Source organism: Oryza sativa, chromosome 6 (genome assembly GCF_034140825.1).
Source record: "Oryza sativa Japonica Group chromosome 6, ASM3414082v1".
NCBI classification, from domain to species: domain Eukaryota; kingdom Viridiplantae; phylum Streptophyta; class Magnoliopsida; order Poales; family Poaceae; genus Oryza; species Oryza sativa.
This window is the reverse complement of record NC_089040.1, coordinates 15,141,101-15,213,189: the sequence shown is the minus strand read 5'-3', so window position 1 is coordinate 15,213,189 and position 72,089 is coordinate 15,141,101. Positions and strand designations below refer to the sequence as shown.

Genomic DNA, 72,089 nt, shown 5'->3' with positions numbered 1-72,089 from the left:
CTATTAGAAGCCCAGAACTTCCTGACAAAATGTCCAGAACTTCCTGTCTTACAAGGCAGGAACTTCCGGTCATTTTGCCCGGAACTTCCGGGTGTCTGACCAGTGAGGGGGCAAGTCCGGAACTTGCTTGTGGAGCTTTTCCTTCTGTTACAAACATCAAGCATTCTTCCCCATTTACCATCACACGCTTAGACACAGGGCTTCCACCAGAAAACCCGAGCCCGTATCAATCCTTGTTAGGATGAGCGGAGATGGTCTTGTAAAGGGCATCTTTTGAATGGTATGTCTTCATGCATCCATACTTCACTAATGTGCCCAACCTTTCATTCTCTTTCTTATGAGCTTGCATAGCATCAACATTAGTAGCATGAGAGTTCAAATCAATATTGTAACACCTAGCACAACCATTGCTAGTAGATGGGTTGGAAGAATTAGAAACCACATTTGGTTGAGAAGTGCTATTCCAAAGAGTGTCAAATTGAACATCAAGATCTTTATGACTTTTGTCTAAACTAGCAAACTTCTCTTGAAGAGTTTCATTGACATCCCTAAGGCTAGCTAGAGAACCATTAGCCAAATTAAGCTCATTAGCTAGTTGTTCATTTTTAGCACATTCTTTAGCTAGGCTCTCGTCTAAGGCAAGGTTTCTTTTCTTCTCAAGAATAAGTAATTTTTCATGCCTTTTGAGAGATTGTTCTTTACTATCCAAAGCTCTCATTAACTTAGCCAAATGTTGCATAGCGGGTTTGCTAAAGCTCTCTTTGATTGCCTCTTTCCCTTGTCATCATCCTTCCTCCCTTTGCCATAGTCACTCTTGCGAAGAAAGTGCTTGAATCTCTTGACAATAAAAGTCATTTCTTCATCTTCACTTTCTTCACAACTTGACTCTTCTTCTTGTTTTGCCTTCAAAGCTACTTCTTGATTTTTGATCATGGCGGCATTCTTCACCATTTGCCTCACTTCACGAGCTTCCTCTTCTTGCATCTCATGAGACACAATTCTTCCAAGAATGTCACTTGGGGTGAGCCTCTTGAAATCTTTCCTTTCCCGTATCATTGATACAAGAGTGGGATTTCTTGGACCAAAAGCACGGAGAAGTCTCTTGACCACAAAGTGATTTGTCATGTCCTCACTCCCAAGTCCTTTAATCTTGTTAACAAGGATCATCATCCTATCATACATCTCTTGTGGTGTCTCCTTGTCATCCATCACAAATCTTCCAAGCCTTCCTTCCAATAATTCAATCTTGGCCTCACGAACGGCGGGTGATCCCTCATGAGCCATTGCAAAGTATCCCATATCTCCTTTGCCTCCTCAAGCCCATTGTCACACCCTGATTTTTGTTTCAGGATTTATAAATTATTTAATAAATTATTATTAGAATTTATATTAAATGTTCTTTAATTTACAAGTGAAGTTAAATGTGGGAAATAAAATTTCCTAAATATAAAGCATGGATGGATTTAATTTTTATTAAATTCTCCATGATTAAGTCAACTCTCTGGAATTTTCTCAGATGTTTCGGAGCTCAATTCTTAATTTTTAATCATACAAAGAGCATTTCAGTAATTACCCACATATTAAATTAATCATTAAATGGTCTAATTATAATTTTGTTAAGTACTTTGAGTGTCCAAGTATTTTCAGGATTTTTCTTGAAATTATTTGAGCATTGGAAGTATTTTTAATAATTCAAAGATCATTTAAGTGATTATTTTAATTGGGAAAGTAATAAAATCCTCCTCCTCAGCTTGGGCCATTTTCAGCCCATTCCTTCCTTTCCTTCCTCTCTCTTCCGCCGGCCCAACCTGAGCCGCCTCCTCTCCTCTCAGCTCAGCCGGAAAAGTCTACTTTCCCTCCCTGCGCTACTGTTCATCTTCCAACTCAGGCAGAGCCCGAGCCAGCCGTGCCGTGCACAGTGCCGCCGCCTCTTCCTTCCAAATCTCGCCTCCCCGTTGCTCTTTTTCTCCAATTTTGTTGAGGGGAAATATTCCTCTTATCCTCCTCTATCTTTACCCCCAAAAATCGGAGCAAATCGTTGAGTATCTTATCCGAATCGAACTCGTTTTCGAGTTTATCTCCAAAACCGAGTTTTTGATTTCCCGGATCGATTTCTTGCGGGAGGAGTCCGATCTCTTCAATCCAAGGCTATAAATAGGACCCCCTAGTCCTCCTCTTTCGTTTGCCCCCTCTCCCGTGGTCTCCCGTGCCTCGTAGCGCCGCCGCCACATGCTCCACCCCGCCGTCGTCGCCGGCCGAGCTCCATCCGCGTCGCGCCGCCGCCTCCGTCGTCCCCGCCGGTCGCCGTCATCGCCGTGAGGTGCGCCGAGGTGTGGGCAAGCTCGGCCGCTATCTCCCCGAAGCCGCCGACCACCGCAGCCCCGTCGCCGCCGTCGACCGAAGCCGCGCCGCCGCTAGACCTCGTCGCCGGCCGTCGTCGTTCGTCGTTTGGTTCGAGGGTGGGTACCGTTGGGTTCGTCTCGTCGTCCTCTACGTGTTCATGTCCTCCAAAGTCGCAGCCGACCATCCAATCTCCGGCGAGGTCGCCATCTTGGTCCGGCCATTGATGACGTCATCATCGTTTTTCTTTTTCCTGTTTTTTCTAATAGATTAAATCTTCAGAAATTCATAACTAAATCATCGTAACTCGGTTTTGAGTGGTTCAAGTTGCTAAATTCATCTAAAATCATGATCTACATGTTTGTTTACTTTATATGTACTTTTTATTTGGTTTTTATTAGTCTTTTTCTTCGTTTTGCGTGTTAGCTTGTCGTTTCCGTCGTTGCGAAGGTTCGTGAGTGCGTCGGAAGTGATCAAGAAGATTACTTGAAGACCGATTATTGCAAGGCAAGTCACACAGATCCTAAACACAATCCTTTGAGCATGTTGATCCTATATTTAAATTCTCTATTTATTTCAACTGTGCATTTATTTTCGAATGTCATCGGGTGGTGTGAACTTATTCCTTTGTTATGGCCAATTTGCATTGATTACTTTATTCCTTGATACCTTGGGTTATTATAACTTGACTAGTTGGGCTTTATATATTGGTTCAGCTAGATATTAGTTATGATTGCTTAACCATGCTTAGAAACATTAGCACACTATTGGGATAACTTATGACTCACTATTATTTAAGGATGGCTTAATGATAGTTCACGATGGTTAATCGTGATTGGTTAATTAATTACTTGCCAACTAAAACTTGATAATGGTGGGTTGTGAGCACATGGTTTTGAGAGTCGTGCTCATGGCAATTAAGGACCGGTTCGCGAGCTACTGTTGTGAAACATTTATCGTGCCAACCACAAGCCAGCGTGGGCAACGGCTTTATCTTTTGTGTAGCGTGATTCATTATAGTGCGCCAGACTGAGAAGTGGCGAGAAGTCCACGGGGGTCGCTGGGGAGTCCATGCCTTGTTTATAAGGGGGTGATTATGATCCAGGAAAGGTGCGCTGTAATGGGTTATGTTGTGCAAGGGGTATTGTCACAACTCCTTTCCGAGGTACCGTGGTGGTACTGAGGCACATGGTGACATGATGTGGAGTTGTGTCTTGTGGGTACAATGGTACACCTCTGGCCAGAGTAAAACTATTCGAATAGCCGTGCCCGCGGTTATGGGCGGGTTGAGCAATGCTTTTCGTGATTAGTCTCACACCTCTCACAATAATTATGGATGTTAATACCTGATAATAATTTGCTTAGCTCCTGGTTTGGAGTTAGATCTGTACAGCCGGATATGGTTGTTCAGGATGGTTGGGCCTGTGCAGCATGGGTGTGCTGTTCAGTGTTGATTAAAATTTTTAATTAATTACTCTACTGTTTTACTACTCTTAACTCTTTGCTAAATGCTGCTTTCGCAAATGAGTCTATATTATGCCATCCTTTGGTATCCTTGTGCACTTGCATATTTGCTGTGTGGCTTGTTGAGTATGTCATATGCTCATTCTTGCAATAATCATCAAACCTCAGTTGAAGATAAAGGATCCAGAAGGAGAAGACGTTTGGCTTATACCCCAGTTGAGTTGCCTATGGGAGTGGAGCTGAAGCCATCGCTAGACCGTTAATTCCGTTGCTGTTTTCTTTTCTTTGTAAGTATGTAACGTTATTATTAAGATGGATTTGTATATTAAATTGTCAGTTTGTGTACCTCGGCTGATTCCTGGACGAGGATTTTATGCACAAATTAGTTCGGAAATTACTAGTGAATTTCCGGGCGTGACACCCATCAACCTTGTTGAACACCTCCGGACTTAAGGCGGAGAGAATTGCATTGGAAGCTTAAGCATTGCGGTGGATGAGTTGCTCTTGCTCCGAAGTGAGCTTCATGTCATCATAGGGTACATCAACACCTGTACAAACAACTTTCCAAATACTTGGATGCAAAGAGATTAGATGCAACTTCATCTTGTGCTTCCAAGCGGCGTAATGCGTCCCATCAAATTGAGGAGCACGCCCGGAAGGCACGGAGACAAAGTTGTGAGAGGGAATAGTAAGTTTGCTGTAATCAAAAGGTATAGTAGCTCCCTTGGGTGATGGAGTTTCCTTGCTGCTCACTCCATCTTCATTTCCATTTTCCCCGTTCTTTCACCCTAAGTCCGACATCGTGGATCACTCAAAGCAGTGAAGCTTGAATCAAGAGCACCTTGCTCTGATACCAATTGAACGTGCTGATGAAGCCTAGAGGGGGGTGAATAGGCTGTCCCTGAAACCTTAAAAACAAATCGCAGCGGTAAAATTCAAACAGACCTGGAACTTCCTGGTAAGGAACTCCGAAACTTCCGGCCTGCCAGGCCCGGAACTTCCGGTGTTCTAAGACAGGAACTTCCGGGTAACAAAACAGAGATGAAATTCAAATTTTGAAACAGTAGACTAAGCCAATCTTCACAAGATGGTGCACAGGTATTCTAAGCAGAGGATATATCACAGAATCATACACAGAAACATCACAGAAAGAGACAAGAGCAATTTTTTCCCGAAGTTCGGATCTTGCGATCCTACTCTCCGTTGAGGAGCTCCAAAGAGCTGGGTCTCGATTAACCCCTTTCCTCACTTGTGCAAAAACCCCAAAGGAAATCCACAGCCTTCAACCCCAAACACCCCTAGGCAAATTTCTAGAATTGAGTGACCACCAAGATCCAACTCAACCTACTTCTAGAAATCCACCACAAGTGTGGGTTGCTCTACTTGGAAAGCCTCTAGAATCTCAGCACAAGAACTTCACTAACTTACCTCGTTTCCTTTCGGAGGAGAGGAAATCCTTCACAAACTTACCCGGGAAAACCGCAATATGCAACGGATTCTCGCGGGCGACACCTAACCGTCTAGGAGATCATCTCCAAGAGTAATAAGCACCGTGATGACAACCCACGAGATAATTCCAAGTGCTCACCCAAGATCCTAGTCTTCACACATCTCCAAATCTTCTTCTCTCCCTCTCAATCTCTCTTTCTCACAAGAATTAGGCTCTAGATTGAGTGGAGAAGGCAAGAAACACTTGGGAGGGGCTAGCAATAGCTCTAGGTTTGAAAAGTAAAAGTGGAATAGACAAGGAACGAGCTAGAAACGAGCTGTATATGTATAACGGCTAGGTGACGTCATCTAGCCGTTACTCACAAATTTGAACTGGAAACTAGACAGGAAGTTCCGGACCTAGAAGACCGGAACTTCCGGACTACACTTAGGAAAAACTTTTTCACAAGACCGGAACTTCCGGACCTGGAAGACAGGAAGTTCCGGACTTGCATTTTTGGACAGATGGAGTATTTGCAAAAATGACTCCTAGGGAAACTTGACACTTGGCTCACACTAAGAGCACTTGACATATCTCTGAGCATCACCTGGAACCCCTCTTAATAGTATGGTTTTTCCTAAAAACTCGATTGCAATAAATAAACTATCCTATGCACTTCTCGAGTTCTGGTCCGCTTGATTTTATACTTTTGAGGGGGTCTCCAAGCATCCATCTTCCACACCTTGGACTAATGCAGCTGAAAGTCACTCAATGAACTCATTAGTCCCTTAACTACATTTGTCATTAATCACCAAAACCCACTAGGGAGATTAATGCACTTTCACCGTTTGCCTGAGCCGAGAGAGAGAGAGAGGGACGACGATGACGACGTAGGCCGCATCCTCCAATGCCCTCCTCGGCGCCGCCCGTCGCTCGCCGTGCCATTCCTGCACTCTGCCGTCGCCCCCCGCATGCCGACCGCCTGTCCACGCGCCACTGCCGCCGCCCACTACCCGTCGACACACGCCTGAGAGAGAGAAGGGGGAGGGTGAAGAGAGATAATGACAGGTGGGCCCTATATTTTCTTTTATTTTTTTGTTGATTGAATTTCCACATCAGCGACACGTGTATGCCACGTAGGAGAAAAACCGCTTAGGAATGATTCGGGGGGGGGGGTAATTCTTCCGGTATCAATAGTTCGAGGTGTAATATGTCTGTTTTTGTGGTTCGGGGGAGGGGGTAATTCATACTGCCACAGTAGTTTGGGGGGGATAATTCGTACTTTTTCCTTCCCTATAATACCACGGCTAAGGCGTTTGTTCAGGAACAAGGGAAATGCTAGAATGATGCGATGGCACGCTGAAGAACGTCAACAGGACGGGATGCTGAGACACCCCGCCGATGGTTCGCAGTGGCGAAACATTGACAGAAATTTTAAAGACTTTGGAAAGGACGCACGAAACATACGGTTTGGTTTAAGTACGGATGACATGAATCCTTTTGGAGAGATGAGCAGCGGCCATAGAACTTGGCCCGTTACGATGTGTATCTACAACCTCCCCCCTTGGCTATGTATGAAGAGGAAGTACATAATGATGTCGATTATTATTCGAGGCCCCAAGCAACCTGGTAACGACATCGATGTGTACCTAAGACCACTGGTCGAAGATCTTAAACTGTTGTGGAAAAAGGAAGGTGTCCCCGTGTGGGACGAGGACAAACAGGAGGAGTTTAACCTACGAGCGCTGATGTTCGTAACCATCAACGATTGGCCTGCACTTAGCAACCTTTCCGGGCAGTCCATCAAGGGGTACAAGGCTTGCACTCACTGTATGGATGAAACAGAAAGTACGTATCTTAAGCACTGTAGGAAGGTTGTGTACATGGGTCATCGTCGATTCCTTGCTGCAAACCACCCGGTACGGAAGAAAGGCAAACACTTTGAACATAAGGTGGACCACCGTACGAAGCCTAAACATCGCAGCGGGAAAACAGTGTTTGCTATGGTTAAAGATCTTAAAGTAGTGTTTGGAAAGGGGCCACGACGCAACGCCACCGCCGCGACACGCCACCGCCGCGCCGCAATGCCGCCACCGCGCCACGCCGCAGCCGCGCCGCCACGCCGCCGCTCCACTGCCGCCACGTGAACGTAACATGAACTTAACGAGAACGAACGTGAACAAACGTACGTGGACAGACGTGAACGAACGAACGTACGTGAACGAAACGTGAACTTAACGAGAACGCGAACGTGAACGAAACGTGAACTTAACGAGAACGCGAACGGTAACAAACGTGAACGAAATGCGAACGTGAATGAACATGAACGAACGTGAATGAAACGCGAACGAACGTGAACGAAACGCGAATGAAACGTGAACGAACGTGAATGAAACGTGAACGAAACGTTTAACGAACGTGAACGAAACGTTAACGAAAGTGAACGAAACGTGAATGAAACGTGAACGAACGTGAATGAAACATGAACGGTCGCCTTATATGACACTACGTGAAATACAATATATGTTACTTTGCGTTTAGACTAATACATTTTTTTGTATGTTGCAGAAAAGACGTCGTCGTTGTCGTCCCTCAAGCCTGAGTGGTAGCTAGCCCTCGAAGGAATTCGCAGGCAAGTGATGTAAATATATGATTGTTAGATTTTTAATATAATATCCTACAGGTCCGGAACTTCCTGTCTAGTCTCCAGTTCAAATTTGTGAGTAACAGCTAGATGACGTCACCTAGCCGTTATACATATACAGCTCGTTTCCAGCTCGTTCTTTGGCCATTCCACTTTCACTTTTCAAACCTAGAGCTGTTGCTAGACTCTCACAAGTGTTTCTTGCCTTCTCCACTCAATCTAGAGCCTAATTCTTGTGAGAAAGAGAGATTGAGAGGGAGAGAAGAAGATTTGGAGAGGAGTGAAGACTAGGATCTTGGATGAGCTCTTGGAATATCTCGTGGGCTGTCATCTCGGTGCTTATTACTCTTGGAGATGATCTCCTAGACGGTTAGGTGTCGCCCGCGAGAATCCGTTGCATATTGTGGATGTCCCGGGTAAGTTTGTGAAGGATCTCCTCTCCTCCGAAAGGGAACAAGGTAAGTGAATGAAGTTCTTGTGCTGAGATTCTAGAGGTTTTCCAAGTAGAGCAACCTACACTTGTGGTGGATTTCTAGAAGCAGGTTGAGTTGGATCTTGGTGGTCACTCAATTCTAGAAATTTGCCTAGGAGTGTTTGGGATTGAAGGCTGTGGATTTCCTCTGGGGTTTTTGCACAAGTGAGGCAAGGGGTTAATCGAGACCCAGCTCTTTGGAGCCCCTCAACAGAGAGTAGGATCGAAAGATCCGAACTTCAGGAAAAAATCGCTCTTGTCTCTTTCTGTGATGTTTCTGTGGATGATTCTGTGATCTATCCTCTGCTAAGAATACCTGTGCACCATCTTGTGAAGATTGGCTTAGTCTCCTGTTTCGAAATTTGAATTTCATCTCTATTCTGTTACCCAGAAGTTCCTGTCCTAGAACACCGGAAGTTCCGGGCCTGGCAGGCCGGATGTTCCGGACTTCCTTACCAGGAAGTTCCGGGTCTGCTTGAATTTTACAGCTGCGATTGGTTTTTAAGTATCCAGAGACAGCCTATTCACCCCCCCCTCTAGGCTTCATCAGCGCGTTCAATTGGTATCAGAGCAGGGTGCTCTTGATTCAAGCTTCACCGCTTTGAGTGATCCACGATGTCGGACTTAGTGGAAAAAAACGGGGAAAATGGAAATCAAGATGGAGCGAGCAGCAAGGGAACTTCACCACCCAAGGGAGCTACTATACCTTTTGATTACAACAAACTTACCATTCCCTCTCACAACTTCGTCTCCGTGCCTTCCGGGCGTGCTCCTCGATTTGATGGGACACATTACGCCGCTTGGAAGCACAAGATGAAGTTGCATCTAATCTCTTTGCATCCAAGTATTTGGAAAGTTGTTTGTACAGGTATTGATGTACCTCATGATGACATGGAGCTCACTTCGGAGCAAGAGCAACTCATCCACCGCAATGCTCAAGCTTCCAATGCAATTCTCTCCGCGTTGAGTCCGGAGGAGTTCAACAAGGTTGATGGACTTGAGGAGGCCAAGGAGATATGGGATACTTTGCAATTAGCTCATGAGGGATCACCCGCCGTTCGTGAGGCCAAGATTGAATTATTGGAAGGAAGGGTTGGAAGATTTGTGATGGATGACAAGGAGACACCACAAGAGATGTATGATAGGATGATGATCCTTGTCAACAAGATTAAAGGACTTGGGAGTGAGGACATGACAAATCACTTTGTTGTCAAGAGACTTCTCCGTGCATTTGGTCCAAGAAATCCCTCTCTTGTATCAATGATACGGGAAAGGAAAGACTTCAAGAGGCTCACTCCAAGTGACATTCTTGGAAGAATTGTGTCTCATGAGATGCAAGAAGAGGAAGCTCGTCAAGTGAGCCAAATAGTGAAGAATGTCGCCATGATCAAAAATCAAGAAGTAGCTTTGAAGGCAAAACAAGAAGAAGAGTCAAGTTGTGAAGAAAGTGAAGATGAAGAAATGGCTTTTATTGTCAAGAGATTCAAGCACTTTCTTCGCAAGAGGGGCTATGGCAAAGGGAGGAAGGATGATGACAAGGGAAAGAGGCAATCAAAGAGAGCTTGCTTCAATTGTGGCGAATATGGCCACTTCATTAACGATTGTCCCAAGTGAAATGAAGCTAAGGCTAAGGGATGCAAGAAGAAGCCGAAGCGTGCTCATGTGGCGGAGGCACACATGGCGGAGGTGTGGTACTCCGGAGATGAAGAAGATTCCGAGGTCAAGCCCAAGCCTAAGCCAAAAGACAAGGTTGAAGGAGAAGGTGGTGTTGCTACCGTCGCCTTCAAGTCATCCTCTTCAAGCAAGGAGCGTCTCTTCAACAACTTGAGTGATGACGATGACGACTCCTACCACTACTCATGTTCCATGGCCCAACGCCGCAAGGTGATGGCTCAAAAGCCCCTCTCACACCTCTCTTGATGTTGATTCTAGTGATGAGGAAAGTGATAATGAATTAGATGATGTGCTTAAGAGCTTTAGCAAACCCGCTATGCAACATTTGGCTAAGTTAATGAGAGCTTTGGATAGTAAAGAACAATCACTCGAAAGGCAAGAAGAATTGTTTATTCTTGAGAAGAAAAGAAACATTGCCTTAGAGGAGAGCCTAGCTAAAGAATGTGCTAAAAATGAACAACTAGCTAATGAGCTTAATTTGGCTAATGGTTCTCTAGCTAGCCTTAGGGATGTCAATGAAACTCTTCAAGAGAAATTTGCTAATTTAGACAAAAGTCATAAAGATCTTGAAGTTCAATTTGACACTCTTTGGAATAGCTCTTCTCAACCAAATGTGTTTTCTAATTCTTCTAAGCCATCTACTAGCAATGGTTGTGCTAGGTGTTACAACATTGATTTGAACTCTAATGCTACTAATGTTGATGCTATGTAAGCTCTTAAGAAAGAGAATGAGAGGTTGGGCACTTTGGTGAAATATGGATGCATGAAGACATACCATTCAAAGGATGCCATTTACAAGACCATCACTGCTCATCCTAACAAGGATGGACACGGGCTCGGGTTTTCTAGTGGAAGTCCTGTGTCTAAGCGTGTGATGGTAAATGGAAAAGAATGCTTGATGTTTGTGAGAGAAGGTAAAGCTCCACAAGAAAGTGAGGTGACTTGCCCCTTCACTAGTCAGACACCCAGAAGTTCCAAGCAAAATGACCGGAAGTTCCTGCCCTGTAAGACAGAAAGTTACGGACCTTTTGTCAGGAAGTTCCGGGCTTCTGATAGGCCAAAGGGGATGACCGGAAGTTCTGGGTAAAATACCAGGAAGTTCCGGCCAGAGGGTCTTTACTATGATTCATATGTAATTTCAAAAAATTCAGAGGGCAAAGTGGTTGCTTATTTTATTGGGAATTACAATGATGAGTACCGCACTTGTGTGTGGGTGCCATAGACAAACATCAAGGGACCCAAACTTAGACAAGTTTGGGTTCCTAAATCCCAAGCTTGATTTATTTTGTAGACATACTCCTCCGGTGGCTCAAGTTGGGTTGTGGACAGTGGCTGCACCAATCATATGACAGGAGAGAGGAGTATGTTTACAAGTCTTGATGAGGAGGGTGGAAGTCGTGAAAATATTGTCTTTGGAGATGATGGTAAGGGAAAGGTAATGGGTCTCGGTAAGATTGCCATTTCCAAGAATCAATCTCTATCTAATGTCCTCCTTGTCAATTCATTAAGCTACAATTTATTATCCGTGTTTCAATTGTATAAGTTAGGATTTAATTGCTTGTTTACCGATGTGGATGTGACCGTTTTTAGGCGAGATGACTCTTCCGTAGCATTCAAGGGTGTGTTAAAGGGTGATCTCTATCTCGTTGATTTCGACATAGATAGAGTGAATCCAGAGGCATGCTTGATTGCTAAATCCTCTATGGGTTGGCTATGGCACCGTAGGCTAGCCCATGTTGGAATGAGGAATTTGGCATCTCTTCTAAAAGGGGAACACATTCTTGGTTTATCTAATGTTTCTTTTGAGAAGGATCGTGTGTGTAGTGCTTGCCAAGCCGGGAAGCAAGTTGGGAGTCCGCATCCTATAAAAAACATCATGACTACAACAAGACCACTCGAGCTTCTTCATATGGACTTATTTGGGCCAGTGGCCTACATAAGCATTGGAGGTAACAAGTATGGTTTTATCATTGTTGATGATTTTTCACGCTTCACTTGGGTGTACTTTCTCCATGACAAAAGCGAAGCTCAAGATGTCTTCAAGCGCTTCGCAAAGCAAGCCCAAAACCTCTATGATCTCACTATCAAGAGGGTGCGAAGTGACAATGGAGGAGAGTTTAAGAACACTCAAGTGGAGGAATTTCTTGATGAAGAAGGAATCAAGCACGAGTTCTCCGCCCCCTATGATCCTCCCCAAAATGGCATTGTTGAAAGGAAGAACCGAACCCTCATTGAAGCCGCAAGGGCAATGATTGATGAGTACAAGATTTCGGATGTCTTTTGGGCATAAGCCGTGAGTACCGCATGTCATGCCATCAACCGCTTGTACCACCACAAGATTCTAAAGAAAACTTCATATGAGCTTTTGAGTGGTAAGAAACCTAATGTTTCATATTTTCATGTCTTTGGGAGCAAATGCTTTATTTTGAGTAAGAGGCCTCGCTCATCTCAGTTCTCACCTAAGGTGGATGAGGGATTCTTACTTGGCTATGAATCAAATGCACATGCCTATCGTGTCTTCAACAAAACCTCCGGTATTGTTGAAGTCACTAGGGATGTGACATTTGATGAATCTAATGGCTTCCAAGGAGAGCAAGTTGTTGTACATGTTGTAGGTGATGTGGATCCAAGTCAAGCTATAGGTACTAAGGCTATTGGAGACATACGACCAGTCAAGACGCAGGATGACTAAGAAGATAGGGATCAACCTCCGTCATCGACATCCAATAGCCCTACAAGTGCTATGTCTGCTGAGCCGGAAGTTTCGGGTCCTATTGACCGGAACCTCCGGACATCTCCAGGCCCGGAAGTTCCAGGTTCTACAGTCCGGAACCTCCGGACCAGTGGCAGTGAAGACGTGCCAACGGTGCAAGTGGATGGGATCGATGCTGCGAGCACTTTAGAGCATACTGATCAGGCTCAGGTCCCCCCTGTGCACCATCCAAGGATACATCACACTGTCCAAAGAGATCATCCCGTCGACAACATACTTAGTGACATAAAAAAAGGGGTAACTACTCGCTCTCGTGTCGCAAGTTTTTGTCAACACTTCTCGTTTGTCTCTCTTCTTTGGAACCAACCAGGGTGGAAGATGCGCTTGGTGATCCGGATTGGGTGATGGCTATGCAAGAGGAGTTGAATAACTTCACTCGCAATCAAGTGTGAACTTTGGTGGAGAGACCCAAGCAAAATGTCATCGGCACCAAGTGGATCTTTCGCAACAAGCAAGATGAACATGGGGTGATTGTAAGGAACAAAGCCCGGTTAGTTGCGCAAGGGTTCACCCAAGTCGAGGGTCTCGATTTTGGTGAAACCTTCGCACCTGTCGCTCGCCTTGAGTCAATTAGGATTCTTTTAGCCTATACCGCTCACCATGATTTCAGGTTATTCCAAATGGATGTCAAGAGTGCCTTTCTCAATGGACCTATCTCGGAGTTAGTCTATGTGGAGCAACCACCGGGGTTCGAGGATCCAAAGTTGCCAAACCATGTGTACAAGCTCCACAAGGCGCTCTATGGGCTCAAACAAGCCCCTAGAGCTTGGTATGAATGTCTCCGAGATTTTCTTTTGAAAAATGGTTTTGAAATTGGGAAGGCGGATACAACTATCTTCACAAAAAAATTTAAGAGTGATTCATTCATTTGCCAAATTTATGTCGATGACATAATATTTGGTTCTACGAATGCCTCTTTTTGTGAAGAATTTAGTAGTATCATGACTAAAAGGTTCGAGATGTCTATGATGGGTGAGTTGACCTTCTTTCTTGGGCTACAAGTGAAGCAAGCACAAGAGGGCACCTTCATCTCTCAAACCAAGTACGTGAAAGACATACTCAAGAAGTTTGGGATGGAGGATGTCAAACCTATCAAGACGCCCATGCCTACTAATGGCCACCTAGACCTCGACGATAATGGTAAATGTGTGGACCAAAAGGTATATCGCTCCATGAGAGGATCCTTGCTTTACTTATGTGCATCTCGTCCCGATATCATGCTTAGTGTTTGCATGTGTGCCTGTTTTCAAGCGGAGCCTAAAGAGTGTCATTTGATTGCCGTCAAGAGAATTCTAAGATATTTAGTTCATACTCCTAATCTTTGCTTGTGGTATCCTAAGGGTTGTGGCTTTGAGCTTTTGGGCTATTCTGATTCGGATTATGCCAAGTGTAAGGTTGATAGAAAAAGCACAACTGGGACTTGCCAATTTCTTGGGCGGTCCCTTGTTTTTTGGTCCTCCAAGAAGCAAAATTCCTTTGGATAACAAACTCTAAAAGACTTTTGCTACAACTTCACCAAGATCCCACTCCTATGTGACAATGAGAGTGCCATCAACATAGCCAATAATCCCGTTCAACACTCAAGAACCAAGCACATAGATATTCGCCACCACTTCTTGAGAGATCATGAGACTAAAGGAGACATTTGCCTTACCCATGTGAGAACCGAAACCCAATTAACCGACATTTTTACCAAGCCTTTAGATGAGAAAAGATTTTGCGAGCTTAGGAGTGAGCTCAATATCTTAGACTCTCGTAACATTAGGTGATGGGTGGTTGGCTAATTCATAGCCAAACATGTATCACTAAAATGTAAATTAAAAAAAAAGAGCTTTTGTGTCTTGAGATCACTTCTTGTGTAGAAGATGGCCTTGATACTAGGAATAAAGCTCAAACATTCCCTCTCTTATCCAAAAATCCTTTTGTGAAAATTTGCGAAAATTTCTTGTGTGTGTTTTTATTGCGAAAATTTGGTTTTTATCCTCTTCTTGTGATGTATATTGACCATTGTTATGTAATGTTGATTGTTGGCTGGTCATATGCATCATAAGTCTCTTTATGTCCATAGGTTTCTTTTTCTAAATCGTTGAATTCTCATCTATTCCTTTGAACTTGGGCCTGACTGCCCTTTGTTCTGTCAGGCCGGAAGTTCCGGTCATCCCAGTCCGGAACTTCCGGGGGTCGGGGATATAAATACCCAGGGAGACCCGAGTCTGTTCTCTCTCTCCTTACTTCTTCTCCTCCCCGATTCCCAAACCCTAGCTGCCGCTACAGTGCTCCTCTCGGCGAATTTCTCTTCCAACCGTGGAAATTTGATTCCTCTCCGTGGAATCAACCACATTGGTGGCTAGAAGGTTCATCCCGCGATCGATTTGCAATTTCCTCTCTCAAGGTAGCACTTTTGATCTTCTCTTTTGGTTCATCATGTTTTTGCCCCGATCTCTAAATATGTGAACCTAGGGAGAAAACCTTTTGGATAGAATTTTTCCTGCTACCTTGTAGATTGCCGATCTATAGGATTTTGTCACATGCACAGGCCTGTTTGAATCCACTGTTCTTCAGTTTTGCAGGCCGGAAGTTCCGGTGTTCTTGGCCCGGAACTTCTGGTCTCTGTCCAGCTAGCCAGCAAACCTTGATTCCTCTATTTTTCCTTTTAACCATTGCACTCCAACCTTGTTGATTCTTGTTGCAATGGTCAGCATGCCTCGTGAGAAGAGACAGAAGCTTTCTCAGGATGTTCCAGCTGACTCGAGTCCCCCGGTTCGTGGTCTTAGGGGGAGATTGGGCAAAGAAAAAATTGGAGATTTTTATAGTGGGTGTCAGATTCCGATCCATTCTAGGAGGGCTGGTAGCATTGTCATTCGTGAGGCACCCCGCTCTCCCTCTCTAGCTGCATCTGAGTCAGATAATGGTGGCAATTAGAATGAGCCTGGTTTTGAGAGCAATCCTTTGAGGTTTTACAAGTCAAGGGCTGTTGATCCTGATCCTAGACACCCAAGAGTGAACTATCTGAAGAATCTGCTCAAGTGTGGAAAGGACAGAATGGTGAGTCCTGATACTTTGCCTACTAACTCTCAGGATGACAGATTCAGGACCTTGGTGCAGGTTGACTGGTATAATTCTGTGATCATGGGAAGATCTCATCCAGTTGTAGATATGAAGTGGCTAGACTGGCAATACATGTCCTCAAAGAACAACTTAGTTTTCAATGAGGTGCGCAAGGTGTGTGAGCGCAAGCACATGGCAGATTTGTTGGCCTTGCAGTATTCCTGGAATGAGGAAGTGATTGGATAGTTCTACTCCACTACTTTCTTTGGCACCACCAAGAAGGGGCTTAATTTTGTGAAGTGGACCATTCAGGGGCAGCAGTATAGGGTCTCTGTGGCATAGTTTGCTGCAGCTTTGGGGTTAGATGATGATGACTTGAGTCGTCCACATATCTTTGTAGAGGATGCTCTGTCACCGACCAGCACTACTTTCTTGTATGAGAAGGATGCTTCCAAGGATTGTTTGGGGACTACTTGTGGGTTGCGTCCATACTATAGAGTGTTGTACTCTATCTTCAGGTGGTCTTTGCTCCCCAAAGTGGGAGATGCTACAGCCCTTCCAGGTAGGCATGTGCTCCTCCTCAGTCGCATGCGCTACAACAAGCCAGATTTCAGCATCATGAAGCTTATCTGGAGTGAGATCTATGAGATAGTGTGTGAGCCAAAGAGGGGCTGCATCTATGCTCCTTATATAATGAAGATGATAGAGGAAAAGACTGGGATTTGTTATTTCATGGAAAATCAACACAAGCATTTCCGTCCTTATGCTCCCACTACTTCAGCTACTCCTTCTTCCAGGGTGACTCGTGCTTCCACCTCAGCTGCTCCTTCTTCCTCTGCTGCACCTTAGCGTTCTGAGTCTTCTTCTCCCATAAAGATGGCTCTCCGGGCTATCTTTTGTATGTCTGCTAAGACTGCTAAGAAGGTAAAGAAGATAGAGAGGCGTCAGAAGGAAGATTGGATTGCAGCAGGCAAGGATGTCTCTGATATTTCTGATGATTAGGAGTTTGTTGATCCTTTTGCTGCTTATGAGACTGCTCGAGTCATTGTTAGTGGTGAGGGTCCTTCTGGCACTTCTCATTTCTTTAATGAGGAGTCCTCTCACTCCGAGGAGAGCAGCGATGATGAGGAGTCGGATGCCCCTACTGAGAATGTTCCTACAGATCCCAATGAGGCAGTGGACGCCGCCGGGCAAGACATCGACTCTCCTCACTCCGGCGACACCGAGATCATTCCTTCTGATGGCGATGATGAGGCTTGATCATCTTCTTCCCTTGTGATTTTGTCTCTTTTTGGTGCCTTGATGCCAAAGGGGGAGAAAATTGCAATCGAAGGGGGTCAAAATTTTGTTTTTGCTGCTTGCTGCCTGCTCTGTCTGTTTATCCGGATGTTCCGGATCCTCTTATCCGGAAGTTCCGGACCTGGCAGCTCCCTTGCTATTTTTGCCTGTCAGCTTGTCCGGAAGTTCCGGGTATTTTATCCAGAAGTTTCGGACCTGGTAGTTCTTTGGCCTCTACTCGTTTGGACTTATGGACATGTAATAATTCTCTATTTGTGTGGATGTAATAACTGTTAGATGCTCTTAGCTGCTCTTTATATTTATTGCATTTTATTTATGCTTTGAGTGTCTTATTTGTTGTTTGTGATGTGATGTTGATTTTATCCTCTTGAGTGCTCATTATGTCATATCATTTGCATATCATATCTATTCTTCTGCTTATTTGCATCCCATGTAATAATTCTCTATTTGAGCCTCATTCATATCTTCCATATGCATACACAAAGGGGAGTTTCATTCATCTCTAACCATTCAAAATCAAAATTCTGATCAATCTTTTTGTAAGCTTTAACCATGTTGCAATCAATCACAAAAAAGGGGGAGATTGAAAGTGCATTAATCCCCCTAGTGGGTTTTGGTGATTAATGACAAATGTGGTTAAGGGACTAATGAGTTTATTGAGCAACTTTCAGGTGCATTAGTCCAAGGTGTGGAAGATGGATGCTTGGAGACCCCCCCAAAAGTATAAGATCAAAGCGGACCGGAACTCAAGAAGTGCATAGGATAGTTTATTTATTGCAATCGAGTTTTTAGGAAAAAACCATACTATTAAGAGGGGTTCCAGGTGATGCTCTGAGATATCTCAAGTGCTCTTAGTGTGAACCAAGTTTCAAATTTCCCTAGGAGTCATATTTGCAAATACTCCATCTGTCCAGAACTGCAAGTCCGGAACTTCCTCTCGTCTAGGTCCGGAAATTCCGGTCTTGTGAATAAGATTTTCCTAAGTATAGTCCGGAAGTTCCTGTCCTACAGGTCCGGAACTTCCTATCTAGTCTCCAGTTCAAATTTGTGAGCAACGGCTAGATGACGTCACCTAGCCGTTATACATATACAGCTCATTTCCAGCTCATTCTTTGGCCATTCCACTTTCACTTTTCAAACCTAGAGCTGTTGCTAGCCTCTCCCAAGTGTTTCTTGCCTTCTCCACTCAATCTAGAGCCTAATTCTTGTGAGAAAGAGAGATTGAGAGGGAGAGAAGAAGATCTGGAAAGGTGTGAAGACTAGGATCTTGGATGAGCTCTTGGGATATCTCAAGAGCTGTCATCTCGGTGCTTATTACTCTTGGAGATGATCTCCTAGACGGTTAGGTGTTGCCCGCGAGAATCCGTTGAATATTGTGGATGTCCCGGGTAAGTTTGTGAAGGATCTCCTCTCCTCTGAAAGGGAACGAGGTAAGTGAATGAAGTTCTTGTGCTGAGATTCTAGAGGTTTTCCAAGTAGAGCAACCTACAATTGTGGTGGATTTCTAGAAGTAGGTTGAGTTGGATCTTGGTGGACACTCAATTCTAGAAATTTGCCTAGGAGTGTTTGGGGTTGAAGGCTGTGGATTTCCTCTGGGGTTTTTGCACAAGTGAGGCAAGGGGTTAATCGAGACCCAGCTCCTTGGAGCCCCTCAACGGAGAGTAGGATCGCAAGATCCGAGCTTCGGGAAAAAATCGCTCTTGTCTCTTTCTGTGGATGATTCTGTGATCTATCGTCTGCTTAGAATACCTGTGCACCATCTTGTGAAGATTGGCTTAGTCTCCTATTTCGAAATTTGAATTTCATCTCTGTTCTGTTACCCGGAAGTTCCTGTCCTAGAATACCGGAAGTTCTGGGCCTGGCAGGCCGGAAGTTTCGGAGTTCCTTACCAGGAAGTTCCGGGTCTGCTTGAATTTTACCGCTGCGATTTGTTTTTCAGTTTCTAGGGACAGCCTATTCACCCCCCCTCTAGGCTTCATCAGCGCGTTCAGGTCCCAGGATCCCCAACCGTACATTCCTCCTACAATGGTCAGCCCTTTAGGCAATCGTAGCAGTTGCGCCTCAACGGGGCAGGTAGGATCACAGAGCATAGACGCCATGCAAACCCAGGATGAAACCACCTGCCCCGTTGATGACATGACTCAGCGGACACCATGTGAGCTGCATATTCCCTTCAAGAACTTATCAATAAAGGTAAGCTCATAGTTTTTAGATTTTAGACTTGTCCATTCCGCAAGTTGCTGCTTATATATGTTGATTACTAATAAATAACCTCTCACAACGTGAAGGTGGCGTCGGGCATGGCCATCCCAACGGACCCTTCAGGGACTTACCACTACAGGCCGATTCCAGCAGGATACTCCAAGGTCAAAGTTGAGTTTGTGGAAGCCACGTACGAGGACCTCGACTTGGACTACGCTGGAGGAGACGGTGAGACGCATCTACGAGACACAAGCCATGCCATTATACTATGGCGCAAGTAGTACACCATCCTCCTTGGGCAACAAGCGGCGTCTCGTGCACCATCTCCTCCGGCTCCGCCATCTCCTCCTCAGGCTCCTACACCGTCTCCTCCTCATGCTCCAGCACCGTCTCCACCTCAGGCTTCTGCACCGACTCCTCCTCAGGCTCCTACACCGACTCCTCCGCAAGCTCCTCGTCCGGCATTTTCCAAGTCAAGGGCAACGAAGGGCAACGAAGAAGGCGAAAGTTGACACCGCCAAAAACAAGGACCCAGGGTACGATTGCACGCAAGAGGAGCTTGACGCTTATGTGGCATCAAAAGTCAGCAGACAATTGAAGCCTCGAAGTCTAGAAAAGAAGATTCCTATAGACTCAAGTGTCAGGAACTTCTTCAGGGGTATGTCTGCACTTGCCAAGGAGGCCATAAAGCTATCGGACTATGAGCGAGCACTTAATAAAGCATCTTCTGGAAACTCCAAACCAGTCCCTTAGCTTGGAGAGCAACCAAACCAGGAGATCGAACCGTTGGTGACCGGTGAAGAATTTGGAATACAAGATTTTATTAATGACACCGGGCTAACTAGGGATCAATTGCTACGAGGCGCACCAATCAAAAAGGCGGAAGTGAAATACATGTACGAACCCGGTAAACCGCTTGTCAAGCCTGAGCAACTGCAGTCCCTACCGACACAAATGTACAAATTCCATCAACTGTACATGGAGATGAGCACCACCGGTAGAGAGATAATCGGAGCGAGGATCAGGGACACGGACTTCTTGCAAGGAGAAGATATTCTCTGAATCAATTTCAAGGGTATCTACGAACTATACCAGCTGGACGCCCTCGACGTCTCTATTATGAGTTGTTAGACTTTGTAAGTATCGTTCAGTTAGATTTCTTATTACATTTCCTTTAATTAATTAGGTCCTTATATATAAGTACACAATATATAATATATACTACCTTTTATCTTTGTAGAATGGAGATTCAAACAGCCCGACGGCGGGGGGTTTTCGATACTGGATTCATCGACCCTCGTAAAGTAAACGTCGAAATGATCACCAAGTATCCGCAAGCCACAGAGGACAATCTCGTCCATCTCCTGAAGGCGCAGCATTACAAGACATTCATACTATTGTCGTACAACATAGAGTAAGTTTTTACTATCTTCCTACCAAATTTCATTCCCGTACGAACATGCTAAGTGTTTCATATGTAATACATCCGACGCACATTGCAGATTCCACTGGGTCCTTTTACTCTTCGACTTGGAGGCCTGCGTAGTCAACGTATATGACTCAATGGATAAAAAAGAGTCTACGTTTGACCAGGTTTTTGAACTTATAGACAGGTACTGTCATAAGTTCCAATGTTAATTACGAATCTTGTTATAATTAATTGCTACTACGAATCATAGCTTTAAACTCCATGTAGGGCTTGGTATCGGTTCCGTCATTTGGTCCGCGGCAACTGAAGACCAAGACTTAGGCGGAAGTTTAAATTTCATGTGAGTACAAATGCTCTACATTTATATTGAATCTCCAATTCAAATACAAGTGTATATATATTAATTAGATCTCTCGCTGTTTGTCATGTATATATAGTGCGCAAAGCAAGCCCAGGGAACTAACTTGTGCAGCTACTTCGTGTGCGAGTATTGCCACTGCCTTGCAAACCAAATCATCAACACAACAGAGCTTGATGTACGTACAAATAAATTGAAAATTTCATTGCGTACGTATCGATTTGTTGTTCACTAATTAATTTCATACATTCATAGGTTATTCGCATGTGGGATAACCTCACACACAAGGAATTTATCACGGCGGTTCAAGAACAACTCATGGGATTCATCAACGAACAAATCCTTGATCCCGAGGGTGAATTCTACTGCGACGGAAATACAATTCATAGGTCGTTTCTGAGATAACGACTACTACTACATCGAAGTCTGTCACGCCCTAAAAATCGCCTAAATTAAAAATGCATATTTTAAATCATTTTTAGAAATTATTTTAAAAGCCTACAAGTTAAACTCTAATAATCTAGGAAAAATTTCAACATAAAATTGAGCTAGATAAAATTTTATTAAATACTTTGCTTGTTCCTCTATTTTCTAGATTTTTCTGGGAATTATTTGAGCAAGGGAAGTATTTTTAATAAATGAAACAACATTTCACGAATTATTTTAATTGAAAAAGTATTAAAAACCCCCCCTTAAGTCGTTGGGCCGAATTCGGCCCAACATTCCCCCTCCCCGCGCGCTCCAAAGCCGGCCCACGCCGGCCCAACCCGCCCCGCCGCCGCCCCCCTCTCAAGTGACCGACATGTGGGGCCGACATGTCGGGTCTTCTCCTACCTCCGGCCGGCCGGCTGCCGAGCCCGAGCCGCCGCCATGCTCCATCAAATCCGCCCCAATCCGTCCCCCTCGAGTCCGATTGATTGAGGAGTTTTGATCCCCTCATCCTCCTCTATCTTTACCCCAAAAAATCGGAGCAAACCGTTGAGTATTCTAACCGAATCGAATTCATTTTCGAATTTATCCCCAAAACCGAATTTCGATTTTCTTGGATCGATTTCTTGCGGTGGGAATCCGATCTCTTCAATCCAAGGCTATAAATAGCACCCTAGTTGTCCTCTTTTGTTTGCCCCCTTTCCCGAGCTCTCTAGTGCGCCGTAGAGTCGCCGCCGCGTCGCTTTAGCCACCGGCGTCGCCGGCCAACCACCAGCCGCGCCGCGCCGTCGCCCTAGCCGTTGCCGCTGCCACCTCTCGCCGCCGTCGGGTGCGCGTGACCGAGGGCTAGCCCGGCCGCCCCCTCCCCGTCGTCGCCGGCCACCGGAGGACCGCCGCCACTGTAGTCCGAGTCGCCGCCGCCGCCCCTCTCGTCGCCGGCCGTCGTCGGTCGCCGTTCGTCGTTTCGGTGAGCACCATTGGGTTCGTACCGTTGCCCTCTACGTGTAGGTGTCCTCCAAAACCCCGGCCGATCATCCTAGCTCCGGCGAGGCCGCCGTCCGAGCCAAGCCGCTATTGATGACGTCATGCTGACGTCATAATCCTTTCTTTTTCAGTTTTTTAATAGATGAAATAGATTAAAACTTCGGAAAATCATAAATAATTCATCGTAGCTCCGATTCGAGTGGTTCAAGTTGATAATTTTTTCTAAAATCGAGATCTACATGTTAAAAATATCGACATGTACTGTTTATGCTTGTTTTTGTACTGTTTTGTTGATTTTTGTTTATTTGCTTTAGTTTCCGACGTTCCGGAGGAGAGCGTTTCAGTTGAGGAAGGTTCGGAGGTTTTTGTGGAAGCCCAAGGCAGGCAAGTCACACAGATCCTAAACAGCCCTTTGAGCATGTTGAACCCGTTTAAAGCTATTGTTTTATTTCAACCTATGTATTATTTTCAAATGTCATCGGGTGGTGAACCTTTTCCAATTAATTAATGGCCGAAGATGACTTTATTTTCGTATGGGTTATAATTTGATTAGCATGAACCTTATATATTGGATTGGTTCAGCTAAATGCCATATGTATGTTTGCTTAGTCATGCTTAGAAACATTAGCTAATTAAAGAGGAATAAATATAAATTATATTATATTATTATTATTAATTATGGTTAAATTTAATGGTAGCTCACGATGGTTAATCGTGTTACTGTTATGAAACATTTATCGTGCCAACCACAAGCCAGCATGGGCAACGGCTTTATCTTTTGTATAGCATGATTCATTATAGTGTGCCAGACTGTGAAGTAGCGAGAAGTCCGTGGGGGTCGCTGGGGAGTCCATTGCCTCTGGTTTTGACGGGGAGATTATGATCCAGGAACGGTGCACCATGGTGAGTTGTGTTGTGCAAGGGGTATTGTCACAATTCCTTTCCAAGGTACCGTGGTGGTACTGAGGCTCATGGTGACATGTTGTGGGATTGTGTCTTGTGGGTACAGTGGTACACCTCTGATCAGAGTAAAACTATTCGAATAGCCATGCCCGCGATTATGGGTGAGTTGAGCAATGTTTTTCGTGATTAGTCTCACATTATTCATTAATGGTAATTGTGATAATTAATTTGACTCCTGGTTTGGAATGGTATATTCCTGGTATGGAGGTTTGATTTGTACAACCAGGGTTGGTTGTTCAAATGAGGTAGGGCCTATGCAACACGGGTGTGTTGTATAGTGTTTATTTAATACTGATTAATTATTCAACTGTTTTACTATTCTCTTAAATATTTATTAAATGATGTTTATGCAAATAAGCTATATTATGCCATCCTTTGTTATCCTGTGCACTTGCATATTTGCTGTGTGGCTTGTTGAGTATGTCATATGCTCATTCTTGCAATATTCATTCATCAGAGGAGGAGTACTTCAGTGAAGCTGATGATCTGGAGGATTAGGCTTGTTCCGGGTTGAGATGCCTATGGAGTGGAGTCGCCATAGCTGTTCTGTAGTTTGTTTTAGTTTATTTTTTTCCGCTGCGTAGAATGTTATTCTTTGAGAGGAACTATCCACCTCTGTAATAATTTATTATTTGCGAATGTTAAATAGGCATTTATTTGTACTCTATTATCAATTTGTTATTGTGTGCCTCGGCTGATTCCTGGACGAGGGTTTAACACTCATGTAAGCGTTTGGAATTTTGGATAGAAATTCCGGGCGTGACAAAGTCGTAGCTAGCTAGGACATCATAATGAATTGTAATTAATACATGTCTATTTTTCTATATGCATGTACACATTTACTTTAGTGTAAATATATATTTTGGTCATATATATATGCACATAAAATGTTAAGTGCTTTAATATATATATATACATATGCATTTGCATAACATATATGTATAAATACATATATATTATGCATGTATATGTATTGAAACATATATAAATATAATATATATATATATATATATATATAAACCATGCTGCAATATGGCCATGCAAATAATAAAAAGGTCAGCTCGATCTTTGGTCCCGGTTGGTAACACTAACCGGGATGGTGGTTGGTGTTACTAACCAGGACTAAAGATCGATCTTTAGTCCCAGTTATTTCACCCGGGACTAAAGATAGAGATCGTCTCGGATTGGTAACCGGGACTAAAGGGGGGTTATGAACCGGGACTACAAACGGTTTCTTCACCAGTGATTGCAATTACCAGACCGAGATATAATGTCAGATGCACTAGCAGACCTGGCTATTGAGCTTGATCTCCCTGCCAAATCCGACATAATGGTCATCATTAACAAGATGTTGCTACCATCCACTGGTCTGTATATCAGGCCCAAGGACGCATGGATTGGATCTGATCTTCAAAAGGTAGCAAGGATCAATTGGTCGAAGGCTGTTTTTGATGCCCTCCGCGACAACGTTATTCTACGGCACAAGAACAAAACAGGCCCAAGGCAGCAGACATATATACACCGCCGCATTACATTCCTTGTGGTAAGCATCCCTTATTTACCCAACCATTCCATTTCCAATGCAGCTTTAATTTTCTAATGTTATTGTCACCCTTCTCTATACAGCTGTTGTACATCAATAACCTCAAGGTGCCAAAGGATTCATTGACAGTTGATCACTGCCAAACTCCTCGCATACAGCTCTACACCAAGCAGCTTGTGGAGGATATTTCGCAGGAGGATCGTGTCACCGATTCATCTGGAAACTATGTGTTTGGCAACCTCCCTGTGAGCCCTATGTCAATATTGCATTATATTTATCTGTTTGCAATATAGGGAAGAGCCTGTCATCTATCTGAACTGAAATGCACTGCTTTTTTATTGCAGATGAATGGTATTCTTGGTTTATGCTATAGCCACCCTGACTATGACAAGGAAAAAGAACCACGTGGGGACAATTCCGGCACTCCCTTTGCTGACGAGTTGGTTTCGACGGTAGAAATTTCTTTCCCCAGCATGTTTGACAGTGTAGGTCCCCATTTAAGTGGTCTCCAAGATGAGCACAAGCAGCGTGTACTGGATGCTCTTGGTGAATATGATCACCAGTCAAAGTTAAGTGCAGATGCTATTGCCAAACAAATTAGGCTGGTTCAGACATGCCATGCGCGTGTCAGCGACCATATCATCAGCATCATCAGGGGTGAAAGCCGCACTCAACCACCACCGGATCCACAACCACAACCAGCCTCACATTCACAACCAGACAACCAACACGGCCCAGTTGCATCGCAAACCAGTGAGGAAGCACAAGACCACCACACTCACAGCACCCCGGACATTTCGCCTACCAACTCCCCAGCACTTCAGCCTTCCAGGATCATAACACCAGATGCTGCGTTGAATGCGACACCACAGATCACATCCACTGAACCACACCCTCATTTACCAGGGGAGCTGTTTCCGACCATGGACAAGACTGCCACTGGAGATGAAACTCAAGCCCACACTCCTCAGCCAGATGCGGATTTTCAACGTGGCGGCGATGTTGGTATTCCACTGCAAGGAACTAATTTTAATACCCCTTCTTTACACACACAACGAGCTGTGCACAAACTCACTGTATTTATTTTTCGGTCCTACTCTTACCTGTTATAGTTTTATTTGTGTAAACATTAGTCAGCATCCTCAATCATTCGCAAGGTGTAATGCCTTCGCTCGCTGTTATGCAATGTTCTTCTAGTAATTCATTTGGTGGCCCCTCAATTATTATTCTTTATACAACATTTACCTTCAGTACAAAACATTATTGCCACACACTTTAATATTTCTGTAACAACAATATCTGTTGCCAATAGGAAGACCTGTGCTAATAACAATGATTACAACTGACATCTACATTTATCCGTTGCCCCAGGAATTATTGCTATTACCATGACTTTCGAGGGCACATACACAACCCAATCCCATACTGCAGATGGTATTGAACGGCACCACGATCTGCCAGATGCGGATGTTGAACATGGCATTGAGACCGACATCTCCATGCAAGGTTGTCTGCGTTTCCAGTTTTTCTTTCCCACTGCATAACTTTCGCAACCATGTGGCACTATACTCATTTTTTTTGCAAAGTATAGTCATAATCATATCCAGCGTTGCTATATTTCTGTTTTCTATGCATACCTCCCATCTAATTAGCAATTATCTTACTAACTGATACACTTGTGATGTGAGCAATGCAATTACTACCATGGATTCTTTTGCCAAACTACAAAATTGCCTCATAGTAATACCCTTACTACCTGCACAATACTCACACTGAACCTCTATAGCCCTACCTGCAGTACCATCCAATTTTAGCAACCCATTTACTACAAGCTCATTACATTTATCTTGTATATCAGTTTCCCGTATATATGAACATTAATCAAAGTCCTTACTAATAATTTCATCAATGTACTTAGCTTTGTCTACTTAGTAAAATTTCCTTTAAATGTATTAGTGACACCTTTACCCCTACTCTATCGCTGCAACCATGTGCAATAACGTTTACCAATAGGATTACTTACTTGTGCCATACCACAGGAAATACTGCAATTGACGTGACTACCGAGGGCACAAACACAGCCAAATCGCACTCTGGATATCAAATTGATGGGCACCACCATCATCCAGATGCGGATGTTGAACACAGCAGCGATATTGACATCCCCACGCAAGGTTTTCTGCTCATCCAGTTCATTTGCTTTACACTATTGTCACGACCGGAAATAACCCAACGGGCGTTCCTTACGTGCGTGCATTAATCCTTGTCCCAGGAGGCAAGGTACACCAAAAGTTGATACAATTCAGAGTTTAACAAGCGGAAGCGTAAATAGCTAATTTATTACATGGGCAGCGAAGGCCCAGCACACACAAAGACAAACGAGAAACAACGGAAGACTAGGGCGACGACCACAGGCACTTGACGGCAGGCACGAGCTAGACACCAAAGCCTTCATCCTCCAGGAACTCCTCTTCTGGGTTTGGGAAAAATTGAGCAAGACTGAGTACAACCACCGTACTCAACAAGACACACCCACAAGTGCAGAATAAATGCAAGGGAGTACAAAGGAGTTATACTATAAAGGGTTAGGGTTGCAGTAAACAGCATTTAAAGACATTAGTTGCTCAAAGCTATTTTGTAAGACATTAGATTCTAGAACTATACAATTATTAATCAAGGCCGTGAACCCACACGAACCTGCCTTAACCCAAGGCCTACGATGATTCAGACCGAACTGGCAACCCGACCCTGGGTCCCAGCTCGTCCCAAGCCAACCCAAGCCAACCATTCCACATTTTAGTTGTTAAGCAGGTTTTAAGAATTAAAACACTAACTTGGGTACATTGCTCGGCTTGCCCATAACCGAGGGCGCGGCTATTCGAATAGATTATACTCTGATCAGAGGTGTACATCTTTACCCACAAGACACATCTTCCTCACGTGTAACCACGTGCCACATACCACCACGGTATACAGACGAAAGACGTGACATAGTTTCCAACCCATCCTAGCCATAGACAAGAGTACCGACCCAATCCCACCTACGGCCGGAACCCCCGGGACAGGCAGGCAGGACTGAGCCCCTAGCAGCAGGACACCGGCCCTGTGCCATGACATCTCGACTACCGGGCCGCAGCTCGTGTAGCCTTCATTTGTCCTAGAGATGTCCATCGACCCCCGACTTCTTCCATCTCCATCCGTGTACTTTTGTTTATAACTAGACTGAGCCACAAACTAAGCCTTACCCATTAGACATGTGGAAGTACGGTAGTGCTTTGCAACAGAGGCCCGAAGACCGGTCCTTATATGGCCGAGGTGCTACTATCAAAACCATGCACCCCGAGCCCAGCCTAAAACCATTTTGGGGATTTTGAATAGAAGGAGCGGTGTGAAGCCAATTTCACAATAACCAAACCATTCCATAGTGTCCAGGTGATACGAACATTCCCAAAGTCTAGAGTTGTAAAACCGCCTAATGTTACCTAATTAAAAGCGAAGCATCTACCAAAAATCATACTAGTGATACCATGAGTAGAGTGTCCACTAGTTGGGGTTTTGTTTATTCTAGGGTGAACAAGGAAATAATAACAATAACAATAATAATAAGGTCGTAACAAAGGTAAATAGGCATGGCTAAATAAAACAGTGATAACGCGGGAATTTAAATAAAGCGATAATGCAATAATTTAAATCAACATAATTTTATAAAGTGGGATTCAATATGTTCAAAGATGATGTGACTTGCCTTGCTCGCTTTCCCAAACGCCGGCTTCAACTTCCACGAAGAGCAGATCTTCCGAAGCTGCAGCGTCTACACGACCAACGGAAAAGAAAAGGCTTTTACTCTAATAAACTCCATATAACAAGCAGAAACAAAGCACAAAAATGGGTTCTTGACTTCTTAAGGAAAAATTAGAGACTTGAACGGTCCAATTCCGAGTTCAAATGGCCAAGTTATGGCCATTTGAAGTTTATATGCTCTTTAAATGGATATTTGCGAATTTCTTCATTTAAATTTTAATTTAAAATCGGATTTATTGCGTCAGCCGAGGGGAGGAGCGCGCGGACCGGGTCCACGGGAGTGGGGCCCACGCGGCAGCCTCTCGGTCCACGGTGGACCGGGTGCACGCGGCTCACACCGGCCGGCGCCGTGGGTCCCACGCGTCAGCCGCACCCGAGGGCTCGGGCGGCTGACGGCCGGGCCCCACATGGCAGCCGCGGGGCGCGCCCGAAGGCGGCCTCGCCGGCACAGCCGACGGGAGGCGGCGCGCCCGCGCCCCTATGGTCGCCGGCGGCGGCCATAGGCACGGCGGAGCGGCGGCCGAGAGAGGGGAGGGGAGGGGGAAACGAAATGGGCGGTCCACGGCTCACCCCGGTTCGACGGCGACGGCGGAAACGGCGACCGGAGCGGAGGAAGGCAGCGGCGCGGCTCGGGTAGACGAGGACGGCGGCGTTCCGGCGGTCGGCGACCGAAACGGAGAGGTGGACGAGGTCGGCGAGGTTGCGGCGAACCCGAAGAAGGCGACGCCGAAGCGGGAGAAGGTCCGGGGCGACGACGGCGGCGGACCGGAGCTCGGCGGCGACAGCGGAGAGAGAGGGGCGACGGCGCGAGCTCGATTCCGACGGGGAGAGAGAGCGGCGAGTGGCGGAAACGGTGGAGGGAGGCACGGGGACCGTTTATATAGGGTCGGGAGGGGGAGAGAGAGGCCGGATGAGGGGGAATCGGCCGCGGAAGATCCGGCCGCCATTGATGCGCCGGCGAAGTTAGGGGGAAACTTTCCGAACGAATCCGAGGGAGAGAGAGAGGGAAAAGTGGGAGGAAAGGGAGAGGGAATCACGGGGAGTGATTTCCCCCTCTTTATTGCGCGCGGGGACGGCGGGAGGCGGCGGGATTCGCGGCGGCGGCGGCGCTAGGGCACGGGCGAGGCGGCGGGAGCGGCGGGAGGTAGGGGATGACGGGTGGGCCCCACCCGTTAGCGAGGGTGGCGGGCGGGCCCGCCCGTCAGCGGCACGCGCGCGGGGAGGAGGCCGATTGGGCCGCGGGGGAGAGGAGAGAGAGGGAGGGAGGTGGGCCGAGCCGGCCCAAGAGGGGAAGGGGGGAAAAAGGGACTTTTTAGGGTTTTTCTTTTTATAAAACCTTTTTAACTTTGTTTATTTCTTAATAATTATTATTTGTGCTCTGAAAATTCCACTAAAATTTATTTACGCATTTTAGGCTTTTAGGAAATATACAAAAATCCTCCAAGCCTTATTTGACTTTTAACTTTGCACATTTTAATTGTTGGAGGCTTTCACATGGATTTTACTTATTCTATGCATAATTTTGAGGATGTATTTTAGAGTCGTTTTGGGACGCAACAACTATGGTTTTCATAGCGGCTTTTATCTCACTAGCTTCATTTCTTACTTCCTAATTTTTGTGATAATGTGTCATTGTTCTCATTTTTTGCAAAATTAAACTTCTTATATTCAGTGATGTCATAGTTCTGCTTTGTATTCAAAGTAATTCAATTACTACCACTTGTTCTATTTGCCATTCAACAAACTGGCCACATAGTAAGACACTCACTACCATCACAATACACACACCGGACCCCTACCTTGCTGGAATACCATGCTTTGCCAGTAACCCAGTTACTGTCACCTCATTACCAATATTTTGCTTACCATTTACTTCTAGTAATTTGCATCACTAATACTCTTAAGTAATAATTTTACTAAGGATTCTCTTTTCCAACCGGCTTACCAATGTACTTAACTCTGTTTCATTATTTTCTACTACACTCTTATGTATCAGTAATAGTTCGACCCCTATCCCGCTGCACCCAAGTGCAGCAAATACTAGTAATAGGTTTACTGGTTTGCATTCACAATATGGTTACCCCTTTAAATATACAATCTGTCACAGTGCAGCTTACTGTTGGTCCGGGAGCTAGTGTTTAATTAGAGAGCTAGTGTTTGCTTACAGACTGATCATTTCGCAAGCACACTTGGTCTTTACTATATGATTTACTGTTGCAGGTATTATTCAGCCCACTGCTCCCGCCGTTGAACCTGCACTACCAGACTTCGGTGTTCCTAATACCCTTCTAGCACTGACGGCATATGTACAAGACGAAACCGCTGAACATAACACGCAAGGTTAGTGACCCCATCTCCTTAATCACATACAACCAGCACATCTATTAATATGGTCATCATTCCATTAGTTCAAATGTCTAATCATGGCTCTCTTCCAAGCAACATGAACAGGTGATTCTTCTCACGACGATGATGACAACTTGTCACACTCACTGCCCCCAGATGAATTATTGACTGACTCCCAGCCAGCAGCGAAAATTGATCAGATTTGCATTATGGAAGGTGCCTATCATGATAGTACTGAGGTTACCACCTGCTTCTCCTGTCCCATCTTTCACTTGTACACGGCATTAATTATCCCATCAGACCACCGAGCCCTAGCTATGTGTATCATATGCAGGTCAACAAAGAGGCTGACGACGGGGCTAGACAACATGCTAGCCCCGTGAAACGTTGTGTCAAGAGGGCAGCGAGGTACGTGCCCCCAGCTAGCCAATCCGTACCCAAAGATGACAACGTCGCCGTACAGCTCCTTGACTTGATACTGTGAGACCCAACTCAATTTGGGAGCTTTGTTCCATTTTTACCCATTTCATGTACACTGCAACTCCATAACTGCTTTATTTCAATCCTACCGCACTTACTAACCCAATCAAACATCTTACCTCACAACCCTCCCTTAATCGAGGTGGATTGTTACAGTGCTAAAGCCACGGACATAGCCGCATCATTCAAGGCAGGAAGCATGACAGAAGGGATTTTCATAGATGCTTTTGCATCTTTGCTTTTTAAGGATGAAATGAGAGATAATCCAGAAACATTTGGCAAGAAGATCTTCATACCCACCTCTGTAACGGTACTGCATGATTTGTTTTTAGCGTTTTCTATCCATTATTTCACATTCCTTCCAACAAGCTTCTCATTAACATATAACTGCAGGGTCTCCTCAACATTGAGAATGTTACTAGAGTTGGCAGTAAGGACAACTTCAGCCCACGCGCTCTAGCCGAACACCTGTCTAAATGTCTGAAGGGTGTCAACCTTTCAAAGGCCGAGCAGGTCAGGATTCAGTACACCAATTGTTAATATATATACTGCCATGCTTTATATATTATCTAATTTTACTTCTGTTTCATCTGTTCAGCTTTTACTGCCAATCATCAACAATGACCACTGGACACTCCACATCGTATACCTGAACCAAGGGAGTTTTGATATATTGGACTCCAATGACTACGACCAAATAGGAGGAAAGGAGAGCCAGCATCACTACCCATTGGCCTAGAGGGTCCTCAAGCGTCTCAGCAATGGGTTCCAATCCTTTATACCCAAAGTATTTAAAAAGTTTGGCAACTACCATCGTGAGTTCGTTAAATGCCCCAAGATGGTGCCATGCTCAAATGACTGTGCGTTCTATGTCATGAGGTACATGGAGCGGTACCAGGGGAATCCTGACAAGCTTGCTGATGATTTTCAACCGGTAATATTTATCACAACACATTTCATTACAGTATTGCCATCTGCAATCTCTTGTTATCACTTGCTACAACTTTCAAACTGATTATGCCATTTCTTCTTTTTTGCTAGCCTGAATCACGTGTTCTTCGGGCACAGATGCTGCACCAACTGATTTTCCATCGCTTCAACCTAGCACCATGCATCCACTCTGCCATAAAGGACCTTCGTCCTCTTGACAACGGTGAAGGAAGCTCCCACTAGTGACACCGCTGTTAAGTCTTTGTTGATAGTTACCACTGCTTGCGAACTTTAGGACATGTACTAATGGAACCGATGTGGATGAGACTACTTCATTTTGTTAATGTTAATGTGGGTATCTTCTTGTAAAAATATTGTGCATTCATACTGCCGTTTCGTTTTCATATGTGATCACTGAAATGTCATCCCCAAGCAAAATTTAGCCGATAGTAAACCATTTACTGGAAGGCAAATAACCATCCCGAAGGAGTGAGAACATCATTTGGGTTCCCTAAGTAACTGCTCTACTTTCTGGCAGCTTGACGGCATGTACACCAAACGAGCACCACAGCCATGCAGTGATAACTCTAACAGCACACATCATATGGTGTTTTAACAAATCACATGAATATATCTCTTCTGAATACATCATGATAGCGACACTGACATCTACACTACACTTATAAACTTATTTATTTCATGCCCATGAAATTAGATCAAAACTCACAAATTCACAACTAACAAATTTAAGCACAGCCACTAAGAAAAAGTAGCAATTATTTAAAACGACAATTCAATAATCAATTTAAATACGACAAATCTTATCGGTACTATCCTAAACCTTCTTGCGCTTGCTCGGTGGTGACGCTGTATCCTTTGATTGATTATCCTTAGGCAGCACATCCCCATGCCTCAAATTATCATCTTCCACATCTCCATCCTCCAAATTTTCTTCGCAATCGAACAGATCAGATGGTGGTGACGGGCATGGAGTGGACACGTACCCATCATTGTAGTATTGCTCCAGATCTTCTCGAAACCTCTCTTCATCTGATTCTGTAGGTGGTGGTGGCCAGTCTGGCGTTGGCGACCCCCTAACACAAAACTCAGGAGGTAGATCCACCTCACGCATCACCGGAGATGGAGTCAACCTCTCTGGTGAATGCGAGCCGGATGAATCACCATGTATTGAGGGTGAGGCCGGCGAGCCATCGGGTAGCTTAGACAGCCTATGCGCCTATGCTTTCCCACCTGGATATTGATGTGCAACTGTGCAGCCCGTTGGTGTACTATATATAACGCATACATATTGACTTAGCTAAAGATAGCATCCCAACCATGCGCTTGACCATTTCATCCTAATTGTTATCCACCATCTTGGCGCCAATATCTCCCATGGACATCACCCCATCCATACAAACACACCAGAAATTATTTACATATAATCTAATCATACCCCCGCCACAGTCTCAAAATTCAAAGTAAACACATTTCCAATCATCACTCTACATCCAAAGAAGCGTTGAATGCATGCGGTCGCTATTTCGCTATTCATTTATTTTTTTATTACTACAACTGAACCAGTTACATTATTATCTACACCAACCCATCCATTCCAACCATCCACTCCCCTGCCGGTACTATCGCCCGTACTTAACTTTCACCGTTCCTATAGTTGCCAGCAATTACACTACGAATGGTGCTACTGTAAGCCATCCACCTTATGAACACATTAAGTAAATCATCTACTAACTACGAATTCTGACCTGAGCCCCCTTTTTACAGTACTGTTTCTCCATGGCACCAGTATTGTAACTTCTTTAATTTATTGCGCCCATTATTGCACAAATGTTTCCCACAGTATATCATAGACCATTTATTTAGTTACCAAAATTAAACAACTACCAATATTAATAGAAACAAACTGAACATATCACCTTACAATGTTTGTCAACACATATCCGACCACAATTCATCAAAACATAGTCCATGTCATCCAGTTACAATCATTTAGTTCAAATATGCACTTAAACACAAGATTTAACATAAATTTCTTTTAGTCACTCTGATTCACCCTCCCAATCACCATCGTTTGGCGCGCTGATGCCGTCACCTTCGTCTCCTTGAACGCTACAGCCCTCCTCCTCCTGTCCACCCTCCCACTCGTCCATCGGTGTCCTCCGGACGTCTTTTTGCCCACGACTACCACCACTACCACTTCCCCTTGGTCGACCCCTCTTCCCTTTGCCCCTGCTGCTAGCTGCTGCTAAACGTTCGAAATTCGCCGGGTTTTTAGGGCATGTACCACACCAACTGCAGCCCCGGTGCATTTTTTAGGTTCGGGAGCACCTAGACGGACCGTCTCATTGGGGTCGCTTCCCCTCCCTTTTGTCATTGACTTTGGCGGTGGACGCCTGCTAATTTCATCACCAACACTTCCACCCCGATGGATCGATGGCCCAGCTCCATCGCCAACATCAGCCTCATGCTCACTCACACCATCATCTACATCTAACCCATGGACATCTGCCGGAATCTCTTCCAGCTGCTTTCTCAGCACTTTCATCACTGAGGTTGCCCTTTCGAAAGCAACCGACGACCTCCTCCCCCACTTTACTAGCTGTTGTGCATCCAATGACAACACCTTTGTCCTGTATGATAATTTAACACCGTCTGGCCCCGATATTGGACGATCACGCCGGTCAAAATTGACATCACTCTTTGCTTCCTTTGAGTAACGACGCAGTACATATGTATGAGGAATCTTCTCAACTTGAACATGCACGAATGCTCTCAGTAAATGGGGACAGAACAAACCTTCAAAAATACAATCGAATCAGAAAATTTTTCAAAAAATGCACAACTGAACTAATTACTAATATTCTGCTCGAACCTATGTGCTCCCATTGCATGCACTCACAGCTGAACTGCCCATTCACTACGTCCGCCGTTACTTTGAACTGACGTTGGCAATAGTCATGCTTCTCTAAACGCTTGCTGTGAGAAATAATCCATTGTGTCTGGTCCACTCCATATTGCTCAATCCTGAAATGAACACTTTCATCTAGCGTATTCTCGAACACCTTGAACACTGCACGGGTGTACACTCTAGATAGCTGCTCTGCAAAAGGCCATGTTGTCTTCACAATCGGTACAGCCTGAAAGACCATGCAAACAACATTACTTCCATAGGTCCAATACATAAAGCAATCATTTTATTTTATCAACATTTCATTACCTGATAAGCCCGCGTCTCTGTAGCCTTCTTCTCCTTCCTTGAAAGTGCCACCTCAAGTATCCTTCGAGCAAACCTGTGTAGCGCTGTTTGGTGGTCTACAAAACTACTCTTCACTAACCTGTTAAAGCTCTCGCTCCGCTGTGTCGACGTCATACGGCCACAGTAATCTTCCTTGAAAAAGGCAGGGACCCAACGATGCCTTATATCATACAAATCCCGCAACACTGTACTGTCATGCAGCCCAAACTTGTCTATGAACTCTTTCCAGGCATTCTCAAATTCCATCGGCATATATGCTTGGTTAATGCACACCATCATCTCTATCTCAATGTCCTTGTGTCTCATGAAAATAGTATTCAGATGGTCTGAGTGGCCGTCTATAATGTGCCACCTGCACAACCGATGGATAGCATCTGGGAAAGCACGACCAACTGCAATGGCCATAGCAGGGTCTTGGTCTAAAAAATTTCATAAGCAGGCCACCTATCTGTCAGTCACATGTTCAATAATATTTTCACAAGAGAATACAAACAGTAAAAATGATTTAGATTATACCTGTAAGAATGCACCGTGGCGTAGGGCAGTTTCCCATGCAATTTTTGAACGTCTCAAATAGCCACTCAAATGATTCAGCCCTTCCATCTCGAAGCAAGGCACATTCAAAAAGTGTTGATTGCAGGTGATGGTTAGCGCCTACAAACATGGCCAGAGGCATCTGTCAAGCCCAGAAATTCACGAACTAGAATTTCCAAGCTGAATGTGCATTAAATCCCTGTCCAAGACCAGCCAGGGTACACAAACAACAATTGTTGACATACAGATCCACGTCTTACAAAAATATAAATAGAAAAGATTACAAATGCAGCGGAAAAAGATAAAACGAGCTAGACATGGAAACTTAACTTCTGTGGCAGGGCGACTCCACTCCACAGGCAATCCTTGACAGCGTATCATGCCATACTCGGATGCCCGGCGTTAGCCATGTTTATGGCCGTCCCGCACTATACCTACATGATGATGAAGATGCCTGGTCCTCGAGGAGTCATATCCCTACGGAGCGACATCAAGCAAGCCGTCACATGCGACAAGGAAAGCTACGAGATGGCCCAGACCCGTGAGATCACGCTTGCCCGAGAAGAAATCCGACTAGTTGCGTCCACAGCAAGCGAAGGAGAAGTGCTTGCAACCAAGATGCCGAAGAGCAGAGAAAGCGACACCAAGACCAAGAAAATTCCTCTAGATCCCTCTGATCCTACTAAGACTGCTGTAATAGGCACTGAGTTAGATTGTAAATAGGAAAGCACGCTCATCACCTTTCTTCAAAATAATCAAGATATCTTTGTGTGGAAACCATCTGATATGCCTGGTATTCCTAGAGAGGTGATTGAGCACTCTTTACATGTTAAGGAAGACGCTAAACCAATCAAGCAATGACTCCGCCTTTTCGCACAGGATAGGAAGGATGCGATCAAGGAGGAACTGACCAAGCTGTTAGCAGCAGGCTTCATCAAGGAAGTCCTTCATCCCGACTGGCTGGCCAACCCAGTCCTGGTTCGGAAGAAGACGGGACAATAGCGCATGTGTGTTGATTACACCGACCTCAACAACTCTTTCCCCCAAAGATCCCTTTGGGTTACCTCGCATTGACTAGGTAGTTGACTCAACGGCCGGCTGCGAGCTACTCAGTTTTTTGGATTGCTACTCAGGATATCATCAGATTCGACTAAAGGAATCCGACTACTTAAAGACTTCATTCATCACACCCTTCGGGGCTTACTGCTACATCACCATGCCTTTTGGATTAAAGAACGCAGGAGCAACTTATCAACGCATGATCCAGAGATGTTTTTCAACTCAGATCGGCCGCAACATTGAAGCTTATGTGGATGATGTAGTCGCCAAGACCAAGCAGAAGGATGATTTGATCACGGATCTAGAAGAGACCTTTGCGAGCATCCGCGCTTTTAGGATGAAACTAAACCCTGAAAAGTGCATCTTCGGAGTACCGTCAGGGAAGCTGCTTGGATTTATGGTGTCCCACAGAGGCATACAAGCCAACCCGGAGAAAATCAATGCCATCCTCAACATGAAACCGCCGAGCTCCCAGAAAGATGTTCAAAAGTTAACCGGCTACATGGCGGCGCTCAGCCGGTTCGTTTCACGACTCGGCGAGCGAGGGATGCCTTTTTTCAAGCTGTTGAAGAAAACCGACAATTTCCAGTGGGGACCCGAAGCACAAAAAGCCTTTGAAGACTTCAAAAATCTTCTCACTACTCCGCTAGTCTTAGCTTCACCACATCCGCAAGAGCCGCTGTTGTTATACGTGTCAGCAACTTCCCAGGTTGTAAGCACAGTCCTGGTTGTTGAGCGTGAAGAGGAAGGCCATGTTCAAAAAGTCCAACGACCAATCTACTTCGTTAGCGAGGTTTTGGCTGACTCCAAGACAAGATATCTTCAGGTTCAAAAGCTATTATATGGTGTTTTAATTACCGTCAGGAAATTATCTCACTACTTCAAAGGTCACTCGGTCACGGTGGTCACATCGTTTCCACTCGAGGATATACTTCATAATCGCGAAGCAAATGGGCGGATCACAAAGTGAGCCTTAGAATTGATGTTCATGGATATATCCTTCAAGCCGCGAACTTCGATCAAGTCCCAAGCTTTAGCCGACTTCGTCGCCGAGTGGACTGAGTGCCAAGAAGACATGCCTGAGGAGAAGATGGAGTATTGGACCATGCATTTTGACGAGTCGAAGAGGCTTTCAGGCACTGGAGCGGGGGTTGTTCAAATTTCCCCGACTGGAGAAAGATTGAGCTACATATTGTGGATACATTTTTCTGCGTCCCACAACGTGGCAGAATACGAGGCGCTTCTTCACGGACTAAGGATTGCAATCTCTTTGGGAATTCTGCGTCTGATAGTTCGTGGAGATTCTCAGTTGGTTGTTAATCAAGTCATGAAAGAGTGGTCCTACCTTGATGATAACATGACCGCCTACTGGCAGGAAGTACGCAAGTTGGAAGACAAATTCGATGGACTTGAGCTCACCCATGTTCTTCGACATAATAATGAGGCAGCCGACAGACTGGCTAATTTTGGTTCAAAGCGAGAAGCAGCTCCTTCCGACGTGTTTGTTGAACATCTCTACGAACCAACTGTACCAAGGAAAGAAACAATTCAGGCTACGGACACTCAAGACGTAAGTATGATTGAAGCCGACTAGAGAGAGCCCCTCATAAGATTTTTGACCAAACAAGAACTCCCTCAAGATAAAGATGAAGCCGAGCGGATCTCTAGGCGCAGCAGACTATATATCATTCACGAGACCGAGCTGTACAAGAAAAGTCCATCGGGAATCCTGCAACGCTGTGTGTCTTTGGAGGAGGGAAGACAATTGCTAAAGGACATACATTCAGGCATCTATGGCAATCACGCTGCTGCACGAACCATCGTTGGCAAGGCTTATCGGCAGGGTTTTTTCTGGCTCACCGCTGTGTCCAACACTGACAAAATTGTGCGGACATGTGAGGGTTGTCAATTTTTTGCCCGACAAACTCATCTACCAGCTCAGGAGTTGCAAACCATCCCGTTGTCCTGGCCGTTTGCGGTTTGGGGGTCGACATGGTCGGCCCGTTTAAAAAGGCAGTCGGTGGTTATACTCACCTCTTTGTGGCTGTTGACAAATTTTCCAAGTGGATTGAAACTAAACCGGTCATCACAGTCACGGCAGACAAGGCTAGAGATTTCTTCATTAACATTGTGCACCGGTTTGGGGTACCCAACAGGATCATTATGGATAACGGCACTGAATTCACGGGTGGAGTATTTAAAGATTTCTGTGAGGACTTCGGCATCAAAATTTGTTATGCCTCCGTAGCGCACCCTATGAGCAATGGACAAGTCGTACGTGCCAATGGCATGGTACTCCAAGGAATAAAAGCACGAGTTTTCGACTGACTGCATCCCTATGCCGGCAAGTGGGTAGAACAGCTGCCGTCTGTACTTTAGTCCCTGCGCACCACTCCCAGTTGGGCTACGGGCCAGTCGCCGTTTTTCCTAGTCTATGGAGCGGAAGCAATGTTGCCCAGTGAGGTGGAATTTGAATCTCTATGTTTTCGTAACTACAGCGAGGAGCGCTACGGAGAAGACCGAGTAGATGATCTCAACCGACTGGAAGAAGCTCGCGAAGGAGCCTTAATTCAGTCGGCTCGGTACTTGCAAGGGATGCGCCGTTATCATAATCGCAATGTTCGATCACGAACTTTTTTAGTCGGCGACCTGGTTCTGAGAAAAATTCAAACTACACGGGATCGGCACAAGTTATCTCCCTTGTGGGAAGGACCATTCATAATTTCCGAAGTCACTCGGCCAGGTTTTTACCGACTCAAGCGTGAAGACGGTACTCCTATCGACAACTCTTGGAATATCGAACATCTTCATCGTTTTTATGCTTAGGCATTACTTTTGTATTTCCCTCTTTGACTGCTAACATCAAGTTTTTCCTTGAGTTATCAGTCGGGGGATACTATAATAATAATGGAGTGTGATTTTTGTCAATTCAATTTGCTTACTTGATTTATCATTGCCTTGCTTGATTTTTTGGCTTAGTCAATGAGGACTGAAAGTTTTTTAATAACTTTTGCGGGTTTTAGGCTCAATAAGGTTTGACAAAAGCTTTTAAGTAATCAGGAGCTAAGTTTGAAATATCAAGCACAGCATAAATTCATCAGTATTGTACAAATTGTGCCTCCATCATCATCATCATCATCATCATCATTGTTATAATATATCATCAATCAGTATCAGTTTTTTCATCATCGGAATTATTAGATCCAGTCGGCCGGAGGTCGTTGTCCTGGAATCTCTCAACTACATCAACAGCTATCTTATCGGCGGCTTTCTACGCATCGTTGATGAGGTCAAGGGCGGCTTCTTCGCTTGTCCCGTCTGCAAAGCCATCAATGGCGTCAATGTCAATCTTCGGGTACAAAGACTTGGTCATTGCCAACGCCAAGCTCGCTCCCATACTTCCAGCTTCCTTGATATTCTTAAAATATGTATCCGGAGCAATTCTCAGCTTGTCGAAGATTTCGGAAGCATCAAATGTACTCGGACCATTGTTATTGAAGAACATGGCTTGGACGAGTGGTGTAGCGCCGTTGGCGACTTCATCTCTAGCCCCCTCAAGCCTCTCAATTTTGTTGACCAAGACATCGAATTGAGCCTGAGATTTGATCTTGCGATCTACATAAATAGATTTATATCAACGAGTGGGCATAAAGAAAGGAATGGTTTTTCAAGTATTAGTTACCAGTACCTTCAACATCTTTCAGAGCCGAGTCCCTCTCTCTAGCCAATTCGGCCTTGTCTTTCTCTAGAGCTTGGATCCGCTTTTTCAGCTCGGATATCTTGGCAGCTTGCACTGTATTGCTTCTTGTTGGTTGATATCACATGGATGACAACATAAATAAATCGAACGAAGATTGTATTTACCTTTTGACGATCCACTCAGATGCAAATTTATCCGTATTTGAGCAAAGTGGCTGACAGGATGATTGAAGCTGTGTATAAGAAGACTTACATTTACAAGGCGAGTAGCTTGCCCGAGTGTCTTTTTCAGCAGACATACTTCCTAGTTCTCTTTTTGCTTATTTATTACGATCCCCTGGGGCTGCATTTTGTCATCCCACCACTTGACTAATATGGGTGGGCGAGAATCTTCAGCCGATTGTAGCCGAAGGACCTCTTCTTCGTCGCCGACCATCGGGCCTTAAGCATTCATGGATAAATGGTGAAACAATTGGAGAAAGTCTGTCGGATCAAAATAGATTTGGAGGATTTGCTTACCTGTTATGATTTCTGGTCGGGGATGAGCAGGTCCTTGCACCCTAACAGGGGAGTTAGTTCCAGAATTGGCGCCAGCGCTCGCCTTGGGAGGGCTATCAGCCTGGGTCTCCACCTCCGGGATATCATTATTTTGCTCTGTGCCCGATTGATTTCCAGTCGGGGGCTCCTGATTAGCGCCAATTCCAGCTTCGGTAGACTGATTTCTAGTCGGGGGCTTGTCGCTAGTCTCTACGTTGTCGGTTGCTGGTTGATTATTACTCGGGCGATCTTCGGTGGTCGGCCCGGTTTCTTTTGAAGGGCCTGTCTCCATGTCAGTCGGCTCGGAGTCTTTTCCAGAAGGATCTATGTCAGATGGCTTCCTATAGATTTGAGTTATGCTATCAGTGCTATTTCAATACTGGGTGAGCAGCAATACAAGGAAGATGGCCAAATGATTTGTACCTGGAAGATTTACTGATTTTCGGCATGGGACGACTGGATGTTTTCTTCTACGGGTTAGTTTGCCTTGGTTGTTTTCCAGTCGGCTCTTTGTTGCTAGTTTTTTCAGCATCATCGCCCTCATCATCACTCAGAACCAATTTCCTCTTGCGGGAGTCTGACTGGCTAGTTGATTTCGAGGTGTTTGGTTGAGTATCAGACCGAATTTTAGGTCCTCCGTTCGCCTGACCAGTCTGCCGGCTTGGTGATCGGCGTTGAGCAATTGGAGGATCCGACTTCATCAAGGCAAATTCCTGGGCATGATATTTCGAACTTTCAATTAGCTTAACAGAAGATAAAAGCATGCTTTTGAGAAAGGCTGAAATGTTTAAATACATACCGGTGGAGGAGGATTGAAGGCGTTGTATGGCACCACTGGCAGCAAGTGCGAATAACTGACCACGATAGCGTTTGAGAAGATTTTGTACATTTTCTCCTTCATGACCTTAAAATCAAGAGAGTCTGGATCTTCACGGTTCGGGTCATGCTTGCCGTCAAACTCAAAGGCTGTACGGGATCTCTCTTTAATTGGAGCTAGCCGGCTCTTGATAAAATGCTGGGTGATCTGTTCTCCTTGCAGACCTTGCTCCTTCAGCTTCAGCATATGGTCCATCAGGGCAAACGCCTGAGCGGCTTCCTCTCCCATTGGAAGTGAGTTCCAAGTGTCGTGATAAACCGGAGGAAGACAGGAGTACTCGGGGAGTGCAGGCTCGGGGTTTTGTACATAGAACCAATTTGCATGCCATCCTTTGTTTGAGGTTCGAAGGGCATAGAGAAATATTTTTGGCTCAGAGTTCCCCTCAGTTGAAATCCAGCTCCCCCAACTACGCATGGCTTGCTCTTGTTCGGTTGGGGTTGGAGGAAGAAGATACGGCGAAATAGGGCAAAATGCGGCCTGACGCCCAAAAAAGCTTCGCAGGCATGTATGAAGTTGGCAATATGAACTATGGAATTCGGGTTTAGGTGATGCAAACTAATCCCATAAAAATCCAAAATCCCCTGGAAGAATCTTGAGGTTGGAAGAGAAAATCCGCCATAGAAGAAATGAGAAAATACCACGACTTCATGTGTATCAGGGGTCGGGAATGCTTCGTCGTACGCTGGACGCAATCCAATGATCTCCTACGCCGGAAGAACACCATGCGCCACCATCTCCTTCAGGTTCTCCTCCGTTACATCGGAGGGTGCCCACTGACTCTGGAAGCTTTCTCTCTCTTCCGCCATGAATACAAACTAGATGATGCGATTTGGTCCGAAATATGGCTGGGAATGGATGGGGGATCGATGCGGTGGTTGCGCGGAAGGTTTTTGTGGATCTCTGGAGGATGGATCGGAGTGGATTTGCAAACCCTAGCTTTCGCCAGTGTGGTTTCGAACTGTAGCAGAGAATGGGGAAAGTGGCGAGAGTTTCGGCGGGGAAGACGAAACAACGCTCTGACTTCGGCGTTTATTTCGCTAGGGTATCAGGAGTGCTAATAGGCCTGGGCCTATACAGTACTTCAACCCAATTCTATTACCAGCGTGGCTAGTTGTGATCCTTAGGGACTTAGGCATTTGTTTTTGCTTTGGCAACACTTGCTCACGACAGTATAGCCCGATGCTGTTAAAATCCTTTTTGAAGCGGTTAAATGATTCTTTGGAATTACTACAATGCAAATAAAAAGGTGCCCAACAGATAAGTGTTATACTAATTTTGTAAGCCTTTTTAAGCTGCAAAAGCTGTTCGGGTTTTGTTGAGATGAGTGGTTTTTGAACAGTCATTCTCTCGGCATGTTACATGCTTATTTTGATTATGGCGTGAGTCATGGCCTAGGCTATTTAGACTCATCAATTTTCATGATATCACATTTATACCACATTTGATGGATCTTTTTGAGTTTTTACTCGGATTCTTGTCATATGTATTGATTTATGGACCTTTATAGTATTTTCTACTCGGGCCTCTTTATATCTCTATTTTCGGTATATCAAAGCTAAAGCAGTCGGCTAGACGTTTTATTAAACGTTGCATATGCTTCGCAGTATGATATTTTGGTTAATTCGGTTGTAAAACCACTCGGATTGATGTTATTTGCACCTTGACTATATGTTTAGTTTTTAACTAATCACATAGTCGGGGGCTACACCTAATTAGGTGCATCTAGTCGATGCACCTGATTTTTTCTATTTTTAGCCCTTCACAGTCTTTAATTTTGGTACTCGGGAGATCAATACAGAAGAAATTGAAGCACTCGGATTATCATTTTACGCTCCGAGAGAAGGCTATTTCATCGACTATAAAGGTCTCAGGGGCTACTGTGGAGATTATGGATACCCCATACCTACACGGCATGTATAGTCCGACTGGGTATGGGGTGCCATGTGTAGATAGAATATCTTTAGAGGGGCTCGGGTTAAATTCTAAACTTGTATGTCAAGGAAATATCTGAGATCCTAGTCGGTTATGATTGTATTTTATCTGTAACTACATATTCCGTTAGGGATATGGATTGTATTTTGTAATACGGACCCCTTCCCCTATATAAGGAGGGGTCCGGGTGCCTCTAGGGGCACGATTTTCTCCCAGATCATACGATCAATAATATACTCGATGGATCAATCCCCGGACAGGAGTAGGGTATTACTTCTTAATTAAGAAGGCCTAAACCTGTATAAAATTCCTTCTCTCTAAACCCATCCACTTTTCCAGCTTGATAGCCACCCCCTTTTAGTATTGCCGAAATCTTGTTTCGACATTAGTGGACTTGGAGTAGAGTTGAGAGTGTGCTGCTCACTGTTGCTATGACTGCCACTGTTGTAGTTCTTGTTGAAGCTACCCGGGTGGTAAGGATGGTGCTGCCGGATAATCATGGTGGAAGGTCCACCCTGATGTCCCATCGTGAAGCGAGGCTTCTGATTTTTCCCCTGGGGAGTCCTGAACTGAGATGCCTTCCTTTTTCGGTTCATTTTGCTTAACTGCTCCTCCTGACAGATAGCTTTGTCCACCAGCTTCTAAAAGTCCTCATAATCTCTGGAGATCAACTGGTTGGTCAATTCATCATCAAGACCAGACAGAAAATTCTCCTGCCTCTTGGCATCGGTATGCACGTCCTCAGGAGCATAGCGCGCGAGGCGGTTGAACTCATGCAAATACTCTATAACTGTTTTGGTTCCTTGTTGCAGAGAACGGAACTCTCTATTCTTTTGTGCCATGATTCCCTCGGGAACCTATGCCTTATTGAAACTCTGACAAAACTCTGACCAGCTAACCTCTGTCCCAGCTGGACAGGTCACCATGTAGTTGTCCCACCAAACAGAAGCGGGACCTTGCAGCTGGTGTGTAGCAAACACAACCTTCTCTTGGTCGTTGCATCGCAAAAGGTTCAGCTTCTTCTTAATAGCATGAAGCTAGTCGTTGGCCTCGATTGGGTTGATAGTGCTTGAGAAAGTGGGCGGCTTGACACGAAGAAACTCTAACAGCTTGGACTGTGGAGGTGGAAGACCAAACTGCAAGTTCTGCTGCTGCTGTTGTGCTTGCTGCTGCTCCTGCTGCACCACCTGATGGTACCGTTGCTACATCTGTTGCATCATCATTGTCATCATCTGAGTCTGATTGTCCAACACCTGAGCGATCGTTGGGTTCTCATGCGGTGGAGATGAACTGTTGTTAGATACATCGCTGGCACGTGCTCCACCGATCTGCTCTTCGCTGCCACTGACGTTGTTGGATTCACGGGAACCATTCCTTGTCTTCACCATCTGGAGGGGGATAGGTAGAAATATGAGAAAAGGAAGGAAAACAGGGGGCTTAGAAACTAATCTTTCTTATAAATTTAGATGCAATTATCTTAATCTTGATTAAAACACTGAAAAAGAGGCACGCAACTCCTAATTAAGGCAACCATACCACTGACACATGATATCGACCGCCGACTAACCCACAAGCAACAAACCTAAGCATGGAAACTAGCAAGCAAACAAAACTAAGAAGACGATAAAGCTAAGGGCGGCAACTCTGAAGCTCGGAGCGGCGCTTGCGATCGAGGAATAGGTCTGACACCTAAGATGGACAAGGGATAGGAACCAATTCATTCTCAAATCTAGATTAAACAAAGCAACAAATGACTCAAATGAATAACCAAGCATGATGATTTTTATGCATAGAACATTTTTCATGACCCCAAAGAAAGGATACTAATGCAACAGACTAAACAATAAATTAATGCATAAAATAGATGCTTAGTCCTAATGATATGCATAAAATTGCCCCATCGAACCTAGACACGACTTAGTGCCTATCACCCGATAAAATTGCCCCATCGAACCTAGACACGACTTAGTGCCTATCACCCGATAAATTCCCGACTGACTGTCGAATAAACTCCAAATAAAATTTTACTAAAACCCTAGACTGAGCTAATTTTAAAGATCTGATCCGAATGAACGACCAAAATTTTTCCCACAAACCAAAGAGGCAAAACCCCAAATTTTCCCGAAACAAATCCAAGTGCAAAGAGCATATGCAGATGAAAAAGGGGTTCAGAGGACTCTTAGGTTTCCAGTTGGCTTGTCCTATGGTCAAGGTCGGCTCTGATACCAACTTGTCAAGCACAGAAATTCACGAACCAGAATTTCCAAGCTGAATGTGCATTAAATCCCTGTCCAGGACTAGCCAGGGTACACAAACGACAATTGTTGACATACAGATCCACGTCTTACAAAAATATAAATAGAAAAGATTACAAATGCAGTGGAAAAAGATAAAACGAGCTAGACTTGGAAACTTGACTTCTGTAGCGGGGCGACTCCACTCCATAGGCAATCCTTGACGGCAACGACGAAACCAACTTCAACAAGACAGCTCCCACTAGGAAGATCTTCAGCTCTGGTGTGGGGGAAAAGAGAGCAAGACTAAGTACTACCCACTGTACTCAGCAAGTCATACCGGAAGAGAAGGTATGATGCAGGGTATATCCAATGGAGGCTAAAGGTTCTTTTGCATAAAGCTAGCATTTAAAAGTAGTAGTTGAAAGCAGTAAAACAATTGTAGTAATTAATCAATATTAACTAATCACTGTCCAACGCTACACCACGTTGCAACAGGCCCAACCAACCACCTGAACTACACGAGTTCATTAAGCTAAACTAGGGGTGAGACTAATCACGGTGAATCTGGTTGATCGCCCATAACCGCGGGCACGACTATTCGAATAGTTTTACTCTGGCCAGAGGTGTACAACTGTACCCACAAGACACGATTCCACACATGTCGCCATGCCCCGAAGTATCACCATGATACTGCAAAGGGGGAAATCGTGACAAGACCCTCCGCATAACCCTCCCCTAACCATCCACACCACGCTAAGGTTTCACCCCACCCCCAATGGGCAGTGGGCGGTCCCCTCTTGCGCCGCGGTGAATCTGGCAGCTGGACAACCGGACACCCTAGCCGACCCAACTCCATCACGCCCACCCTCGCCACCAGTGCCTAGAAAAGGGTCAAGCTATACTTCAGATCAAGCAGTTACCCACTCCCGCTTGTGGTAAGCACGGTAAGTCTCCCAGGGTTTCCCGTGAATCAGTCCTTAATTGCCGTGGGTGCGACTAGCAAAACCATGCACTCACAGCCCACCATTCAGTGCATTTTAATTAACTAACACCATTGCGGTGGCACCAATCCAAAGCTATGCCAATAGTCAAAGTCTATGTAATAATGTGATCCCCATTTGTGTACTAGTTGAACTAAGCATGGCTAAGCATTTCCTAAACCAACATCTAGTCATTTTGATACCCAAGTTATCAATGGCATAAGGTAAACAATATATGGCTGAGTAATAGGACCCATCCCACATGACATTGTAAAAGTATGCAACATTTAATAGAAATGCGGGATATTAGTAAATTGGATACAATATGATCAATTGTAATGCATGACTTGCCTTGCTCTCGCACTGACGAGACCTCAGCAACGTCTTCGAGAAACCGCAGATCAATGAAACAGCCAAAATCTACGCGACAAACGAAGCACACAAGCAAAACATGCTATAAGACTACTGAAACAGGAAACAAAACCATTTTTAATGGATTCTTGGCATTTTTATGAATTTACTGAGACTTGAATGGACTTAAATGGAGCTCGGATGAATTACTTATAAATTTTAGAAGATAAACTGTGTTTTTTCTAATAAAGAAAAGTCCTTATTCAATTTATTGCACAATATCACCAGGGCTGATGTCAGCGAGGGGGGGCGGCGCCGGCAAGCGGTCCCTGCATGTCAGCGGCACGAGGCGGCCAGTCCACCATGGACTGGGACCACACGAGTGGTCCACCACCGGTCCACGGGACCGACGGTCTAGATCGGCCCGGGGCCGATCGGACGGCGCGGTTGGCGGCTAGGCACGGCTTGGCTCGGCACAAAGCCGGCCGGCCGGCCATGGGGAGCGGCGGCGGCGAGCGGCGCCGGCGACGGCAAGCGGCGGCGTGGGAGGCAGTGGCGACCGGCACGGAAGCGGTGGCGCACGGCCGAAAGCGGCGGCGCTCGCGGGAAGCGGCGGCACGCGGGAGAGGAGAGAAAAAGGGAGGAGAGGGGAGCCTCACCGGCGAGCATGGCGACCGAAGCGGAGGATGAAAGGCGGCGGTGACCCGGCGACGAGGAGGGGCGGACGGGCGGCGGCGACACCTATAGGAAAGGAGGAGAGGGATAAGGGGTGGAGAGGACGACCACGGCGGCCACCATTGACGGCCGGGGGCGGAGAGGAATGGATAGCTCACAGGCTCACGAGGGAGATGGGGTTCCGGTGGGGTTCCGGCGACGCGAGGCGGTGGCCGAGATGACCCACGGGGCGGTGAAGCTAGCTGCGGCGGCGGCTCTAGCGGCGACGGCGCGCGGCCGGAGGCGGCGGTAGGCGGCGGTGCTAGCGGCGAGCGGCGCAGGCGCGGTAGGAAGCACAGGAGGGGGCGGCAAGCGAGGGAAACGAGAGAGGGGGCTCGGGGGAAGGATTTTATAGGCACGGGAGAGGCGGACACGGCCGGGAGATGGCCCTATTTGACCGAAGACGTGGGAGAGTGGAGAGAGAGAGAGAGGGGACGGGATTCAAATCGAATCCCGCCCATTTGCGGACGCGCGCGAGCGGGAAAGGCGGAGGAGCGGCGGACAACGACGTGGGCGCGTTGCGTAGACGCGGAGTGGGCGCAGGAGGGGCGAAGGTGGTTGGCGCAGCGGTTTCGGCGGCGGCGGTTGGAGCTCCAGCTCCAACGACTGGAGGTAGGAGACGACCGATAGGTGGGGCCCACCTGTCAGCGTCCAGAGAAAGGAGGGAGGGGCGGGCCGGCCCAGCAAGAGGGAGGCCGAGCGCGGGCGGGAGAAGGGGGAGTGGACTGGGCCAACAGCCCAAGAAGAGGGAAAATGAGGAAAAGAAAAGGGGAAAAGGGGAAAGGATTTTTCCTGGATTAAATATTGCGGTTAATGAATTTTAATTGGTTAAAATTACTTATAGGGCTCTGAAAATTCCACTAAAAATCCTGTTAATGTATTGAGACACGTGGAACCCAAGAAAAATCCCACAATGCCAATTCCAATTATTAATTGCATTTATTAATTAGGGAATTAGCTCTAGGTTAATTCAAACCATTTTCTTCGGACGATTTATTTAACAATTTTTAAAGAAAGAAGAAGGGGGAAACTTCAGGGCGTGACAGCATCCCATAAATGTTAGTCTTGTAGGTGGTGTCAAAAGTAATGGCGTCGCCGAAATTAGCATATTCTGCTTGCATACTAGCGTGGCTCCAAAATACATTCTTTACCACCCCTTCTTCATCTGTTTTTATGTCCCAGTAAAACTTAGGATTATCCTTCTTGCATTCGTTAAAAAATTTCAGCAGCTTACTTATGTCGTCCGCATTCTCCTCACGAACATTAGCCGCTTTCCTGCACACACACTCTTTTAATTAACATTGCAAAGGTATTTTGGCGATAAAGTAAAGAGCCAACATTTAAATGTATCATTCAATTTTTATTACCTGTTTTCCAGATCTCTGTTTGTGAAAGGGATGCTTTCACGGTCTCCATGCATCTCGGACAGCACACCCATTATACTACTTTGCGGTACGCGACATTGCTGCATAGTGTCTACAAACTCCATCAACGTGTCATCCCGTTGCTTGTACGATCTCATGTGCTTCATGGCTGAGGGTGATGGCGTCAACGGGTGGTTGTGTTCTACAACAACATCATCAAAAACAACTGATACAACCTCTCCCTCTCTCATAACATTCCTCACCCTCACATATGCACGGCATCCAATCCTAGCTGATCCACGACGGCGTTCACGCTTAGTCTCATCCCCGCGGTATTTGTTCTTGCCCTCCCTGCTGCAACAAATTTCCCTGTGTGCTGACCTGCTCCGGCTCTTCCTCACGTCAAAACCGGCGTGCTCTGCGTATTTGTTATAGAACGCATAGGCCATATCGTACGATTCGAATTCCATGCCAAACTTGGGAACCATTTCATCCGAGACTTGAGCTCCCTAAAAAGTTATTTACATTTCACATCATTATCATGTAATCTTTACACGAGTAAAAAAAATGCAATGTACACAGTCCAGACTATAAATAAATGGCACACTATAGATCCAAAACTATGAACATACACCAAACTTGAGACTGTCACGAGAAAGACAACTTACATGAATATGCATGACATTCCTCGTCGGCGTCTTCATCTGAGCATCATCTACACATGGAGGGTGGGATTCTGGTCGACGGGCTCCCTTTATGTCCTCCATCTCCAACACCCAATTGCTGCAAACCCCCACGTTGAACATAACCATCTGGATGGACACCACTGCCTTACATCAAATGCGAACGATCTGCGCCAAGGGTTGGGACGTGCGATCGCACATCATATGGGTCGGGATCCTCACCTCTACTCGCCATTGGCTCGACCAACAACCACGGGCGCTGACTGTTTCTTGTTGCGCTCGGTTTCCTCTATCCCACGTTTATCTCGATCCGCATAACCACCTCAGGAGTCATTCTCACCGCTCAAGTCTGTAAGTCATTTACTCCATAAAACCAGCAGTGTAAGTCATTTACTCCATAAAACCAGCAGGGATACGCAACCACATAAGATATACAGATCCCGCCAACACCACGTACAACCGTAAGTAACTCTGTTACTAAGTTATTTATATGGCCGATTGCCTTATCCTCAACAAACCGCGCACCAGTAATTGATTTACTCCTCACTTGCGAACCATCCTCTCAGTCGGTTACAAATTTTTGGTGCGTGCATTCCACACAGGTGGGAGACCGATGTGGGGGTGGGGGTTACCGAGGGTGGAGGGGGGTGGGGGGTACGGTGGGCTGGGGGTGGGGGGTACGGTGGGCTGGGGGTGGGGGTGGGGGTGGGGGTAGGTTGTGAGGGGAGCATTTCAGTTATTACGCACCCTGGGTGCGGTTTAGCGCTGCCCTCTATATATTGTTTGGTTAAGACAATTAATCTACTTAAAAAATTGTTTGTTTCGTCCGTATGCGGTGGGCCACCGCCGCCACCGTGGGCTCCTCCTCCTCGTCGACGGCGCGCGGTGGGCTCACCATCAACCGGAGTCGCACCCCGCCACCGCTCGCTTCGCCGCTCGTCTTCAACCACCCGCCCCCACCCCCGCAAGCCTGCCTCCACGTGCTGCATGCACCGTCATGCGCGCCACCGCTAGGGATTGCGGCCGACTACCCGCCCCCGCCCCTGTCCCCGCACGCGCGCCGCCGTGTGCCGCCGCTCCACTTGTGCCCGTGCGTGATGATGAGAGAGACAGAGGGGGGAAGATTGGAAAATTAGGTCTTACAGGTGGGCCCATTATTTTTAAAAAAGAAAATGCTGATTGGATTTTTATTGAGATTTGAAGTGTAATTTTTTCACTCCTCCGTGCGATCCGTTCTTCCCAATCGTTTGAGTCCGAGTAGTATGCATCAGTGTGCCCAATTTTGTGAGAAAGGGAAAATTGCTATTTCTTAAGGATGTGGGGAATTATGGCTTTGTTACTTTCTTTATTAAGATGTGCTTTGTGAAAAACTTTTAGTATAGAAGTTGCTTTAAAATAATAATAAATAATATATTTGAAAGTTTATAATAATTAAACATAATTAATCATGAGTTGAAGAAGGGGCAAGGGGAGGGCCATAACGGAGTAAGCGTCCATATATTTAGTTTGGGCGATGCATAAATTTATATACAACAGTAAACTTGATTTATAATGGAGGTAGCAGTAGTTATATGTTGCAAAGAGACTATGGTTGTGTTTAGATTCCACCCCAAAATTTTTTACCTGTCACGTCGAACATTTGAACACTTGCATAGAGTATTAAATACAGAAAAAAACTAATTACACAAATTGCGTGTAAATTGCGAGACAATTTTTTAAGGCTTATTAGTCCATGATTTAACAATGTGGTGCTAAGTAAACATTTGCTAATGACGGATTAATTAAGCTTAATAAATTCGTCTCGCGGTTTACAGACAGAATATATAATTTATTTTGTTATTAGTCTACATTTAATACTTCAAATATGTATCAATATATCCAATGTGACACGACAAAACTTTACACCCTAGTTCTAAACACCCCTATCTCAACAAATGTTATCTCAGGAAATATTAAAAATAAGGAATCGATGATTTTTATCGTCAATAAATTAAAAAAAGGAAAAGAAACAGTGAGCGGTGTCAGAGACCAGCGTGAAAGGCCGAGAGCTGCTGCAGAGGCGTATTGATTTTTCTCACTCTCTCCGTCTCTCGTTTCTTTCCTCTCTCCAGAGTCCAACTCCAGACCTAGCTCTCGTCGTCGGTCAGATCCACAATCGCAGGCCAGCAAGGCGAAGGTTAGGTTGGTTCTTCCAGATCCGGGCTCCTCCCCCTCGCTCCTGTCACCAGATCCGGAGCTGGTCGTCGCAGGGGTGGGGGTGGGTGGGTTTCTCTCGTTTTCCTCTCCTCTCTCTCTTGGTCTTCTCTATCGCTCTCCTTTCTCCGAGGCGGTAGGCGGTGGCGCAAGAGGAGAGGCGGCGGGCGATGGATGGCGGCGGCGGGTGGAGACGGTGCGGCCCAGCGGCGGGAGGCGGCATCGGCGGAGATGGCCGCGCCCTCCCCTCCATGGCAGTGGCGTGCGGCGGCGTCGGTGGCGTGCGGCGGGAGGAGCGGCAGCTGCCTGGAGCCGCCCTCCCTCCGTCAGATCCGGCGGGAGGAAGGGCTCCGGAGTCGCGCCGCCTCACCGTCCTCCACGCCACCACCGAATGCGCTGGTCGCCTTGAAGCCGCCGCCCGCCTAGAAAGCGTCGCCGCCCACGAGATCTCTCGAAGCGCCGCCTCCCCTTGGGACCTACGATGAGTACACCGCCGACGCTGCCCTCAAGACCGCTGGCCTTCAACCGACGCCCAAGAAGGAAGCTGTCTTCCCTCCGCAAGGACTGATGCCGTCCCTGTCGCCGTTCTGCGTCGAGCTCGTCCACTAGCCCGATGACCGCGCCAAGCACTTTCGCTGCCGCACGTCGCCTGCAACCCGACGTGCCTCCTGCTGTCTTTGTACCATGACCTCCTCGCTTAGATGGATCGGATTGGGAGGGAGGTAATACATGGGTATTAGGTTTCTTGTTGGGATCAAATTCACGAGGTCGAGATTAAATTTGGTATTTTCGTGTTGATTTTGGTTGTTCGGTTTATTGATTGATTTGGAGATCTAGCTCAGATTTTTTTTGAAGACAGACTCGGACTCAAACGATTGGGAGGAACGGATCGCACGGACGATCCGTGTTGATTTTGGTTGTTCGGTTGATTGATTGAGTTGGGAATCTAGCTCGGGGATTTTTTTTGAAGACAGACTCGGACTCAAACGATTGGGAGGAACGGATTGGAAATTTAACTATTTGCCACTTTTAGGTTTGGCAATTAACCAAATACCCTTCTTAGATTTGCACTTAAGAATTCTCCACTGGAGAGAGAAGCTTTTGTAATTTTTTGCCGCTTTCTGCACTGTTCAGTGCCACATATACATGCCAGCATGGACCAGGCACACGAAATGACTAATCTACCCTTGTTAGTAATGTCTGTAATATAAGCTGAGTCAGGAATAATATTTGGACAAATTGCTTTAATATAAGCTGAGTCAGGAATAATATTTGGACAAATTGCTTTCGCGAATCAGTTGCATCGGTATGGATGCTGTTCACTTTTATGAGGTACTATATTAAAGACCGAGTACCTCCACATCAGTTAACAAATCAATATTTGAAGTAATAGATCCACTGAGATGGTTATAACAAACTTTCAAAACGATACTTAGATTGAGTTCTTTTGTTCACTTTCACAACTCATCTCTCTCCTTTTTTACGTGTACGTTTTTCAAGCTGCTAAACGGTATTCCAATTTGGCTGGTATTGTTGGGATGGTGCCACCTGGAGTTTGCTCGATTAAGGTGTGCAATAGCATGGTTTGGAAATATTTCTCTCTTCACGTAAAACTGAGCAAAGAATTAGCGCATGACTAATTTAGTTTGAGTTTTAATAAATAAAGAATAGATTAATATATATTTTTAAAGTAACTTAATTTTATTTAAAAAGTTATTAAAGAAACGTGCGAAAAAAAATGAGGGAGTAGAACTCAGACCAGCGGAGGCCCTTGTTTCGGTTTTTCCAGTCCAACCGCCGGTCTGGTTAGTCCTAATAACTGTGAGTAGAAGTTAGAAAAAAGACATCTGAATGCAGCCTCAAAAGGTTAATGAACTGACTGTAACATGAATGGTGCCATTGATGTTGTTGCCTTATAAATTTAAAAGGGTAAAATGGGAAGATTGGGCAGGTTGCTGGTTTCTCTTGGTATCTTTCCAGTGAATGAATTATGACTAAGATTCAATGCGGACAGGCTTAGCAACTGAGAAACTTACCACTAGCTAGAAGGGGTAGGTTGGTCATTTTTCACGTTGGTCCATGTTGGCATGCACATGTGGCACTCCACAGGGCAAAAAGTGGCAAAAAGTTACAAAAGCTTCTCTCTCTAATGGCAAATTCTTAAGTACAATATTAAGAAGGGTATTTGGTTAATTGTCAAATGTAAAAGTGGCAAATAGTTAAATTCCCCGGAACGGATCGCACGGACGAGTGGAAAATCAGGCATAATGACGAAAATTAGATTAGATTGGAATTGGTGTATGGGCTTGTAGATGGACCTAGAATACTGAAATCAGTTTGGGCTTGTATTGTACTTCTATATGGACCAAACCAAAACAGAATCGGATGCAGGTGGATAAATCGGATCGAATTTAGCGCGATTAATGATGGAGAAAATGCATGAGCGGACCAAAACAGCGATCATTGAGAGGTGACGACCGGAAAAATCCAAATATTTATATTAGTTATATATACAAGAAAGTAGATATATTTTTTTCTCGAGAATTGCTTAGTAATTTCCGCAGCAAAGCGCGGGGAATCACCTAGTTAGTATAGATACGGAGAACTAGCTTCCCTACGTGCTGTAGCGCAAATAGTATTTTAGGTCTAAACATGGTTATTTACCGTGATTTCTAGGGTGTAATTTGTTTTTTTATAGTAAACCACTTGAAGCTATTGATCCATACCTCATATTAAGTTTTGTTGTTGACATTGTGTGCTATTATATATAGGGTATCATGTGTTTAATTGAACTATCCATAGAAACTGAGTAACTCAATTTATTTTCTTCACTTTCTTTTAAATAGAAACTGAGTAACTCAATTAATTTCCTTCACTTTCTTTTAAATAGTAGTCTCTCATATTTCACATATTAGAATTGCATGCATATTGTCAGGGTTATGGATACCACATACCTAATAGTAGTTGACTAAATCTCGGCAGGACCCACCACATACCATGTCTTATATGGGAACTGACTTTGGAAGTTTGGATATGGAGGGAGTTCCGGACAAGGAAAGACAACCAGAGTTCTACATGGAAACGATAAGGACTACTCGGATTGTATCCATATTGGTTTCCCTAGTTCTACTTGGACAAGAGAACACCTATGGGTATAAATACAAGGCCCCTATGACGAGAGGGGAGACAATCAACATACACAGAACAATAGATCAAAACAGAAGTCACAACATACAAGCCAACATACGCCAAGACAAGACGCCAGATATCGACTTTAGAGATAGGCATGGCTAGTTCCCTACGGTGCCTACGGATACCGTCAGGAGAGATATAGCGCTGTCTCTGATCTCGCCGAATGCGGATTCAAGGAGGAAGGCTACCCTGTTATCGACTACGAGTCAGACCTTCAGACCGCCATGTCGACAACAGTTAGATAGGCTACTCTAAATATTGTACTGGTGTGATTATGATGAATAAGAACAACGACCGGCTTCGGCCAACAGGATGTAGGGTTATTACCTGACAATTCAGGGGCCCAAACCTGTATAAAAATCCTCGCCTCTGTCTCTTTTACTACAATCCCGCATATATCCTAGTACCAACGATCCCCATACTATGCAAATACCGGAATCGCTACATCAAACGTCGATAGTGGCGCGCCAGGTAGGGGATCTTTTGCTGCTTCAAGGTTTCGCCGAGATGGGTTTGAGAGATGGATTCTCCGACAACATACTACTCGATAACTTCAGCTATGGAGGATCTAACTTGACCAGAGTACGTGCCCCGATAATAGCGGAACCATCGTCATCAACAACTTGGTCTATCGAGATCATTCAAGCCTCAAGCTCCGCGGCGTACCAAAAGATGTCAGATCACATGATATCGAACGAGTACGCAGCAAGGTAATTAGGAGATTGATTTTTTAAATTGATCTACTAATTCCGTAGATACATCCGGCATATATCTACAAAGGTACGCAATATTTTATACAACAATGTAACAGCCCTAAAATTTGACAACTTTTTAAAACCGATTTAGTTTGCTTTGACTCTCTAAAAATATAACCGTCGAGTTAGACATTTATTTAAAATTTTATTTTGCAAGTTTGTTTCCGGTGTTTCTTTTCTCGTTTAACTTTTGTTGCAAAGTGCATATCATCCCTCAAATAATTCCTTTGAATCCGATTTAATTCTATCCCGAATGTCGAGCTGTCTAAATTCCACATCAATTCAAATTCTATCTATTTTAAGTTTCCCCAAATTTTCCTTTTTCTTTATTTCCACCCTAGTTTTTTTTTCTATTATTTTTCTTTTCTTTTCTTTTTCCCTCTTTCTCTGTTTTTCTCTTTCTTCTTCCTGTCTCTGTTTTTTTCCTTTTCTTTCTTCCTCCACTCGGCTAGGACGAACCAGGCCAAGCCAGCCCGATGCAAGCCGCGCTCGAGCTGCCTCGCGCCAACCCTGTGCCGCCTCGCGTCGCGCTCGTGCCCAGCTCGTGCCGCCCCTCACACGCCACACGCCCGCACGAGCTCTCACGAGGACGAACAGACGAACGAATGCCCAGACGACACCTCCAGCTTCCCACTTGCGTAACTCCTTCGTTTCTCAACTAGAAGGCTCAAGATAAGAGGCAAAAGAACCGCAATTTCGACCTCTTTCACCTCCTCAAATCCGCCCCTACCCCTGCTGAATCAAATCGTCATCACCGGAGGAAAAATCCCCGAAACCCTAATTTTGCGCCATTCACAGAGCTTCAAAATTCGTCACTTACGTTGCAAATCCTCTGAAATTGAAGGTAAAAACGGATTCGCCATGCTTAGTACTCCCTTTCCCCTCTCGTTCCCCATCCAATCCGACGCCGGAGTGCCGCCGGCGCCGCCTCCCGGCGTCGCCGCTCTGTTCGACCGCCGTCGGCTGCACGGCGCGCCGCTGCTCCAGGCCGCCCCAGGCCGAGCTGCCGCCACCACCGTGCTCCCCTTGCTCCACTGATGCTCACCATGGCTGCCACCCTCACCGAAGTTCGCCGGAACCACCGCCGCCATGGCCGCTGCCGCCTCCTGCTTCAGGCCGCCATCGCCAGCGTCGCCGCCGCCGCCGCCTGCGCCGCCGCCAACCATGGGAACGGAGTCGCTGCACCCTGTAGATCGCAAAACCGGTGCCTCTTTGCCCAAAACTGGCCATCTCCACCACTGGCGCCATGGAGTTGTCGGCCGTTCCTGTACAGAGCGAGAGAAGAAAAGAAAAATCCGATTTTTCTATTGAAAAATAAATCAGAAAAATCCATTTTCTTATTTTATCGGGAAATAATACAATATATAAAGTTTCAAAAATTGATTTAAGAAATGTATCAACATAATGTTTATATCCCATTTCTCTACACCCACGTTCTATGCTAACTACGACATCGTTTCCTATCTTAAGTTAGTATCACTATATCGGGAGCGTATCCTATGCACACAGGCCCTCGCGTGTACACACCGTGTACACCAACTAAAAATTATCACAAAAAATTTTAGGAAAATTCATACATGTACTTTCAATAGTATTACATCTACGTGCAAAGTCGCATCTTCAAATTCATTCTACATAGAGAATAACAAAAAAGATAAAATTCTGACAAAATTGCAACCTTAAAACTGTCAGATTTTTTTTTGTTATGGCTAAAATATAATGAATTTGACGTTAAGATTTTAACCCTAGGTGTAATACAATTGAAAGTATGTGTATGATTTTTTCTAGATTTTTTGGTGACATTTTTTAGTTGGTGTGCACGTGTGTACACGTGAGGGCCTGTGTGCATAGGATATGTTGCCCACTATATCATTCCATATATATGGCATATAAGTTAGTTGGTCTCCAACTAAGAAAGGATACATAATTCTAATAAGATGGATGTACTAGTGGAAAAAGATAGATAAGAAGTAGAATAGATGAAGGGATTTAGACAAAAGAGATATAATATCTAAGCAAGGAATTAGAATGAGATGGAATATGAAGAGTAATTCATCCTTAAATCATCTACAGTCCTCTAACTATTACGTATTTAGGTCCTAAGAACTTACAATGTTCTGATACCACCTGTAGCGACCCTTGTATTCCACTTCTGAGGTAGAATACCGGTCTACGACTCATTCCTTAGTAAGAACTAACTTACCAAGAAATGTGCACACCAGAGTAGCATAGCAGAAACAATTGTAGCAAAACCCATTAAATAAAAACCATAGAAAATAGCTTTTATCAACATAATAACTAAATTTACCTCAACAACAATTTCCAGTAATGATCTTTATCTTGACTTGATACTGACCATGCTTTACTTCATATACAACTCCCAAATTTTTCTCCTTGTTGTTCATCTTCCAAGAGAACTTTTTCGACGCCTAAAGAGTTAGCTCAAACATCTACAAAGGATAATATATATGAGATGAGTACGAATGGTACTCAACAAGTCCAACTATAGAAATCCAACAAATATATGCCCATAATCCACCTGCATAATACATATATCTCCAAATCCCATAATCCAACCAAGAATTTTATGCATGTTCATACAACAGTGTAATAAAATCTCATATTAAGTAATTATAAAATCTACTGCATATAAGGCACCACAGGTACTAGAACCTCCGATAGGTTCCTTTCCTGCCGCGTTCGCAGTTTTTACCCGAAACAGGGAGTGACATATCACAATTCATACACTCTGCAGAGGTGTGTCGCTGTACCCATAGACGCCTTAAACCTTTTAACGCCCACGCTACACTGCCACCACGCCAGCGCCTAAGCACACTTCATGGTGTATGTCGGCAAGGCTAAGGTCACAAGCTTTTCATCAATCCCATCTGGCAATTATCTCTGCGGGTGATTCCCACAACAACGGCGATCTACATCATCTAATCAGATTCCGCAACAACGGCAACCCTCATCGCTAGCCCACGCTCACGGGATTCGCGGAAGTCCTTAAGCCCGTAGGATAAAGCCATTAAGAAAGAACTACTAAGCCAGCCTGTTCCATTCCAGATCATATGGTCAACACGATCGCTATGGCGCTTGAATGCCATATAACAGTTGTTGTTTAACCTTATGATGATAAATATATACAACTGAACCCCCACCACATGGCAAGTTCAGAATACATCTATAGTATGACTGACTGCTCCACCAGTCAATCCAATCCATCAGCATATTTATTTTTAATCATAGAAACTATAATTTAATGCAATGTGATACATATAGATTGCAATTACAAAAATATAACAAGAGATGGTCAAAGATGTTGGACTTGCCTGAGATACCCACAATTGAAGAACGAATAAATCATTGAAGAACTCCAAGAAATCCAAGATAAATATCCAACTGTAAAAATATGGCGAATTAAAACTAAAACCAAGAATGTATATATTAGTATGATGCACATGATATGCCTAACCTTAATATCATACCTGATCTACAACCACTATAGGTTATCGACTCTTACCTCAAGACTCAACTAGATGACCCATATATATTTTTAAGTTGAATATAGTTAAATATATTTGTATGTTTTGATTCGGTAAAGATCTATGATTTATATAACAAAATTGGACTAAAGAATCTAGTGTTAAAACAAACATCATTTCACTTTTATTTTTAAGAGAGTAATTATTTTAATTGAAAGAAGTTTTACCATACTTGAGAGAGATTTATATTCAATAATCAATAATAATTAAATTCTATAGTACTCCTATATAGAATTTTTTTTATTTATAATTTTTCTTATTAAAAGTTTTACAAAAATAATTTTCCATTTTGAAAATTGACGGAAATAGTCGCCTACCGCCCTCTGGGAGGGCGATTTTTAAAAATCGCCCTCCCAGAGGAGGGCGAAAATGACGTGGCAGACGGCCGTTCGCTCTCGGGCGACGGCCGTCAACGAAATTTGCAGGCGGCCCCCTTGCCGCCCTCCGCGAGGGCGATTTTGTACTGTGCGGGGGGCCGCCTGCAAATGGGCGGCGAGGGGGGGCATGGAAATTTGCAGGCGGCCCCCTTGCCGCCCTCCGCGAGGGCGATTTTGCACTGTGCGGGGGGCCGCCTGCAAATGGGCGGCGAGGGGGCATGGAATTTTGCAGGCGGCCCCCTTGCCGCCCTGGGGGAGGGCGATTTTTGCCTCCCCCCTATAAAGCCCAGCCCCTCCCCTATGAAATTTCATTATATTCACTAAAAATCCAAAAAAAACGAAAGAGAGAGAGAGGGGAGGGCAGCAGAAGGGGAGCGGCGAAGCCCTGCTGGTTCGCTCACTTCATCACAGGTATGCTCCCATACATCTTTTGCATTTGTACTAATATATTACGTTTGAGTACATATGTTGCGTTTTAGTTTTAGTTCCATATATTTTAGCAGATCTGTAGCACACAGCACATATGTGTAGATCCAGAGCATAGAATATAATAGTATGAATTGAGACATAGACAGTAGTGTTAATTGTAAGATGTAGTTTAGTTTGATCTGGAGAATGTAACCTACTTTTAGAAATTTAGAGAACAATATTGTAGAGAATGTAACTTAGGGCGTAGTACAGAAATGCGAGGTTAACGCAGTTATTGTTTTCATCAGGCACAATGTCAAGTAAGGTCACATTTCAGATAGTTCACGGTGAAGGAAATATTAGATTTGGTCCAGATGGTGTTGATCTGTCAGATTTTGTAATGACATCTAAGGGCATCGATAGGCCTGCGGAGAGAACATTTCAGTCAATTTATAGTTGGTTGTTGAGAGGATTTAGAATAGACCAAGAAGTCTACACAATGTCAGTATCTGTTGTAGTGAGTCGTGCAATAGAAGGTTATTTTTGGGAACTAATGCCGATGGACAGCACTGCTGCTTGGAGACGGTATGTGGAAATGGCTTTTGAACGGTCATGGCCCCTCGTTATATTTGTGTCGGTACAAGAGAAAGATACAAATGTTTCAATGCAAACCGAAGATGTGGAGGGTCCTAGCAATGCAGGGGATGTTGTTGGACCATCGATGCAAAATGAGGAAAATCAACCAAGGGAGGAGCAGGCCATGGGCATGGCGGATGAGGGGGAGAGAGTCGGTATAATTGTTGATGAAATGGAGAGGGAAGATTCGGATAATGAGCAAGCGGAGGACGACGCATCATCCGATGAGGAAGGTGATGTAATGGCCACTGATTGGGCAAATGAGGACTTCTCTGGTCTTGTTATATCAGAGGGTGATCATGTACCCTGGGAGTATAAGGAGTACGAGGTAATTGAGGGTGCAAGGTATGCTCATAAGGATGAGATGAAGGAGGCGGTGAAGCATTGGGCAGTTTCATTGCAGAGAGAGTTTAGGGTGGTCAAGTCAACAAATTATGTGTATGAAGTGAGGTGCATGAAGGAAGATTGTCCGTGGCGTGTCCATGCATATAAGGGTAAATGGAATGATTATTGGAAAGTTAGCATTGTGACCGAGCACAAGTGCTACTTACAAGGGGTGGAGAAGTATCACCGAAACATCACTTCAGCTTTTGTGGCAAGTGAGATGTACAGCAGTGTTGTTGGTAACATTGGCTTTGAACCAAAATCAATTATTAGGCACATCGAGAACAAATTCAAGTACACCATAACCTATGCAAAGGCCTGGAGAGCCAAACAAAAGATCATTGAGATGAGGTATGGCACATTTGAAGCTTCTTATGATAATTTGCCTCGTTTGTTAGCCACCATTGCCCAGAGGAATAATAATACTTACTATGACCTACATACATTTACATCGGTTGAAGATAGAACAAAGAGTGTGCTGCAAAGAGCCTTTTTCTCATTGGGTGCTTGCATCAATGCTTTTGTGCATTGTCGACCTGTTCTATGCATAGATGGAACTTTTATGACAGGTAAATACCGAGGTCAGATATTGACAGCAATTGGGTGTGATGGGAACAACTAGGTTCTACCTATGGCTTTTGCATTTGTAGAGAGTGAGAACACTGAAAGCTGGTACTGGTTCCTAGAGAGAGTGCACATTGCAGTGGTGCGTATGAGGCCCAACGTTTGCCTTATACATGATCGTCATGCGGGTATGTTGCGGGCTATTGACTACTTGCAGAACGGTTGGGATGAGAAGGGACTTCCAGCTAAGTGGCCTGATGTTCGGAGTCGGTGGTGCATGCGTCACATGGGTGCAAATTTCTACAAGCAATTCAAGAACAAGCATCTTATGGAGCTCTTTAAGAGGCTCTGTGCACAGAACCAAGAGAAGAAATTTAATGAGTTGTGGGACAAGTTGGATGAGTTGACAACGAAGCAAACAGATGAGCAATCTCGCAGACCACAAGTTGAAGGTGACGAGCCTCCCATACCTCTTGGTGCATTACATGATGACCCACCAACAATGAGAAGGAGGTCAGGGTCGGCCATCAGAAATTTCTCTCAGTGGATTGAGAATGAGCCTAAGGAGAAGTGGACTCTATTGTTCGACACCGATGGATCTCGGTATGGCATAATGACAACCAATTTGGCAGAGGTGTACAACTGGGTAATGCGAGGAGTTCGGGTACTTCCATTGGTTGCTATTGTTGAATTCATCCTTCACGGCACGCAAGCCTACTTTAGGGATCGATACAAGAAAATTGGTCCGTCCATGGCCGATAACAACATAGTGTTTGGCAACGTAGTGACAAAGTACATGGAAGATAAAATCAAAAAGGCACGGAGACATAGAGTTGTTGCTCAAGGCACACAAGTGCATCGGTATGAAATAATGTGTGTTGATAGGAGCAGGCGTGGTATCTATCGCAAGCAAGCCGTGCAGGAATGTCTCTTGAAGGCGGATGGTGGATGTACCTGCAGTTGTATGAAGCCGAAGCTTCATCACCTTCCTTGCTCACACGTTCTTGCTGCTGCCGGTGATTGTGGCATATCTCCCAATGTGTACGTCTCAAATTATTTCAGGAAAGAAGCAATCTTTCATACATGGAGTGAGGAGATATATGGGTTCGGGATCTCAGGATCTTACACAACGCTGAGTGCCCAAGTTTTTTATATTCCAGATCCATCTAAGTTTAGGGTGAAAAAGGGTCGACGCCAAACTAGACGCATCAGAAATGATATGGATGAGTCAGAAGCAGGTGGGAGGACTTTACGCTGCAGCAAGTGTGATCTGCGCGGCCATACTTACAAGACATGCCCGAAGAATGCAGAAGTTCCAAGCGGCGCAGATGCTAGTCCATCTGGACAGGCAAGTGATGGTAGGCGACCACCTGGTGAAGGAACAACAAGCAGGCGCGCAAGGCCAAGGCGTCGTCGCGCAGCAGGCGATTCCATGGTGTAACAATGCTTTCGATTTAGGAAATAAAATGATGTAATGAGTGTTCGGACTAAATACTTCTATCGTGTAATTTCAATTCAATCTTGTTGTAATGAGTACCTCCGACTATTGTTGTACTAGTAGTATTGCGAACTATTCGGTGTTGTATCATAATGTTATCGTGATGAGTGTTCGGACTAAACACTTTTGTTTGTTTGTACTCTTGTTTAATATGTGTTAGTAATTCGCTTATGAACATTTATTACTTATGTTGAACTAATTATTTATATGTTTCTGATCAACCTATTTGATGCAGGTATGGCGTACGACACACCGGCGCTGTTGAACCGTGGGATTGACAGGAACCACCGCTCGTTCCTGTCAGCAGTCGAGGGTGCACAGCTCGGCACCTTCCGTCACGTTCCTTGGTACGCGTATGTTCACATTTCAACTCAACTTTGCTTTGTTTTATACTTATGTTTGAAGTTTGCTCTATACAGGTTGCGTGCGGCAGGCCTTCTACCACTTTGTAGGCTTGTTGAGGCGGCGGCGGACGACCGTGACCCAGCGAAGCGGTGGGATGCAGACCGGTCACTCCTTGCCGCTCTTGTAGACCGCTGGAGACCTGAGACGCACACGTTCCACCTTCCCTGTGGGGAGATGGCTCCGACACTGCAGGACGTGTCGTACCTGCTCGGGCTACCGCTGGCGGGAGCACCAGTTGGTCCCGTCGACGGTGTTTTTGGGTGGAAGGAGGATATCACTGCGCGCTTCGAGCAGGTGATGCGCCTTCCACACCTAGGACCGACCACCACCCTTCCTCCGTACTCTACAGTCGGGCCTAGCAAGGCTTGGTTGCTCCAGTTCACTGTAAGTAAATAAGTTGTTATTATCATACGTGCTTATTTGCGACCGGATCAGTGTTTTGTACTAACATTTCATTCTTAACTGTAGGCGGACCTTCTGCACCCTGACGCTGATGATTACTCGGTCCGACGCTCCCTTGAGGCGTACCTGTTGTGGTTGTTCGGGTGGGTGATGTTCACTAGCACCCACGGGCACGCTGTGGACTTCCGGCTGGTCCACTACGCACGGTCCATCGCGGATGCTCAGCCACAGGACGTGCCGCAGTGGAGCTGGGGTTCTGCCGTGCTAGCAGCCACGTACCGTGCCCTCTGTGAGGCGTGCACGAAGACTGACGCGGGAGCGATCATCGCTGGCTGTCCTATGTTGCTTCAGCTTTGGGCAGCCGAGAGGTTTGCCATAGGGCGACCAGTGGTGGACAGCGCACCCTACGGGGTTGGTCGCAGCGCGCAGTGGCCAGAGGACGGTCCCACGATGGGGACTTACTGGTGTCGACGTGGGGTTAGTGCAACTTCGCTGCGTTATAAGTTTATCAGTCCTCTTCTTTTTTTTTCCTTCACATAACATGTCTAATTCCGATCATGTTTATTGCAGCGTCGTTACGCTCACGTCCAGGTGAGACGTGGTTACCCGGACTTCGTGTTCGAGTTTGACCGTCTCCAGCCGAGCGACGTCATCTGGGAGCCGTACACAGAAGAGGCCGTCGCTGCGAGAGCACCGCTAGGACTTTCGTCCTTGTGCACACGCGACCAGGCTTACTGGCTCACCATCCTGCCGATGGTGTTCGACATTTTCGTTGAGCCTCACTGGCCGCAGCGTGTGATCGCAGCGTGTGATGAGACAGTTCGGACTTAGGCAGGTGTTTCCCGGCAACGTGCAGCCGACCGTCCCCCCTGCCGACCACTCGTGAGTTCGGATTGTTCATTTCTAAATTTTTATGATAATTACATCATCGAGCCATACAATTTACCTCTCTTCACAGGTTGACTCGACGGGGACAGCTAGCAGGCGCACTTTGGGCTCCACGTGTACAGCAGTACGTTGACGACTGGGTGTTAGCTACAGAGGAGGTGATCAACGAGCTCTTCCCACACACGGAGGAGAACTACCGTGACTACCTTCGCTGGTACCTTCCTCGCACTCGTGCGCGTGTGACCTTCACTCCAGACGCCCCAGAGCCGCACGTTGCCGCTGTCACGGACGCGTATCCCACGCACCGTGACCGAGACTACTTCGTGGCGGTACGTCCAATTTGTATTACTTCCAACAATTATGTCATTTATCTTGCATAATATAGGACAACTACTGAATTTTTTATTTCCATCTTGCATAGGCTGATGCGGCACGGGATATCAGTGCCGATATCACCGCAGTCCAGGTGAGGTTGAACAGAGGTTTGCACTTGACTGACGTTGAGCAGAGGTCGACCTTCGACCGGATGCAGGAGAAGATGCGTGCGGTCATGCGCGTCTTCTCCTGTCGCAGCGCCGTGGACGTCGTACCTCCAGCTGGTCCGGTACACCCACGGCCTCGCGGTCCTACCGTCGGAGCAGGACCTCGTTTGTCTTCGAGCGCCCCTAGCTTCGGAGCAGTGCGACCTACAGCACCGGTTTCGCACGGTACAGTTCAGCCCAGATATTAGTTCATTTTTGTTTCAGCTTTTGCACGAATGTGTCACCATGTTTTAACTGCACGTTTCCTCATCGCAGGACCTCGTATGCCTTCGAGCGCGTTCGCAGGCACGACCGGCGCTTCCGCGAGCTCCGCAGGGGCGTTCGCCACCTCTTCAGGCGCGTTCGCCAGCTCTTCCTCTCACGGAGCGTCGATCCCTCGCCCACACGGTACTTTACTTTTTATTAATACTGTTAAATACCTATACGAAACTGATGGTCCTTGTCCAGCAGGATTTGCAGCCGGGATCTTCGGTACTGGGGCCTCTTCGTCTCACGCCGGTAGGACTGGTCCTACTAGCCAGTTCTACGACGACGACTTGCACGGTGCAGACCACCAGGACGTACTAGGCTCCTCTCAGCTTGGAGGAGCTCCAGAGGCGCACACTCAGGAGCAGCCAGAGGTCACACCTGTACAGGCAGGACGGGTTGGCCGTGCCGTACCCCCGGACCGACTCACGTACTCCCAGGGGCACATTAGGGCGCAGGGTAGGAGGGACAGGGGTAAGAGGCCTCGTCAGTAGTGTTCTACCTCTTCAGTCCTTATGTGACCGTTTCTTTTGGCTTACAAACTTGTAAAGCAGTACTACTTTTGCTATTACTACTGCAGTACTACTTGTGTTTGTCTCGTCTACGTAGTTCTTTTCATTCGTATGGTGCTTGAACAACTTATGCTCACAACAACACACTTTCGGCGCTTCACGGTAGTGCCATATCCAGTAGCGCGCACAGTCCACAACAGCACACATGAAAAGCGGCAGCTCGAGTTATCACTATCAACTTTCGGCGCTGCCTGTTGACATAAAGTGAATCACGCCCACGCGTGATCGTCTTGTCACATCTAATGAATAATGTATCTCATTGAGTTCACATATATTGCAGTGAAAACGACGCTATATAATTGACAATCTGAAGGCAACCTCTTCATATCTTCTTTCCCACTACCACACCACACACGAAAATGGAAGCCTATTAATTGGTAATACGTAATCTAGAATTGAGATTATGTACAACATTCTTCACTACAATTTTACATTTTGGCAGCAAACCAAATATGATCAAATGCAATTTTACCTTACCAAATATTTGGTAGTGCCAAAACTTGCTTATATTTTGGCATTAACAAAATATTTGTACGGTAACATTCCAAATATGCCCTAAAAAATAATAAAATTGTATTTTACCAATCTTGGAGATTTTAATCTTGTATAGTTTTCAATATAAAAAGATTTGATAACTATTGATATTTATATAAAAAAAATATAGAGCACAGTACAAAATCGCCCTCCCCCAGGGCGGCAAGGGGGCCGCCTGCAAAATTCCATGCCCCCTCGCCGCCCATTTGCAGGCGGGCCCCCGCACAGTGCAAAATCGCCCTCGCGGAGGGCGGCAAGGGGGCCGCCTGCAAATTTCCATGCCCCCCCTCGCCGCCCATTTGCAGGCGGCCCCCCGCACAGTACAAAATCGCCCTCGCGGAGGGCGGCAAGGGGGCCGCCTGCAAATTTCGTTGACGGCCGTCGCCCGAGAGCGAACGGCCGTCTGCCACGTCATTTTCGCCGCCCTCTGGGAGGGCGATTTTTAAAAATCGCCCTCCCAGAGGGCGGTAGGCGACTATTTCCGTCAATTTTCAAAATGGAAAATTATTTTTGTAAAACTTTTAATAAAAAAAATTATAAATAAAAAAAATTCCTCCTATATACAGGCATACAGCCCACATGTAGAAGCCCAACAAAAAAGTCCACTACACCACCTTCTTCCTCTTCTCTCTTTTTCCTCGTTCTCCTCTTCTCTCCCTCACGCTCTCTCCAGCGCCGCCGCTTCCTAGGCAGCGCCGGCGACGCCGTCACTCTCCCTAGCGCCGGCTGCCGCGCCCCACTCCGGCGACCCCTCTAGCAGATGTCCCGCAGCCGCGAATCGGTTCCCCTAGCTCCCATGAGCTCGTTTCTGCTAACCCTAGCCTCCAGCCTCCTCAACCTAAGATGCAACCGGCGACCAACTCCGGCGAGATAAGGATTTAGGGAAGTTTTCCCCTGGCCCCTATCGCTGCTACCACTTCAATTTCGCTCTTCTATCTCCTTTTCCCTGATCTCTAGTGTTGTACTAGTAAGGTGTTCTTCCCCTTATCTACTACTGATTTATGGTTGTAATGCACTAATGATACTTGTAAACTAATCCTAATGATCAACTTGATGACTCTATGCTATGGATTGTAATTAGTAGTTCTAGGGTTCTAGAGAAATTGGCTTGCTAAGATGGATGATGCCTATATGCTCACGATGAATGAATCCAGACATGAATAAACCCATGAATTGAATTACTGAAATTTAAATCACACTAACATCATTGGTCCTTATATATGCATACATGTTGAATTAACTGAATCTTCTGAAGATAGTGACATACTAGCAGGACCAGATCTTTAGCTAAAATCTTATTCAATGATGAAGCAATTTACATGGTTCTACACTTTGATAATCATGGCAATATCTATACTAAGAATTATTGGACTGAAAATCCCTAAAACTTGAATCTTGAAGTTAATAAATGATAATTTGTTTCTCTAAATAATATACTGCTGGTCTATATGTCCAGAATTTCATCTCTACATAATTTATTAGATTAGAGTTGTTGATAAATTAGACTACTGGTCAACTATTATTTATAATGGTTTTATTATGAGACTATGCTCTAACATTTACTCTCCTGCACATAATGATCTGGTAAAGAAACTTGCATGTTCTGTTAAGTCTTTACGATTTAGTACAACTATTATTACTTAACACTATACATGCTTAAATGTACATCCAGATTCATCCTATGATGTCTTTTCTGAATTTTGTAGTAAGGAACTAGATACATATGCAAACCCAGATTCATAATCTACTAATTTCACATGCTATCCTTAATTGCTCAATTCTATTCTTTTTACTAAAACCTGCTGCTACCTAATCTTTTATATTTTAATCTGAAATACCAGTGCCTCCTGAACTTCTGCTATATTCATAAGGTCAAATTCAGTCAGGTTATAATTAGTTCTAATTGTTTATGTAATCAAGGTTCCTACTATAGGGTCTATCATGAATCCTGATTTCAAGAACTATGCACATATGCAAACCCTTAACTGAAATGCATTTATAACTCATCTGGAATAATTCTTGTTGCTAACTATGAAATGAGATAACCGATCTGTACTTGAATTATCCTTCTGAGAATCCACTAAATTTAGGATGATATTATCCTGTCCAACTACTCAAAAAAACTTTACCTTATTGAACTAAGGATGCATATTCAGTAATATAACCCCAACATCTAGTACTAGTATATGCACAGATCAACATGGCTGCCATCTACTTAGGTTCATTTTTCAGGTTTAATGGATATAACTAAGTGCATGCACACAACTCCTAAACATACTAATATATGCATCAACCAAGAATCATGCCATGATGTGATTTCCCTATCATTCTTATTTCAGGATTACCTTGTTAATGACTCTGGTGTGGCTGTGAAGATTGTGTGGTTTCTCCCTCTCTGGTTCTACCACTTCTCCTGCTGGGACTGTAACTTCACTCCCTTATTGGAACTAGAACAATTGAATATTTCTCCTCCTTGCTCAGGCACCAGCTGCTCCTCCAGAAACTAAGGGTATTTGGGCATTTCCTTCATCTTCCTGAGCTGGACTGCTAGATCACCACTTGCTCCTTCTTCAGGTTGGTCTCTCTGATGTCTCATTTCAGCATCTTCTTGCTGCTATGATTTATACGGTAAGGTATGTGAAAATCTTGATTGGTATCTGGATCTGCTACTTCCCTTGCTCCTCCTGGAGTTGATCCTCTTGCTTGATTTCTGCTCCATCTTGTTTGAGCTGCTGCTGGTGGCTTCTCCTCTTACTCTCTCTCACCGATTTTTGTTCTATGGCTGCTACTATTGAGATACGGTGTGATTGTGGTGCTAGACTATTAGCTACTTCTCTCTGCTATTTCTCTCTAATTTGAGCTGGTTTTTCAACCGAACTGCTGGCTACTACTGCTTGATTCTGTGGTTGGTTGTTCCTGCGACTGAGGAGTATTTTACTATGGCTGCTGCTTGAGATTGGTTTCCAACCGATATAACCAAGACTGGTTCTCTAGTAGCTGGGTTGATATATGGGTTAATTTTTTTCCTTTGTGAAGGTGACTCACCTGCTTGCATGCCGGTTGGATAAGGGCTTGCTGCCACCTCAACAAAGCTGGTTTGGTGTGATAATCTCAAGCTATATTTACTATCAGTAGAAATTTTGTAAAGCCTGACATGTTTAGTGCTTTTGCACTTGAGTCCCACAAGTTAGTAAAATTTAAGATTACTATGAATTTAGGGACTGATATGCAATTGCCCTAGAACTCAAGAGTTTTTCTGAAAAATAAATAATTATTGAATCTTTGACTGAGATGGTTCAGTTTATGATATGATATCTATAATCACCATGTATATGCACAATATATAGAATGCATACTGTAAAATTTCTAGTGTACAATTATATGCATGTATGTATGCAGACCTGTAGTGGTAAACTGTAAATAAAGAACTGTGATTCTACTGTGCATATGTGTACCTCGCTTCGTAGCGACTAATCTACACTATAGTTTAACCAAAACTAAATTATCCCACTCCTCACCAGGTTTAGTCTAACTAAGAATAAATCAATGATGCATATGGATATGACTAAATAAATAAATGATAAGGAAACAATCGAGAAACCATTTAATATCTAGAATAAAACAACAATCAATATATTTATAGGTCCTAGCCAGTATCGTGGCTCAATCAACACCGCTCTCAGCCAATGTGACCAAGTCATTAGCATGACTAAGACTATAGCTAAATACCCGGGATGTTACATAAACCGTAGCAATCTCTCGCACCGCAACTTCTATTGGCGTTCGAGAGATAATTCTACTCGCTCGCTGGTTCTCGAACCAGTAAACCGTAGCAATCTCTTGCACCGCAACTTCCATTGGCGTTCGAGAGATAATTCTACTCGCTCGCTGGTTCTCGAACCAGTAAACCGTAGCAATCTCTCGCACCGCAACTTCCATTGGCGTTCAAGAGATAATTCTACTTGCTGGTTCTCGAACCAGTAAATCGTAGCAATCTCTCGCGCCTTAACTTCAGATAGTCGAGTTACGACTACGCCAATAGCATAGTGGTCCTCGCACCACGACTTCAGATGACTTCAGATGGTTGAGGGACAGC

The 72,089-nt window shown here is 45.1% G+C and overlaps 2 protein-coding genes and 3 long non-coding RNA genes across 5 annotated transcripts; 4 read left to right on the top strand and 1 right to left on the bottom strand.

Annotated features, from left to right (window-relative positions):
* Positions 1-2,196: 2,196 nt before the first annotated feature.
* LOC136356802 (uncharacterized) lies at positions 2,197-4,244 on the top strand. Its single transcript, XR_010741799.1, has 3 exons — positions 2,197-2,459; positions 2,767-2,847; positions 3,973-4,244. It is a non-coding gene; the product is annotated as an uncharacterized lncRNA (long non-coding RNA).
* Positions 4,245-21,963: 17,719 nt separating this feature from the next.
* LOC136356801 (uncharacterized) lies at positions 21,964-24,332 on the top strand. Its single transcript, XR_010741798.1, has 3 exons — positions 21,964-22,528; positions 22,860-22,929; positions 23,966-24,332. It is a non-coding gene; the product is annotated as an uncharacterized lncRNA (long non-coding RNA).
* Positions 24,333-33,443: 9,111 nt separating this feature from the next.
* On the bottom strand, positions 33,444-50,225 carry LOC4341003 (protein FAR1-RELATED SEQUENCE 5). The gene is made up of 7 exons (XM_066311724.1): positions 50,173-50,225; positions 49,837-50,080; positions 36,402-36,561; positions 35,847-36,304; positions 35,502-35,766; positions 35,102-35,425; positions 33,444-33,763 (listed from the first exon to the last, which is right to left on the bottom strand). The coding sequence occupies exons 1-7, from the start codon at positions 50,223-50,225 to the stop codon at positions 33,444-33,446; spliced, it is 1,824 nt and encodes a 607-aa protein (XP_066167821.1).
* Positions 50,226-66,017: 15,792 nt separating this feature from the next.
* Positions 66,018-67,973, top strand: LOC136357087 (uncharacterized). The gene is made up of 5 exons (XM_066311837.1): positions 66,018-66,093; positions 66,170-66,428; positions 66,521-66,806; positions 66,897-67,028; positions 67,092-67,973. The coding sequence occupies exons 1-5, from the start codon at positions 66,023-66,025 to the stop codon at positions 67,379-67,381; spliced, it is 1,038 nt and encodes a 345-aa protein (XP_066167934.1). The 5' UTR covers positions 66,018-66,022; the 3' UTR covers positions 67,382-67,973.
* Positions 67,974-69,501: 1,528 nt separating this feature from the next.
* LOC107281442 (uncharacterized) lies at positions 69,502-71,283 on the top strand. The gene is made up of 3 exons (XR_001546951.3): positions 69,502-70,391; positions 70,475-70,567; positions 71,030-71,283. It is a non-coding gene; the product is annotated as an uncharacterized lncRNA (long non-coding RNA).
* Positions 71,284-72,089: the final 806 nt, after the last annotated feature.

Bases quoted from the DNA above. Each gene is read 5' to 3' on its own strand.
- LOC136357087 (XM_066311837.1), top strand. From the start codon at position 66,023: ATGAGACAGTTCGGACTTAGGCAGGTGTTTCCCGGCAACGTGCAGCCG. The intron at 66,429-66,520 runs GTACGTCCAATT...CATCTTGCATAG, and splicing joins ACCGAGACTACTTCGTGGCG to GCTGATGCGGCACGGGATAT. The intron at 67,029-67,091 runs GTACTTTACTTT...CTTGTCCAGCAG, and splicing joins GTCGATCCCTCGCCCACACG to GATTTGCAGCCGGGATCTTC.
- LOC4341003 (XM_066311724.1), bottom strand. From the start codon at position 50,225: ATGCATGGAGACCGTGAAAGCATCCCTTTCACAAACAGAGATCTGGAA. The intron at 36,562-49,836 runs GTTTCCCCCTTC...TGGGCTTGACAG, and splicing joins GGATGCTGTCACGCCCTGAA to ATGCCTCTGGCCATGTTTGT. The intron at 35,767-35,846 runs GTAATGAAATGT...ATGGTCTTTCAG, and splicing joins CAGAGACGCGGGCTTATCAG to GCTGTACCGATTGTGAAGAC.